Source organism: Meriones unguiculatus, chromosome 14, assembly GCF_030254825.1.
Source record: "Meriones unguiculatus strain TT.TT164.6M chromosome 14, Bangor_MerUng_6.1, whole genome shotgun sequence".
Lineage (NCBI taxonomy): Eukaryota > Metazoa > Chordata > Mammalia > Rodentia > Muridae > Meriones > Meriones unguiculatus.
In genome coordinates, this window is record NC_083361.1 from 71,475,544 (window position 1) to 71,547,311 (window position 71,768).

Here is a 71,768-nt window from a genome sequence, read left to right on the forward strand (position 1 = left end):
CATTTATAGTAACATGGACCCATGAATATTGACTTTACCCTTTTGGTTACCTGATGCTACTGTGTTTTGTGTCCTCCTTTGTTTTTTTTTTTTTTTTTTTTTTTGTTGTTGTTGTTGTTGCTTCCCATGACCCATGGCATACTCATTCCATGTGAGATTTTCAGTCCTTCTTTATTTCTGGTACGACAAGGTGCTCTAGGATCATGTTTTATTTTTAGACATTTTATTATGCATATTCATTATGCAAAGCAAAGGTTTCTTTATGAGTTTTCATACATGTGTCTAATGTATTTTGATCACATTTTCTCCTCTTGTCCTCTCTTGTCATCACCTCCTCTCATGCTTGTCCCTTCCTCTTCTCTAATTGTCATCCTTCTACTTTCCTGTTCATTTATTTCAATGTAAATTATGCATATGATAGAATGCATGTGTTATTTTGTCTAAGTCTTGCTTGTTTTGCCTAACATGATGATCTCCGGTTCTATTCATTTTCCTAAAAGGACATAATTTCATGTTTTTGACACGTGAAGAAAATTCCATTGTACTAGGCCACCTTTCTCCATTCATCTGTTGATTGACATCTAGGCTGGCTCTATATCTTGGTAACATGAATAATGCAGCAAAAAAAATGGATGTGTAAGCATCTCTGTGGTATGCTGATGTTGGAGAGGGGTGGTCTTGTGCAGTGTGTAATCAGATTTCTGTTCTCAGAGATCTGGTTGCAGTCAAGTGAGCATTGCCATTATTATTGAAAACTCTTCTTTCTCAATGTTGTGGAAAAATTGTTCTCCATTATCTCTGATTGGTTAATAAAGAGCTGAAGAGACAATAGCTGGGCATAAATGTTGAGGCAGGATTTGAAATCTCAGGAAAAGGTCCCAGGTGGAGAAGAGAGAGAAGAGAAAATCGCCATGAGGAGTAGACCATGAGAAAGCTAATGAGGAGCCATGAAGAGGTAGCATGAGGGAGTCACCATGAGGGAAAAGCTGAGAATCTGCCTAGTTATAGTGCTTAAAGCTTACTAATAAATGTAATAAGTCTCCATGTCTTTATTTAAGAGCTGCAGCAGGTGTAGAAAATTCATACTTCTATTTTTACATGCTTATTTTGAGTTACCTGGGTATGTGCCCTAGAGTTGACCAGTTGGGTCACATGGTAGTTCTGTTGTTAGTTTTTGTTTGTTTGTCTGTCTGTTTGTTTTATTTTTTTGCTTTTGAAAATGCATTTATTCAAATGATATTTTCTGTATCTGATGATAGTAGTTTTATTGGCTTTGTTATAAAGTTCATATTTAACAATAAGAAAATGATGTTTTAATTGATAGATAAACACACATGCATTTTTCCCAATTAATTTTCTAATCATTTGGGTTTTTGGTTGATACTCCACTGTACATAAAGTGTCACTGAGGCCAGAATGTTTGTTTGTTTTAAAAGAACCTTCATATTGATTTCCATAGTGTCTGCCTCAGCTTATACACAGATATCGGCACTGAGTAGTGTTTTTCTTTCCCCACACCCTAACTAGCATTCGTTGTCATTTTTTTTTTTTTTTTTTTGATGTCAGCCATTCTGACTGGGTGAGATAGAATCCCTGTGTGATTTTAATTTGCATTCCCTAGGTGGCTAAATATATTAAACTTATATTTTTTAAAAATATTTGTTGCCTCTGCTTTCCAAGTGCTAGGATTAAAGGTGTGTGCCACTACCACCTGGCTAAAAATTAATTTTATTTACCTGATTTGCCTGTATGTATGTGTGTGTGCTACATGTATGCCTGCTGTCTACAGAGGTCAGAAGAGTATGTTAGATCCTCCTGGAACTGGAGTTTATAAATGATTGTGAACCACCATGTGGGTGCTGGGAATCAAACCCAGGCCCTCTTCAGGAGCAATAATTTGCTCTCAGCTGCTGATACACCTTTCCATCCCAACCCTGAGGTCCTTTTAAAGTCCTCTTTTAATCTTTAAGACAGGGATTTCAATCCTGACTTTCCTGAAACTGGAACTACTTTTTCTGATGCATTATAAAAGTAGGTCAAAGGGTTTCTATCAGGTGCTTCCTCTGTTGGTGAGACACTGAAGAGGCCTTGTCCAGCTGTGAGCACCCCCTACCTCATACCGTCACTGTTCCTGGAAAGAAAAAAGTTGATACACAGAGACTAAATTCCTCTCTCTCTCTCTCTCCACCATGCCAGAGCAAGAGGGACAATAGAGCAAAAAACTGAAAACGAGAAGCAATTTGTTTCTCAGGATAACAACCAAGACAGAGGAGCCTCCGTTGGATTACCCAGCACCAAGTTCAAAGGGCAAACAAACCTCAGCAGATGGTGAGCTAGCTGTTGTGTGGACTCATTCCCTGCAGGAGGGTCTGGCCTCCAGCCAGGGAAGTCATGGCCACTTCTGAATAACATGGTCAGAGAGGGTGTGCTCATTCTCGTCTGTACTGAATAGAAGCCATTTCACATCTATTATTAGTGCCAGGAAATGACCCACAAAGAATATGTCACAAATAATTACAGGAACTCTCTAACAGGAGGGATCCTTCAAAAAAGAAAGAGAATTGGTCAATTCAGCATTGTGAAGAGTTTGTTATTTGCCACATGTGAAGCCTGACAATTAAGATGAGTTCTCATCTAGACAATATCTACAATGGACAGAAAAAAATTTCAGGGTAAACACAGTGATGATCTTTAGATAATCCTGTGGAAAAACTCTCCTTGGAACCAATATGTTTCTTGAGCAATAAAATAATAATAGTAATAAAACACAAAATATTCTGAACAATAATCTCATTACCCTGAAATTGCACTTTTGTTGGTTCTGTCTTTTTTTTTTTTTTCAATGCAGTTTATTCAGGAACCTTGAACAATCATCTGACCCTGGGGAAAGCCAGCCCACAGCTTAAATAGCCTCTGGGTAGCCAACCCCAGCATGCCACGTGGGCAATGCAGATAGGTCCACATACATGGAAGCAAGCCAGATCCTCAGCCTTAGCCAAATGTGGAGTTGTTCGTGACAGAGAGCACTCACCATCGGGAAGGTGGAAGGCAGAAACCAGCTCCATCTTTAAGGCATAGCATTCCGCAGCTCTCTACAGTTCCCCCTTTTTGTTTTAGACGCATCAGGCAAGGGTAGAGGTCTGATCTCTGATATTAGAAATAAATTGGGACTTTGTACTGATGTTCATTTAGGTGTCATCCACCCAAAGAGCATCAGACCCGTCCGATACCTTTTTCTCAGAGGCGGGACATGGGGCATCAACCCTCATGCAATCAGACATGCTCTTCTCTGGGTCCAAAGCGGCTGACCCTGAGTGCAGTGCTTAGCCTCGCATACTGAGCGTTACATTTTAGCTTTTTATGGTAGCCAACCATGCTTGGGGAGACTGTCCTGCTTCAATGGCTGTAAAGGCCTGAATGGTCATGGCTGCATTACGCTGTTGTGAGACTCTAATCTTGCATATATACCACAGGCAAACCAAGGAGACCAACACCAGAAGGCCTGCTAACGCTCCCATGCCCGCCCATTCCTTCAGATGATTAATGGCTGCAGCAATCCATGATGATAATCCTGTGGCTAGTCCTGCGTCCACTCTGGTAGAATTTACCATGACAATGGCCACTCTCAGCTGCTCCATCGTAGTATCGAATTCTCCAGTCCAATTACCTAAAATATAGCTAGACAATTGTTTAGACAGATTTGCAGCACAGGGAAAATTCTCAAGTTGTATGCTAGTGACTCAAAGTCCAGCATACTTTCATTGACAGCCAAGTTGAGCGATTTGCCATAGGGTATCAATTTGCTCCTGCATGAGGTCAATCCTCTGATAGAACACCATCAAGCCTCCTTTTAGGTTGAGCATTAATTCCTTTTTGTACATCTAAGGCATGAGCTACATTGGCTAAAAGGTTATTCAGGGTCTGAGCAGTCTGCACAGTATGACTCCTGGCTAATGCCGTGGTGGTAGCTCCAACAGCCGCCAATGAGATGGCAGTAATAATGGCAGGGTTCTGTCTTTTAAATAATCTTTTTAACTTTAATTTAAAAAGAAACTCCCAAGTAATACACACACATAATGTTGGGGTGTATATGCACCTGTTCATTCAGGAACATGTGTGCGTGGATACATGTGTATCTAGGGGGCCAGAGATTAATCTCTGATGTTTCCTCCACTGTCTCCCTTGTCTTGAAGACAGGGACTCTCACTGACCTGCCACTCATCAAGTAGACTAGGTTGACTAGCTGACCTGCCAACCCAAGAGTCTGCTCATCTCTGCCTCCAATCCTGGGGTTTCAAGAGCATGCCACAACCGTGCCTGGCTTGTTGCTTGAGATAGCTTTCACAAAGATAAATTCTCTTTCCACAGTGATGGTGGTGGTGGTAGGGGATCCTGGGCTTGTCTAAACTGGTTCAAATAGCCCTTCTCAAGTGGAGCACACAACACAGGAAAATGGGGGAGAGAGGATGGGACTGGGAGGGGAGGAGGGAAGGCCTTATGGGGGGATACAAAGTGAATAAACTATAATTAATAAAAAATAAATAAATTTAATTATAAAAAAAAGAGTGAGTGCAGATCTGAACATAGCCACAAGATGGAGACTTTGTCCTGCTTAGCACTGGGAACATTCCAGTCTAACAATTTCTGAGCCTACTAAACTGCCTTAGTTAAACTCTAGTCCATCTCCTGACCCAAACACCAGGGAGGAGAAACTAGGAGCCACAGCACAGGTTTTCAAAGGGGGTCTGACCTAACACAGTGTCTGCTCACCCTCGCTCATTCTTCCCCCTGCTGCCTTCTCTGGTCACAAGTGCTTACTGCTTCTGTACTCTGGAAATCACATTACTTCATATATATATGTTTATATATTTGTTGTCTTCTGCTTTCCATTTCCCTCCACTGTTATGCATAAAACAGAAGACAAAAGATTATCTCACAATGTGCTGTTATCTTCATGAGACAAAGACAAAACTTGGTCCAGACAAACTAATGTCCTCCTATAGCTTCTACGGAATCCTGAGCTGGGCTCTCAGGCTTCGGAATGAATCAGACATGGGCATGGGATTCTGAGGTAAGGGAAATATACACACAAGCTGATGAGAAGGTTGGCATTAATGGGGGGCACTCTTCCTTCTTTCACTAGAGAAAAGTATGGGTGATATTAATGACTGGAGTCTGAGGTGACCCTTGGGAAAAGATAACATGAAATAGACCATGTGTGACACTTAAAATTATACAAACCAGGAAGAGGGCAAATGGCCCCACGAGCAGACCAGATGGCTTAAGCAAATTATGCAGCTGGGGAAGGAAGCAGAAATTGAGAGAGCGGAAGGTATGTCAGGTCAGTTACACAGTGGTGGCAGATGACTCCCACTGATGAGAGGCTTACGGAACAGTCTTCTTTCTCACTTTTTGCCTATGCAAATGTCAGCAGAGCTTTGCTCAGGACAGTCACTCAAGGACTCAGGCTGAGCTCTGCACCAGCATCCTGCATCTCTGTCACTCTCCTGCATCTCCGTCACCCGGCTCACCATCTTAGTTGCCACCGTGGGGAAAATGAAATTAAAATATTATTCACTGGGTGTCCCACTGCTCCTGCCTGAAGGGGTAGCTGCCGACTCTATTCATACATTTTAGCCATAACAGGTTCTAACTAACTACAAGCATCTGGACTATTTGGAGCATATTACTTTCTCTGCCGCAGGAGAATTCCAAAATCAACCTATTTGAGTCAAAATATAGAAAGACATTCAAGCTTTAATAAAAGACAAATGACTTGCTTCCATTCTGAGAAAAAAAAATCAGAACTCCGTTTCAACTATATGTGTTTACCAATGAGCAAGGCTTTGCCAAAACTCAAACAAGAAAAGCCAGTTTTTTTTTTTTTTTTTCTGGTTCTGTGTGTGAGGTATGTAATTAATTTTATAACATGATTGCTGGCAAGGATGGCATCCAAGAACCTCACACGGCTCCAAGTATTACCATGTTAGGCAGATCTGGGTTCCCAAATGTCAGTGTAAACAAGGGAAAAACAATTCCTCAAATTCCAGGTTATATCCTCAGAGGGTGGGGTCACCGACCTTCAGGTGGCTTCAAATTGTGTGCCTACAGACTTTACCAAAATGTTATCTGTGGTGGTTAGAATAAGCATGCCTCCCAGAGGCTCGTATGATTGTATACTTGGTCTTGGTGGCTGTTTGGGGAGAATCAGAAGATGCAACCTTGCTGGAGAAAGTTGTCACTGGTGTTGAGCTTTGAGGCTTCAAAAGACCCCTTTGAGTTAGCACCCTCTCTGACTCATGTTCGTGGGTCAAGAATGTGAGCTCAGCTGTTCCTTTCTTCCACCACCATGGATTCATAACCCTCTGCAACTGTAAGCACAATTAGATACTTTCTTTTATAGTTGTCATGGTGTTTCATCACAGCACTAGAAAGCCTAACTAAGATGCCATCATTCCTTTTTTTTTTTTTTTTTTTTTTTTTTACATGCATCCCGGAAAACACTCAGGACCCCAGCGCTGCAAGAGTCACCTTAATGCAGAAAACAGTCCAGAGTTTGCAAAAAAGCCAATGGCCTGTGTGGTTCTATCTACAACACTATAGAAACTGATGACATGACTGCTCCAAGGTACAAATAAGGTTTTGCATTGCAGATACAAGGAAGAGTACGGCCAGAGGCATCTGGAGGAGTCCAGAGCAGAGAGAAAAGGTAGTAGACTAAACATGGCCAGCCACCTGGACTTGGCTAAGAGAGGAGAGTGAGAAGGGGAGGGATAGTGGGAGATGAAGACAAAAAGAGGACCAAGAGTGAGGATCAACAGAGGGCATGAGAGAGGACTAAGAGAGAAAGTCAAAAGAAAAATGAGAGCATAGCATAAATAGTAGGCTTCTAAGAAGGATAAAAAGTTGGGAAGAGGGAAGCTTCTGAGACAGAGAAATTTAGGGTAAGGGGTGGTGTGAGAAAAGCCAGGATGTCAGCATGGACTCTGAAGTTTAATAGGTACTTATGATAGAGATGCCCATATGAACTGATAGGCACCGCAGACAGCTTTTTGTCCCTCCTGCCAGTGATAAGGCAACTGGCTCCTTAGGTAGTTCCAAAGGAATACGGACTTTTGTCTAATCAGCTTCATTTGGACCTAACAGACATCTAAGCAGTAAATCTGGCCGACTCCATGGAACAACTGAGTCTGCTCGTTACAGTTGGAGAGTTTATGACTTGTCTCCAGTGGCTTTCCATATCTCAGAGAAGCAAATACAGCTATAAACTTCACATCAGGGAAACAAGAACAGGAACTACAGAGTGTATGGTGATAGTCTAATAAAGCAAGGCATGTTTGTTTATAAATTCTATTTTAAACAGTTCACGAAGACACTCTAGTTGAACTAGAAATTGTTCTGAAGTCTTTCTTGTGTCCCATTGCATTCTCAAAATCATGCTCCTAGAATCACAGCATTAAGAAAATATTAGTCTCTGCAGATTCAGACTACAAAGAATCCCCAAGTTGTCAGGGTTGCCACATGGGTATAGTTCAGATGTGTGTGTGTGTGTTCTGCCGTCCAGATCGTGATGTGATGATGGGGAGTACTCACATCTCTAGGAACCAACATGCTTGTCAGGCCAGAAGGTATCCGGGTTGCCTAGTTTCAACAGGGCTGGCTAAATTATAAAGCCAGAGGCAGAACCAGTCCACCCAGAAGGGTAGACCAAAGCTGGAGAAATTCAAGCTGAGTAGTTCCAAATGGGATGAGAACAACAAACCCTTTCTCTGGCAGAGGAGTTTATTTCCGTGGGGCTGTGTATACCTTCCTGTGTGATACATTCCTCACTGCTGTGACCAAGTGCCTGATGTGAAACAATTTGAGGGAAGGTTATATTTAGGCTCATGGCTTGAGGGTGGAGTCAGTTACATCAGGGAACAAATTGCAGAGCTCATAGCAGTTGCAGCATGCAGCTGGGTGTACTAGGCTCTGTGCAGAGCAGCAGAGGAAGGAGCACTGGCAGTCCTTCATTTGTTTGAGGGACCTAGCCCGAGGTGGTACCACCCACAGCCACAGTTATGCCTCCCTCTGCTCAGCTACTTCCCTGGAAAGAGCCACAAGTCTGCTTCCTGTGTGGTTCCAGATTCAGTCAAGCCCACATCCAATAACCATCACAGGTTGGGTGGATAAAGGCTGAATAGTAGAGCTAAAATGCAAGACAGGTGTTGTGGGGGGGTGGGGGGAGAGGAGGATGGATTCTTTATTCCTGGCCTGGAAGGTAATGTCTTCAGAGCGGGATTCTTTAGAGCACACATGATCTCCGGAAGTCCTGTCTACCCATCCTCTGCTCCTGAATTGGAAGAGGTCTGGTACTGGGGGGATTTGTCTCCACTAAGAATTATAAATGCGGAGAGTCCAAGTCTGGCCCCAGAATTCCGAGACAAATTTCTTCTGATGTTCAATAGTAGAGGGGAGAAGGCAGCCAGACTCACCACGGTCTCAGCATCCACTCTGTTTTGGTTTTTCTGCCATCAAGAAGAAACTATAAATGTAGAACAATCCCCAGGATCTGAATTTCCAAAGAGAGTGAGGTTTTTCAGAATGTGCTCAAGCCTCCCTTCAGCTTCCCCCGCGTGGATATTCCCGCTCTATAGTCCAGGACACGTTTCAGACCAAAACGTGACAGAGCCCTTGAGCTCCTGAAGAATAATAGACTCTTGGACAACAGTGCTTCTGCCAAGATGATGAAAGAAGAAGCAGAATTGGAGGAAACATCCCCCGACATGATCCACTATACACGCTCCGTTTGATTGAGAAGTTTGTAAGTGTGTCAAGGGAAGAAGGAACCACCCCGACCAGCGCTGGGCTGGGGAAGTTCTCTTCGGCTGTCTGGAGGCACTGTATGAACAAATGTTCATCTCCTTCAGACGCTTCTTTATCCAGGACCTGGAAACAGGCATAGAGAAAGCGAGAGGAGGCAGAAGGACAACAGTCTCCCTTGCACTCACTACTAGATGACAGCATATGTTTAATTACACAATAAACTCCCTCTCTGTTTTGCATTTCCACCAACACCCTATGAAAATGCAGCAATCCTCTCATCCTCACTAGCCTTTGCTTTTATTTTTTTTTCTTCCTAACATGTATGTGTCAACTCAATGATGTTTTAATGACTTTAACTAATGTCTTCTGTGAGTGGATGCCTTTTCGTGTACTTATGTACTATCTGTGGGCATTCTCTGGTGCAGAATGAATTCATAACTTTGACCTGTGTTTAAGTGTATTGCTTGTTTCCTTACTACTGAACCTTAAAACAGTACTACATATTCTAAACAGAAATGTCTTCTTAGATTTCTGTTGTGTACATATTTTCTCTTAAGTGACGGATTCTCTTCATTTTCTTAATGATGATTCTCAATAAATACTTCATTATTTGTGAGTTGATATAGTATTTCTTCAATTTTACAGAAGATGCTTTTGATGCTGTTCTTAAGAGAACATTACATAATCTAATATCATAGAGGTTTTATGGTTTTTTTTCTGGAATTTAAGAGGTTTATATTTCTGCATTTGGGAATGGCATTAGAAACCAAGATCTGGGTGCTGGATCCTGGGTACTGGGTATACTCACAGTTTCTAGGTCCTCCTAACTGGCACAGCCAGTGTGTCAGATAATGTAAGCACATTCAAACTTAATATTCATTATGCCTGTGTGTGTAAATGCCTGAATGTGTCTATAAGAAGCTGAACATGAGACCACACTAGTGCATTCAACTCTAATTCATCGCCATGGGTCGTTCCTGTCTCCTCCATGCTTGTCTGGAACCTTTACCTCCAATGGTGAGAACCCTGGCTCCCACTACCTGCCTCCCAATCATCTTATCGTTCAACTCGGTCTTCATGTGGAGTGGCTTCAGAACTGTGAACCCATGCCCCATGGGAAACAGTTTCATTGACCAGAGGGCTGGTTGGTTCTGCTTTGTTTTGCTTTTTAGGGGTTTGTCTTTGGTCCTAGAGAACCTATCCAGTTCCAAAGTCACTTGGCCAGCGTCTTCCCCATATCCACTACACAGGTTTCATGCATGCAGTTGCTGTGTGCTTGGACTTTCCCTCACATTCTGCTTTCTATCATATGATGCTAGCCTTTCAAGAGGTTTTTAAGTTTTGTCATTTATATCAAGGCTTATTACATGCTACAAGGTTTAATGGGTTTCAGCAAAGGCACATTACTATGCCTATCACATTAGTATATAGAACAGTTTCCCTGTCCTAAAAACTTACTGTGTGCTATCCTTTTCCCCACCCCAAGCAGCAAGTAACACCCATATAACCACTGACAGAGCACCGATAGGAGAAACAAAGAAATGATTTCTTCCAGGTATATTTTGGTGCATCGGTGAATTTAATCTGAATTACAGGAGAATACATGAAGAGCTGCTTACAGGAGCAAAGGCAACTACACAACTGAAGAAAAAAATAATAACTCTTTCCCACCAGTAATTAGCCACTAATAGGTAAATGCTGGGGCTGGAGGTCTCAAAATCTCTCTCCGTTAGCTCCTTTTAAAAAAAAAAATTACGTGCATGACTGTTTTGCCTGCATGTATGTCTGTCCACCTCATTAGTGGGTGCTGGAAAAGGCAAGAAAAAGGAGTCAGATCTCCTGAACTAGAGTTACTGATGCTTGGGAGCCACTATGTAGATGCTGGAAACTAAACCTGGGTCCTCTGGAAGAGCACCAAGGGCTTTCAACCACTGAGCCATCTCACTGTTCTTGCCATCCCCCTGGTTAGCTCCTTATGTATCTTGAAAGCCTCTCCCTTCCTTTGTAATGGAAAGCCTAATTTTGTGCAGATCTCCTTGGGGAAATCACAGCTGCTGAGTTCAAAAGTGCAATAGCTGTGTCATGCCTGGAGGACGCTGCTCTACTTCAGCTTGTGGGAGGATTGATGAGTAACTATTCTAATTCCCTCTGCAGTATACAGAAGGACCTACACATTCTCCTTGTTCAGGCCATGCCATCCCCTCCTAGAATCAACCAAGTTAATATCTCGTACTTTAACCTTGGGATGGAGCGGGCTTGTGAGACACAGAGCAAAGAGGTCATAGACAGAAGGAGAGGGATAGAAATTCTAGAACCAAGCATACAGAAGAACTCATCTACACAGCTTCATGGGTTTTAGCAAACAGAACCTTGTTGGTTTCCCCCTTCTCTTCTGACTGCCATCTGACTGCCATCTCTGTTTTATGGCCACTTGGGGACCATTTAATGTCCATCCCATCATTATTATTTTTTTTTCTAAATTTCCTTTATACGGAAAAGCGATAATGCGGTTAGGATGCTTTTAGAAGTCCCCATGGAAATTAGTTTATAGGGTTGTGTATCACATAGTGAAAGCAACAAAACAGGATAGACCTCACCCACAGTCCTGCTGTAACTCCTGCCTCGTGAGGTCAACACACAAGGGACGTGTGCAGGGTACTCATGAACAATGGGACCTGACTGCTAAGAACCATGGCCTCCAGTCCTGGCTCAGAACCTTAGTTCAAGTCCTCACTGTTCTCAGTTGCAGAGACTCAGCTCTGTGTTCATTCTAAACAGAGCTGGTGTGTGTGTGACTCAGCACTCTGCTTATTCTTACACAGCTGCTGTGTTCAGCACATGTCAGCACTTTTTTTTCTCAGAGTCCATCTCTGGTGCTTTCCGGAGGAGGGTCTAGAAAGTCAGTCCTCATGAACCTTCCTCTCCATCTTCCATCACCCAAGAGCTCCGCTGGCACCTAGAGGTTACTCCATCACTCTTAGCACCAGAAGAGAGCCGGGGCCACATTGGAGCAGATGGCACCTAAATAGATAGGCACACAGAATAGAAGGACGATAATTAAATGTGAACGCAAGGGCTACAGCTAACCATACAGCCTAATGCAAAATTTCCAAATGATCGCATCTCATTTTTACCCTCTGTTATGTATGCCAAGTCCAAGTAATCACAGTTTCCAAATTAGTAAAGCAGGAATGCCGCAAGATCCCTTTTTTTAACTTCATCAATGTCACAGTTGCCAGAGTTGTTGAGGTCAGAGCCTGGGCCGTGGCAGCTCTGACAAGCTAGGCTTGCCCATCTTTCCTCAATAGGTCTGTTACAGGAACATGTAATCAAGCAGATTGGTTTTGGTTGAAAAATAGATTTTTTTTTTTAGGAGAAACAGAATAAGTCATGGACTATTGTTTTTAATTCACCCAAATAGTCTTTCTTTAAAATAAAGACGGACTATGGAAATTGGTCTGTTCTTCCCCCCTCCCCCCGTCATTTAAAGGTGTCATGCCACAAAAAGCAAACTATCAAGGAATGTCTGTGTGTGTGTGTGTGTGTGTGTGTGTGTGTGTGTGTGTGTTTAACAACTGGAAGGAACAACGACTGTAAATAAAACCGTAATTTTCTATCAATGAAGGGTATGTTTGCTGTTATACCTACTGGGATTGTAAAAGAAACTGAATAAAGGAGCACCCTGAGTGAACTGTGTTGGGAAGACTGAAGAGGGCAGTGTGGTCAGAATGGAGAGGACAAGAGAGCCAAATTGTTTTAAATGAAGCTACAGATGAATAGTGTTCATTTCTCATAAGAGGAAAAACATTTTCAGGGGTCTAGTGTACTTGTAAGTAGCAAAAGGAACACAGCATGTTAAAATGTTAATAGTCATGATAATCGCAGCTATAATGACAGTGCAGAGCTTTCCGGCTGTGCTTTTGTGGTAGAGTTTAAATGACACTGCCATTGCAGAGAAAGAACAAATAAAGGCAACATATAATTAACCCACGCCTGATGGTACAGGCCTAAAATCCCAGCTAATAAGAAGACTGAGGCAGGGAGATCACAAGTTCCAACCCTGCCTGGGTCATGGAGTGAATGCAAAGCCAGCTTCTCAAAATAAAAAACACAGAAGTGTAAAATCATGGGTCTTTTTTTTCAATGCCCTCCCTAGCTCCTGAATAATGACATGGAGAGCTGTTATGTTAATAAAAACTTCAGAAACGATATGAGGGCAGGTACTCAGCTGTTCTCACCCAACGATGCTGGTCTGGCCTCCTTTCTAGCCACATGGGAAGTTACGTTCCTGGATGGCAGTTACCTGACATCTTACTTTCACCTTGGCTGCTCCTGCTCCTTCTCCATCCCCGTTCTCATAGTCACCTGTCTTTCCGGTCTCCACCTGTGACCCCTTCACTGGGATTGGAAGTCCTGTGTTATCCTCTCCTGCCCAGCTATTGGCTGATCAGTTTTTTTATTATTCAATCAGAAGGTGATGGGGAACAATGTTTACAACACACCAAGACAGGAGACGCTTCATAATGACAATGCCAAAGTCTGGACTGCAACCAGATCTCTGGGTACAGAAATCAGCATTTGAATACTCAGTGCACAAAACCATCCTCCAACACAGAAGTGCCTTGCATATGTTTCAGCAGCTGGTATACGTCTAGCATGCACGATTTAATCTATAGTACTGAAAAACAAACTATTTTTTTTTTCTCGAGATAGAGTAGCCTTGGCTGTCCTGGACTCACTTTGTAGACCAAGCTGTCCTCATACTCACAGAGATCTGCCTGCCTCTGCCTTCCTGAGTGCTGGGGATTACAGGCATTGACACAGTACCTGGCTACCACCAATTTTTTTTTTATGACAAAAGAAAACGTTGACCTTAAGTGAGAGGCAGGAGCATTGAGAGTTGAGGCAAACCCTGTATCCAAAAACATTTGTTAAAAGAAAATTAAAGCTATTGTTATTTTTCTGTGTTTGAGCAATAAATAATCATGGTTCCCTTGTAGACACTTTCAAATACCCATTTTGTCCATATGACATGATTCAAAATTAGAAACATTTATTATGAAACTACTTTCACCAAAGAGCAGACCAATTTACCTAAAGTGTGCTTCTATCAGATCTATCTTTCCAAATCTTCCTAAACAATTCTCCTAGTTAGTTTCATCTGTCAACATAAAAGAATCGTCAAAGGGCCAGCCCACCATAGGTGCTGCCATCCCTGAGCCAAAAGCACCTGACCTGTATGGAAACATAACTGAACATGAGCTGGGGAGCAGGCCAGTGAACAGTGCTCTTCTGTGATTTCTACCTCAAGCTGCTGCCTTGAGTTCCTGCCTTGACATCCCTGTGACCTGGAAATAAAAGCCAAACAAACACTTTCCTCCCCCTAAATATCACAACAGCAGTAAAGTAAAACAGAACACCAGCCTTTGATAATGTCTTTCTGATCAAATTTTACTTTGTCATCATTTTACTTGTAGTGCAATGAGTACTTGAGAAGGTGCAATTTATGGCAGTAGGATGGCCAAGCAGTCTGAGAGGGTGAAATTTTTACCTGAATTTGTTAATCATTTGTATTTAATTTCAGTGAACACTACTTAAAACCATCTACTTAAAAACTGAGTGTCTTTTTGTGTTATGTATTAAATATACCAACAAATTAAATCAGTAAATATATCACAGATATTAGCACAATGTTTCAAATGGATTTATCTCAAATGCGTATAACATTTATAAATACTGTCTAGGCCAAACACTCTTCTGTGTCTCTTTAGGGTTTTCACTAATTTCTATTCTTATAAAAAAGTATAGATTAGCACTGACTTCATTTTAAAGATAAAGTGACTCTTAGTTTTCTGTTCTTACTATAACAATTACTCTGAGCTGGTTGTTAAAAAAGAAATCAGTCAAGTGTGGGTGGCAAATACCCATCCATCATCCCAACACTTAAGAGCCCAAGGCAGGTAGACACCAAGTTTGCGATCACCAACCTGTGATACACAGCAAATTCCACACCAACCTCAGAAGCATAGAAAGATGGTGTCTTAGTCACTTTTCAAGTACTACAATAGAAGACTATGTATAGAAGAGCTTCCTGGATCTTACAGTTTCAGAGGGTGAGTTCATGACCATCACAGTGAAGAACATGGCAACAGGCAGGCAGGCATGGCGCTGGAGCAGTAGCTGAGAGCTCTCTTACATTCTCATCCACAAGTAGGAGTCAAAGAGAGAGGCACTGGGAAGGATGCAGGTCTTTGGAAACCTCAAAGCCATCCCCAGTGACATCCTTCCTCCAACATGACCACACCTCCTAACTCATCCTTCCCAAACTGATCCACCAATTGTGAGCCAAGTATTCAAACATATGAGGCTGTGGTGGCCTCATATAAATGGTTCCCATTCAAGCCACCACAACAATATCCCACAACAAAGGAAAGAAAGAAAGAAAAAAGGAAGGAAGGAAGGAAGGAAGGAAGGAAGGAAGGAAGGAAGGAAGGAAGGAAGAAAGCTAGCAGACAGAATTATTTTCTTCCAGTTCTGGAGATGGGAGTGTGAACTCCAAGACCTGATACCATCATTGTGCCCATGTGTAGCACTAGCTGGACTCTCTCTTTGGAATCTCCAGGAGAAAACATCCCTTGCCTCTTCCAGCTACTGGAGAGAGCTGGAGATCCTTGGCTTGTGTCTGCATCCCTCCAGTCTTGAAGACCAACATCTTCCAAACTGCCTCTTTCTGTCTTCCTGTCACATCCTCTGCTGTGTGGGGTGAGACTTCTTCCCTGCTTCCTCCTCATTATAAGCTACCTCAGTTTCATCGAAGCTTCACACAAATAACCCTGGATAATCTTTCCATCTCCATATCCTCCACTTACCCATGTCTATAAAGATGCTTTTTCCATCCCTTTTTATTAACTGAAAATACTGTGTTTCAGGATTAGAATGGAGGAGAAAGAGGGGACCCCAAAGGGTAAACTACAATGTAACATCTCTCTCATCACCTCTACCATCAAATAAGTTGGTGAGTTGCACACACACCTGAACCAGGACTGGGAGCTACTGAGGAGACCCAGTGGAGGGTCTGGGCTGTGGTCCATGCAAGGGGCAGGCCAACAGGTAAGCAACTGCATCTGCCACTGCTCCTAGTGGCCCTAGGCCATTCTCAGAGCAAACCAGCTACAAGCTCCTTCTTGCCATCCTACAAATCTCACACAGATCCTGGTAGTCAGAAAAAAGGAATCTTGGTTTCAGCTAAATGAGTGCAGTTCTTTCTGAGAAATGTGAGGTCCTAGGTCAGATATCTCTTCTAATTTAAGCCTGTGGAAACTTCCGGAAGGGAAGTAAAGTTGGAAGCTAAAAATGAGGTAAAAGAGAAATTACTTTTAATTGCTATTGCTGTTAAAGAGACAGCCCTAGATGTCTCTTCCTCAAGTCGAAAAATTTCTAGGCGAACCAATAACATACAAGTTCAAAGGGTAGAAGCTCCCAGCTCACGTGCGGAACAGTACCATGGCATCCATTGCAATAAGGGGAGAGGTGTTCATGTGTGCTACTTCTAAGCATCCCTGAACCCAGAACTCTCCTCATCCAAACTCAGCCAACAGAAAGGTGGAGACACTGTGGGATGTGAACCTAGAGAAGGAAGCTTCAATGCAAAGATGGAGACAGAAGACTCACGGAGAGATGATAAGCACCAGTGTGGAGGAAGTGACTGAACTTTCAGTCGTACTTTGGGGGAAACTATTTTATTTGGAACAGAAAATGCTTCGTACTTATAAAGGAAACAAATTTTAAAGATTTTTTTTTATGTGTGCGAGTGTACGTATTTTTGTGCACCATGGGCATGCCTCGTACCTGGTGAGGCCAGAAGAGAGTATTGGATCCCCTGGAACTGGAGTTACAGATGGGTGGGAACTTCCATGTGAGTTCAGGAACCCAAACCTGGGTGCCTTGGAAGAGCAGCAAGTGCTATAAACGGCGGAGCCATCTCTCCAGCCCCAGAAAACAGATTTTTAAAAGGACTTTATGAAGCAAGAAATGAAAGTGTTACATACAATACATACTAGTGAGTGTGACATGAACACGGTCTACATCCATAGAGCTAATTCATCACACATCTTGAGTCCAAACAATCTGAGTTGGAGGTTTTTAAGTATCTTAAAACAAAAATAAATAAATGAAAGAAGATGCTGGTAAATCTTGAAGGAAACAACAATTTTCCTGAAAAGATTTTCAAATTTCACCCCAAGACCCAAGCAGAAACTTGGAAACATCTGTGCTATAGTGACAGGTCAACACAGCAGAATATTTTGTCTGGCATCTGCTCTGTTCAGTTCCCTTGGGAACTCCAGCTGCTTTTGGCTTCCCTTCTTCTGCGGATGGGCACATGGCAGCTGTGCAAGAAAGCTAAGGAGACGCTGTCAGAGGTCATTCCCCCCAACAACAGCATCCGCTCCACCAAATCGGTCCACAAGGAGCAGGGATGAAACGAAACCATCTAAAAATCACTACAGGGAAATCACAGGCCACTCCCAGTTATTTGACAAGGAATTCAACTGCTGGTTTTTTTACTTTGCTTTTAAAGAGGTTCTTTCTGAAGACAGTGTGTGTATGCTTGATCAGACATGAGAAGAATCTTTTTCCATGACAAAGTTTGACAACAGCCAGAGCAGAGGGTTCCAAAGCATGCGTATGCATATATCTATAAATATATAAATATAATTTATATGTATGTATATATCAGCCGCATCTCATCTTTGGATCAGTTCCTCTTTATCCTTTTAAAAGTTATACCATGTTATTTATTTTTTAAGTCAAAACCTGAAAGCTTGTATGTGTTTATTAAGTGCTGTGTGATGTTTCTGTGCGTGTATACATACAGGGTATATCCCCTGATTCTTCATGGTTTCTCTTTTTCAAGGGACTGGGGAGAAATGGGGGGGGGGGGTCACACTGTAATCCAAGCTGGCTCAAACTTACAGTGATTTTATCTCCTCACCCTCCCAGATTCTGGTTCTGGGATTACTGGGAAATGGCCCACTACATTCAGCTAAAAGCATATCCTTTAAAAAAAAAGGGGGGGGGTTATGTTGTGCGTGCCTTTGCTTGTTTAGAGGAGCAACTATGGTAAAGGCCAGCCCCTCCCCCGCCCACCTATGTCCCTGTCACTGCTCTAAATGAGCAGAGTTTCGCACACACACACACACACACATGGAATCTCAGCATGAATGCTGGGTATCCAGGTGACTTGTAGCTGAAAACAGCTAGAAACTGTCCTGGCATCTCAACCAATTCAGCTATAGCTTAGACCTCTGAAAACCCTGTTTTGACCATCTTCTCTGAATAACAAACCTTAAACACTTCTCAACTTCAAACAAAAGCTTTCAGAGATGCTAAAACAATGTATCAGGCATTCAGCTAAATCCCAAGAGGAGAAAGGATTGCCTTCTTATAGAAACCCAGGGCTAAAAACTTGGTACCTGAGAATCAGGCAGTTAGCAAATGGAGGCAACAGACTGAGGTCTACAGGTCAAAATGCTCTGGGGATATTAATGCCTCAGAATAAAATTCACTTAGCAGGATAAAAATACCTTAATCGGCAATGTAGGAAATGAACATTTTTGTTCCTGTAAGCTAAGCCACTGGGTAAATTCTATTCAAATCTTCTGGGATTTATAACCAAATTTTAGTTTCTCTTGGAAGTGATACATGCGATAGAGTTAGCTCCTATCTTTGTTCTGGCTCTCCCTTCATTGCCTTTCTTCTCCTACAATATGGACACTGTGAGCACTTATGGTGCATATAATAACAGTTGTAGATATTGTTTGGATCCCTTTTAAGACAAATGTTTGACTTGTAAGAATTTGGGGGATTTCTGTTGCTATTATCACTATGCAAATGCTCAGCTGACTGAGAACTACCCAGTAACTCTCAGGTTCTAATCACTCTCTCAGAGTGGGTGGAAGGCTTGCATTACGGCGCGTCTAGAAAGATACATCTGCATTTGCACTTCCTGCCTTCATCTCTGGGGTCCAGAGGGGCGGAATCCTGAAGGAAAGAGAGCACCGGAGCTGAGTTCACCCACAGGATAGTAAGGCCTAGCAGAAGGCCAGGAGACTTCAGACTAAAGAAACCATGAGGAGTTTCCCTAAAAAATGTCATCATGTGAAAAAATATTTATTTACATTTACTGTTCATTTGAAACTAGCCAGAAAGGGGGATTTTGAATGCTCTCAAAACAATGAAATGCTAAACACTGGAGACCATGGGTTTTTATTACTGGAACACAGAAGTCTTTAGGGTTGAAATGTCATTATTTCTAGAGTTTACTTCCAAATGGTAGAAAGGCCAGGAAGACATGTGTAGAACTAAGGCAACCGTGGAAAATGTAAGCGGTAAATCTACACTGAAAGTAGCCAGGTGTTGGTGGTACTGTGGTGTCAACATTTCCGTAAGCCTGGCGTCTTTCAAAGTACAAAACTAAAAAGATTGTAGAGGGGGGGAAAACAGAGTGCTATTGTGCGTGCCTGGATGGTCAGTGTGCTTGGTGCCTTCAAGCCTCTCCTGCAAAGACAAGAATGGGAACGCCACCCCCTGCCTCCTATGCTCCCTAAGTGTCACCCATGGTAAGATGTAGAGGAGTTTGCCAGCTGTTAAGTCCTGTCTGGCCACTGGAGTTTGTAGATGGGCTTTGGAAAGAACCGACACAGCCCTAGACCGCTGGGCCATGCTTCCTAGTCTGCAGATCCCAGCCAATCAATGTGGCCACACCCACTACCCTGTTCCATATGTATGACCTGGGCTGGCCTCCTGGCTTCTGTTCTGGCCACAGCACCAGATGCAGGCAGGCATTTGCTCCTGCTTTTGAGAGAGGGGAGCAGGTCAACTCTGCAGGCCCCTTTCCTGAAGCTCATTTGGAACAGACCCCTGCTAGCAGGCTCCCAGTTTCTCAACTCCCTGGCTGTCCCCAGGGAACCACCAGCTGCAGAACAGCCCTCATGAAAACCTCAAAGGCATCCCAGCGCTACAGAAGCATCAGGAGAAATGCCAGCCAGTGCTACCTCTACCAGGACGCTCTGCTGCTTGGGTGAGTGCCCTGCTGGGTTCTCCAAAATGAATGCCGAAGTTCACTTCTCTGGGGTCATGTGGAACCGGGCTGGTGACCAGGACAATGCTCGGAGGGAGACAGCTGCAAGCTGCAGCTTCTTGACCAGAGCACCAGGCTCCATCCCGCATTCACCCTGTTGCCCACCAGTTCTACACATGGGCTTCATCTGCTATTCCTCAATCGCTAGTGTCGGAAGAGGGGAGATGTGACATCTCCCACCTCAGAAGAATCAGGTGCCTGCTGGGAAAAGCTGAGAACTTAGAAGTGGGCGAGGGGGGTGGGAACTGAACGCATTAGGTTTTTATCGGGGATATTTTTTGTTAAATGCTTAAAACCTGTGCTGAGTCTAGAGAAATTTTTCTTTGAGGAAATAAAAGACATCTCTATTAGAATTAGAGGAAATGTTTTCTCTTGCAAAAGCTAATAGATTATTTGTCTCCTCCTAACACAAAAAGTTACGTATTAAGCATTACTGGGGGGAAAGGCCCTATAATATGCTGAAAAAAAATTGTTTTTTTACACAGTAGCTATGCTCTGGAGGAGTGTCCCCCATGCATTTACTTAAGTCATTTTTTGTTTGCAAAAAACATTGCCTGCTTCTTCCTCTCTTGTCTTGTGTTTAAAATGAACACAAGTGAGCAAAAAGGCTAAGCAACACAGGTCTGTATTTATTTCTTTGCCTTGGTGAGCCTATAGATGACACTGTGTCCCTTATCAAAACTACTGCTCCTCAAGAGTGGAATAAAACACGGGATTCCTCTTCGCTCTCCTTTGGTCTCTCTCGCCTTGAGAAGTCACTCTTTTTTGATGACCACTGAATAGAATCCCACAAATGAGTTTTAATGGACTGCTGACACTACCAAATCCTCTCATCTATAGATCCTTACACACACACACGCACACGCACACTATATAGATGATTCTGAGGCAGCAAGATGCAGAAATTATGCAAGAAAGATGCTCTTTGCTGGAAGCAATTCTGTAATTACATTTCCTCCGTTATGCCCCTTTTCCATTCAGTAACTCCGATGACAGCTTTAATGCTGATGAAACGGGGGACAGCAGTGATCCAGAACAAATCTTCCAGAATATACAGTTTCAGAAAGATCTCATGGCAAATATTCGCTGCAGACCCTGGACCATGGGGCAGAAGCTGCGGGCACTGAGGTAAGGGCCTCCACAGCAATCACTGATAAGGGTGAACATACATTCTGATAAACAGCCACATCCTGCCCATGGTACTGACATGAAAGACAATGCAAGAACTGTGACCATCTTGAATCTGACTCAGAGAAGTCCCAAAGATGCTTGAGGAGACCCTCTAGTCACATGGCTGTTACAGTGCTTCTGGGGGGGGGCAATCATGGGATGTTTTATATGTGTGTATTGTGTGTGTTGTGCTGTGTTCATAGTCGGTTTGGGGTTTCCAATCTCTTTTTCAAATACTAAATTTTCACTGTCTCCAAACTCACAAGAGACCAGGTGAGAGCCAGAATCAAAGAGCCATCTACTTAACTTCCTTGCTTTTATCTCCCTGGGGAAGGACATCTCTACAGGAAGCCAGATTATTAGGATATTTGGAGTCTATTAGAGAGTCCATTTCAGTCATAGTTAAGTGATCAAACTTTGAAGACAGATCCCCTCCCTGAATTCAAATACTGCTTCTTCAGGTCTCTAGCTGTTCGGCACTGAACAAGTTCCCTAATTTCCCTAGATACCTCATCCTCTCCTTAAAGCTGAAGTGAGGGCAAACAATGATGCCAACCTCCTGCAGCAGTGTTGCCAAAAATGCCAACAGCTAAGCACTCAGAGCGCCTTCAAAACCACCGCCTGTGGCATCCCTCACAACCAGAACCAAATGCAATGGGAGATGAACCCCGTCGCCCATGCCCTCTCTCACCTGGCATCTCTGTGATATTGGGAATAGAACCCCAGGCTTGCACGAAAGTCCATACTCGACCACTGAGCTACATCCTGGGTCCCTTGCACTTTAAATATTCATTCAGCTTGATCTTTTTGTCCACTCAAATTTGAACTTCTGAAGTTTGAGCATATTAAGAATTAGATGCAGCAAACACTGTGAATATTAGCTTTGCATTCAGGATGTGATATTCACACCTAAGAATGGGTGCAACTGCCAACAGATCCCATAAGGGGAGCTGGTGTCATAGTCTTCACCACCATGAATAGGAGTGCAAGTTCCTGAGAAAGCAGCCCTCATACGTGATGCTCAGGCACATACTGTGCATGCCCAGAACTACTGCTACACCTTGCTCTTCAGGGCCCTTTTTCCAGATGCTAGAGTGTGTTCCTTTGCCTTCCATCTATAAGGCATGTGCACATTTCTGTCAAATAATCCCTTTCTGAGATTTAAGTTCCAGTATGACCAACATGACCTTTGAGCTAAAGCCATGTCCACTTTCATCTCAGAAATCTGCAACGAATTCTCCTCTGCCCACTTTCTACACCTGTTTCTGGATCTCATCGTTTCTATTCTTTGAGGGTAGGCAGCACTGTGTTTGTTTATCAGATGAGAAGACTGATGGAGAGCAGCCTGAGCAAATGTAGCCTGTGAGTGCCAAGCTCAGCTTTAAACTAGATACTCTGACCCCAAGTCCAGGGTCTCTTGTGTTGAACCCTAGAAATTTTATGTAATCTTTAGAGCAATTAATTTAAAACTAAGTAAAACTAAGTTCTACTAGAACTTTTCAAACATCATTCAGAAATGACAGTTTTTGTCTGAGTAATGGGAAGTTAAATTGTGTGTGTGTGTGAGAGAGAGAGAGAGGGAGAGAGAGAGAGAGAAAGAGAGAGAGAGAGAGAGCTGACCTGTGTGTACACTAGTCGAGGCCAGGGATCAGTATCAGGCATCTTCATCTCCTGTTCCTCTCCACCTTATTCTTTGAGACAGAGTCTCTCATTGAACCTGGAGTTCACTATTCCAGCTAGACTCACTTATTGGTGAGTTCTCAATGCCCTATCTCTTCCACCCACCTGGTGCTAGACTTACGATACACACTACTGAACCCAGCTTTTACCTGGGCAAGGTATTTGACCTCACTTTCTCATGCTAATGCAGAAAGCAGTTCACTCCTTTAAGCCACCTCCCCAGGCCCAGGTTCAATCTTTATAATATTGAGACCAGAACAGAGTAAATGTTTTCCATTCTTTCAGATAACTTCAGGAAGAAAACACAAATCCTGATGCCTGGTGAATTCAGTCATACTCCCTGACTCACTGGAGCTCCAAAATGTCAGACACGGGCCACACCTTGAGCTAGCATCGAGGCTTCTTTGTCATCCCCTTGTGACCCATATCTCTTGCCTTTTACCTTGAAAAGCTACCGGAGCACCACTCCTCTGATTGGACTCACCGAGGCTTATCCTGGTGTCTGTGGAGGGTGCAGAAGGCACTGAACCCTGACTGCTTAGAAATCAAGAGTGACACCAATCTCAGAAAAAGCTACCAGTCTGTGAGGGTGCTGTACACGATTGTTTCCTGCTACTGGGCCTGTGTTATGTGTTCTTCTACCTCATCCCTTTGCACCTGTCATCCTCCACCACGCAGCTGCTGTGTCCACTCTTCTTCATCACTGCATCTTGACAGCTAGGTCATCTTTACTGAGCAGGGAGCCCTTTCAGAATTGTTTGTTTGTTTGTTTTCCATGTCTGTCTTCCACACTGTCCTTGACCTAAAATAAGAGAGTGAAGAACATACATGCAGGGAACAAAGTTACAAATAAGACCATGAAGTTGCTTGCTATTTTGACTCTCGCAGTATTTTATTTTTCACAATTGCATATTGTATGCACGTGTAAAGGGTGCCGCTAATGTGATGGTCCTGGTATGGGCTAGGATGTTAACTCTCATCCTTTATACACTTGTTATTTTGATCAGAGTAGAGCCAAGATGTGTGGTGGGCTACATTAATGAAGTCATTAAAACTCTGAAGGTGGAGACAGGAGAATGAGGAAGTTCAAGGTCATTGTTGGCAGTGAGGCAAGTTCAAGGCCAGACTGGGCCACACAGGAGACCCAGTGTCAACAAAAACAAAGTATGATGAAGGTATTGTAGTCAGTGGGGCAGAAGCCTAAAATCCAGATTTTGGTGAAGTAGTGATTTGGGGAAGTCATCTTGTCAGTGGAAATGGGAATTGGCTTGCCCCTTGTGTCCCCTAAAGGATTTCCATCTAGTGGGCTTAGGGAAGGCATATACAGGAGCACCCTATTAAACAGACTTTTCAAGCGCGAGCTGACTGACTGACTGAGAGGAATGAGCTCCTTAACACTGAGTGTAACCCCAATGGAGACACTGATCACCAGGTGTGGGTGAACATCTCTGCCTCGAGGTTGTGTATCATTGGGTCACTGGAACGGTGTTCATCTCTAAGAGCCTCTGACATCAGCATGGCCCACGGTGCTAACATCTACATTTCAGTCTTGTTACTCATTGGTTATTATTTTAACCATAACCATCCCAGTGAAATCAGGCTATTGTGTATACGTACGTGCCATTACTTGCTCGTGTGTGTGTGTGTGTGTGTGTGTGTGTGTGTGTGCATGTACATTATCTGTGCACACACTGGAAGTTAGAGGACAGCCTCTGGTGCCATGTGTTAGGACTCTTTCAAGCTCATTTTATAAGACAGGGCGTCTCACTTGTCTGCCGCTCGCCTCACCAAGCAGGCTAGGTTGGCTTGCCTGTTTCCAGTACCAAAATTCCAAGTGGTCACCATCATACCTACATTTCTGAATGTATTTGGGTAATTGAACTCACGTGTCAATGCTTTCTAGGAAAGCATTTTATTGACTAAATAAATTATATCCATTTTTCAGGATCAAGCATTTTCCTGGTAGCACACACTTTGAATTCCAGCACTCTGAGAGGCAGGGGCAGGAGGATCTCCATTAGAGGCCAGCCTGGTCTATAGAGTGAGTTTCAGGACAGCCAGGGCTACACTGAGAAACAAAAAATTTTAAAAAGTATGAGACATTTAAGTGGTCCATGTATTGGTCATTTGTCAAAACTGGATCAGGTCAATGTCCATGTAAACAGAACTTTGTTACTGTCATTAACCTCACAGTGCCCCTGAAGCAGGCTCCTTGAAGGTAGGTGTAGTTTTCACTCTTGAAGAACTGACTAAAAGGGGCTGGAAAGACAATGATCTTCCAGAGAACCAGTACATACAAGGATGTAACTCCCTGACCACTACTGCATTCATGTGATACACGGGTATACATGCTGGCAAACACTCACACACACAAAATAAAAATAACATCTCAAGAAATGTAATAAAAAAGAAATGCCTGGAAGAGGCGAGCTGGCAAGGGGAGGAGCTGAGATATGGTGGCTGCTCTCAGAATACCCAAGGCCTGGGATCCCCACCAGCCACCAGCCTAGGAAGCAGGTGAAAATCAGGTATAAGTCACTGGTAGAACTCACTATTTGCAATTAGTTCATCTACATAAATGATAAGACAGTTTTCAGGGGTGTGTGTGTGTGTGTGTGTGTGTGTGTGAATTTATGTGCACCGTGTGTGTGTATAGATGTCTGTGGAGGTTATCAGAGTGTTTCCAGTCCCCTGGAACTGGAGTTATAGGTGGCTATAAGCCACCATGTGGGCTCTGGGAACAGAACTCAGGGCCTCTGAAAGAGCAGCAAACACCCTTAACTGCTAAAACATTTTTCCAGCTCCTTAAAATAGTTTTAAAGGCATTTTCTTGTTATCAAAAGTCAAGAAATGAAATATTTCAATTCTACTCCTGTATCATTCAGTGTTCTTTTCCTTCTGTGTCTTCTCTCAGACGAGCAAAGGAGATTGTACTGAAGTTTGAAGGGAGGTTGACTAGAACCCGAGGCTACCAAGCAGCAGGAGCAGAGGTAAAGAGCACGCACGAGGCAAGGCCAGCCTCATTTCCGGTTGTCTCTAGAACCCAGCGGCTGCCATTACCTCCATCGTCACTCATAGGTTAGGAGTATCCCCCATTAATAACTGTAGAATAGGGGTAGAGTCAGCAAGTTCAAAGTCTACCAAATCTGGATCTGACTCCTGGATACCAGCAGATTTCCGTGGGATAGTACAGATAAGCCTAGTTCATTGGGGAAAGAAGTTTTCTGTGAGACTTATCTGGCACCCTTTCTGACTCAACTCCATACATGTAAGTTTCACTTGCTTCATCCCTGTATCTGGCTACTTTATCATAGCCTTCACATTGGGAGTGAAGGTATATTCCAGCTCTCATCTAATAATTCAAGCTAGGGGGTTTGCTTATTCTTTTCCCTAAGCAGCAGGCTAAAACTGAACTTGAGTATACTTTGAAATTCCCCATTGTTAAAGAGATTTCATATTTTCGTAAAACAGAAAATCACGTCTATACTTCCTCAACCTGTTATCTTTCCAAAAAAGATATCTTAATCTTAAATCTCATTTCATCATAACCACAGCATACAATAGTTCTGGCTAGCTATTTTTTCCCAGCTAAAACCCTAATAGTTTCTATGTTTACCATTTTACAAAACTGTTTAATATTTACATCATGCAAATGTCTATTCAAATGAATAGACACCAAATGTCTATTCATTTTGTTATTCGGCTGCTAATAGGTAATTAAATTGCTTCTAGCTTCCCCTTATCACTAACTTTATAAAGACCATCTTTGCTCATAAGCAGATTCTCTTGTCCTTTCAAATTCATTTTTAGGTTAAATGTAAGAGCTGTAATCCACCTAGAAAAACACTGTGAGTTTTGGAGTTTTTGTTTGCTTGTTTGGTTGGTTGGTTTTTATTTGTTTGTTTGTTTGTTTGGGGGGGTTGGTTCTTGGTAAATATTGTAAATTATTTCCCAAAAGTCTTGATGCTTATATCACCATACAAATAATGAAATAATTAACCTGGCCTTATAACATCTATGCACATGTTGAATGTTGTATTTTAAGTTTATTAATTTAACAGGAAAACATAAAAATACACTCGTTAAATTTTCTGAAACAAAAATATTCTTAGTAAAGCTTGAATTAAATCTGGTTATTAACTTCATATATCTAAAAATTATTTTTAAAAATCTCCCAAGGTTGGGCTTTGGTGTTCTTCCTTCTTATTCTTCAGAGAATCGTCTTGTTTTATGACCAAGGTAACTTCTGACTCCTCCCACTGGCTGCACTGAAAGAGAGTTGATGAGATAAATATGCAGAACAAATTGTCTTTCTAGTTCTCATGTGCTTCTGACTTTGTGCTAGTTTTCTATAAACTACATGAGACACTACCAGGAAATGGTTTTAAGTAATACAAGGCCTTTCATTGCTCGACTTCAGTAGTCCATAATATAATATAATATAATATAATATAATATAATATAATATACGTGTGTATATATCTATATACACATATATATGTATGTATATGTATATCAATAAAAAGATGTTGAAACTTTTTAGCATCATCGAATTCTCTACGAATAAAAAGAATAATTTTATATAAGGTGAAATTACATTAACAGGCAGTTGTGGTGACACATGTCTGTAATCCCAGTACTTGAAGACTGAGAAGAAAGATTTCAAGTCTGAGGCCAGCCTGGCCTACAAAACAAAACTCTAACCAGTATTTTAAAATTGAAGACCACTTATATGAAAGGTATTCTGAATTATCAGAAGAAGGGTTTTGTAGTAAAAATAGGTAACTCAAACTTTCTGCCTTACCTGGAAATTATCTGCTTCTTATTGGGTATGTTAGTCACTATTCTGTGGCTGTGATAAAATTCCAGGAGCAAAAACAACTTGTAGAAAGGTTTATTTTGGCTTTCGGTTCTGAAGGGGGGTGTGTGATGGCAGGAGAGGGATGGTTGCAGTAGCCAGAGAGAGCAGAAAGCTGGGAGATCTCATGCCTCATGCTGAATCTCAAACACAAGGCAGGGAGGGCAAACCGGAAGTGGGGTGAGACTGTGAACAATCAAAACTCCCCCCCACCCCACCCCCGCTGACCGCACACACTTCTTCCAGCAAGGCTGCACAACTCCCCAAAGAGCAACACCAAACACAGACCACAGGGGACTGAGCCTGGAGGGGACTTTTCTCAGCCTATCCGCCACACAGAGGGCACGAGTCTCCGGCTCACCAGCGGTGCTCATGCCTCAGTCAAGGGCGTTTTCCTTCAGTTAAGCTTAGCTTGGGGCGTAGAGATGGAGACTGCTGCTCAGTGTGCTTCCTGCAGCCTCCCCGCCTGACACAGCTTTCACACCCAAAGCCGGGGAGTGCCTGACTTGGGCACAGACTCGCTTGTGGTTACCCTTCCTGTACAGGGCTACAAACTCTTCCCCAGTTAAACTCCTGCCTACTGTCAGTTCAGGAAGAAAAGAAGCCTAGGGGCTTGTTCGGAATGAGCACACTTCCCTGGAAATAGCATGCATGTTGTCATAACAGTTATCCCAGATGGATATGAGCCTCCCTTACCAAAGTCAATGACAAAATGTGCCAAGTAAAACAATTTACCAAAGGACCCAAACTTACCAATTACCAGAATTTTCTAACCAAAGCAGAGTTACCAAAGCCCTGTAACCCAAGCCCACAGTTACAACTTAGTTCATCTAAGCTCAGTGGAGTTTTTTTTTTCCATATGTTTTCAATTAGCTTTTGAGAGCCTTACCCAATCCAGATTCTTAGATCTTCCGCTGTGGGAGTTGGGGATAATCATCAGAGAAGCATGGCTTATCTTTTCCATGCCTTACCTAATGATCATCATAAACAAATTACCTTTTCCAATCACATTTGTTTCTAAGAAGACTTTTTTATTAGCATATACTAACTGTATGTACATGTATTCCACTGTTACATTTTCATGCGTGCATATGAAGCCTTTTTTTATCATATTCACCCACTGTTACTCTCTCTCATCCCCCTTTTACTCCTGCTGATCCCCTTCATGTCCCCAGGTAGCCTGTCTACTCTCATTTCTGTTTGTTTATTGTGCACTCATAAGTCAACAAGTTTAATTAAGTTACTTATATTCATATGGATGGGGTTATTTATTTATACAGGGGCACAGGCAGCTTCCCAGTGACAACACCACTGAAGATAGTGTCTCTCCCTCCCCCAGCCATCATTAACTGCCTCTAGGTCCTAAGGGAAGGAGAAGCCTCCTGACCCCAATCCCCCAGCAGTCCTTAGTTGTCTATAAACCCTAGAGGAGGGCCAGGAGCTGGCTAAGTCCTTCCTCCCTCCATAATACATCTTGACAGGCCCAATCCTACAGGTAGTCACAGCTGCTGAGAGTCAGAGGATGCAGTAGTTACAACGTGCCAGGAAGACAGCATTCCACTATTCTCCACACCTTTCTCCCGTTCTGTCATCACCAAATACCACTCAAGTATGGGGAGTCGGGCTTTTGCAGCCTCACAGTGGTGGAAAGAATGCATCTCTCACCTACAGAGCTACCCTGATTTAGTTTTTGTGCACTGAAATCCTCAGACAAAAATGGGGAAAAGATGGGGTACAACTCACTAAATTCTTCTGCCCCTTCTACAGATGAGCCAGTGGCTGCCCAAGAAATAGAAGAACTTCCTGGGGCACAGGGCAAGAAAGATGTGCGTTGAACGCTAGAGCTCAACTCTCTGGACTCCTGCCTTGTGCTTCTTTGACTTTAGCACTTTAAAACAGTGCAGAGACTAGATGTTCACAAAGAATGGGCCGTTGCTGAAGGATGTTTGGGCAGCCTTGCTTCTGGGGATCATAGGAATGGGAGGGGCCAGAAAGTTAATATTTTCTGGGCTCCGGATATGAGGCATCTGTGTGAAATGCAGATGATGCCAGGCAGACATAAGAAACTTGTAAGAGAGACCAGTGACCCTAACAAGGAGAATTCAAAGACAGACATATTTCTTCCTAGCTACTCATGTGCAGTCTGTGTAATTGCTCATGGGAGTAGTGCTGTCTTTGACTTGGCTCTCAAATCAGGAGCTAAAGACAGTTCCAACTTCTGATAAAACTCAGATTTCCATGTGCAAGCAGCCGTCTGGCTTTAGCAGACACATCCAGAATGATATTATCCCATGAGTCTGTGTCAGGACTGTGTGCTGGCTTACAGTTGGGAATGCAGTAATTACATTTGTGGCTGTTCCTTGTGCAATGATATCATTTGCTTCCAACACAAACCTGGACTGTTTGTGTATTAGAATGCACGATCCGTCAATTTAGCTGGAGAGCAGAGCCGGCGTGGGCCACCATTCTGTTCTCTTCTCTTTTGAGGAAAAGAGTAATGATTTCATACTCTTGGCAACTGTATGAGAAGTTCACGAGACAAAATTCCCAAGCTTATTCCTGGCAGCTTCAGCCAGGACAGAGGCTAAGAACTACCCCTGTAGGATGCAAGACACACCTTGTGGGTGGAGCTCATCTTCAGGGAAGATTTTAAACTTTTGGTCTTTAAACTGGGGTGTCGGTAGAATCATCTGGGGGAGACGGTGAATCAGACCGATTCAAGGCTCCACTCACAGAGCTACTAGGGGTCTATGGCTGGGTCAAATGGCTAGGTTGAGATATCGTTCCTCATGTGACTTCCACATTCCTAGTCCTCTACCCATGAATAAGGCAGACTGTTACCCAAAATAATACAGATCTCAGGGCTTGGGTGTAACTCAGTTGGTAAAGTGGTTGCCTGGCTTATTCAAAGTCCTGATCTCAACATCCCACTAACTGGGTGTGGTGGGGTCCCCACACTTGGGAGGTAGAGACAGCAGAAGCAGGAGTTCGAGGTTATCCTTAGGTACATAGTGAACTTGAAGCCAGACGGAATTCAGGAGAGTCTATCTCCAAAAAAGGAGTGCTGCCCCTATAGCTCAAAATGTAAACCATATGTATATTGCCCCATTAGGACACAGGGAAGAGATACGGGGCTACTTTATTCTTAGCGATGCTTAATGGCCTGAGAAGCCATAATTAAAGGTTCTGTGGGTGTGTCTGGGAGCCCCTCCTCCACCCAGAACCCCACAGCCCTAGCTATTCCCAAGGTTATGAATAAGAAGTTTTCTAATCATGGCCTCTCTTGTCTAGCTCTGGCGGAAATTTGCCCGTCTGGCCTGTAACTTTGTGGTCATTTTCATCCCCTGGGAAATGAGAATAAAGAAAATTGAGAGTAAGTATTCTCCAGAGGAGAGGGGAGGGGGTGATGCAACTGTGGCCAGCACACGGCCTCAGACATCTGCTAGGCCTTGGCCATCATGGAGTAAAATGAGCCCAGGACACCTGGACATCCAGAGGCCCTGCTCATGTGGGACTCAGAAGTGAAGATCTGGTGTCCTAGCCACCCCCCAGGATGGGAATAATCCCCATGCTGCCTTTCCACATTCTTCCATTGTTCCGTATTCATTCCTACTTCATTCAGTCAGTCAGACAGCAGACGCCAAAGGATCAGTGAAAACTGTCAGGATAAGTAAGGTAGTAATTTCAAGGTATAAACATTAAAGTATATGTTTTTATGGAAAAGACTGTAAGGATTTAGAAAATATGTGCTAAAAAGAAATAAATCAAAAAAAGAAAAAGAAAGAAATTATACCCCAAATCCCTTTCTCTCCCCCCATCTCCCACACATGGCAGAATAAACAAGCTTTTAAAAGTCCCAAAGTACAGAAAAGCAAGAAGTTGGAGCCAAGATGGTGATGTTCTTGTGAACAGAATATTGTGAAGGGGAACATTTATCTGAAGTTGTAGACTCTCTCAAAAGTCAGTTTCCAAGTTCAACGCAATTCCACAGTATCCTCACTGAATTGCATTGAGCCCTTGATCAAATGACCATAAAATGCAAGGAGAAAAATATCCAAGGATTAAATGTGGAGATGGGAGTAAGAAAATATTCCTGAGAAATTGCATGACCAAAAGTTTAAAATAAAACACATTATTAAAAGCTAAGCAACCAAACGGCACAGTCCAGCACGGTGCGGGAATTGACTAGCATTCAACGGAAAAGGCAAACACTTCAGAAACAGGAGTGCAGACCACTCCTGCTTCCAGCTGTTGCTGGAGTCAGTAGAAATCACTCTGCAAATATCGATGAGGCAAATCTAGTCTTTTCGTTTTAATATTCTACTAAACATACGACTGTGTGGCCAGCGATCATGAAAATCATTACAGAAAATAGAAAAGATGAGCGTGGAGACCTGTTCAGCATGAATGTGAATGAGGAAAATTATTTAGAAACCTCTTTATAATTTAATTATTGGAGGAAACACTTTTTGAAGATTTGTCTGTTTCCCAGTGCGTGGGTGTGTTGCCCTCATGTACGTGTCTGTACACTACATGCATGCAAGTGACCCACAGCCAAAAAAAACGTGTCTGGAAGTAGAGTTACAGATGATTGTGAGCGACTATGTGGATGCTGGGAGTCACACTCAAGTCCTCTGGAAGAGTAGCCAGTGCTCTTACCCGCTGGGCCATCTCTCCAGCCTCAGAAAATAGATTGTATATATCAAAAGCGAGATGGAAAGTCAGAAAAATCATTTCCAATATTTCATATCCAATATTTCAATGGAGTTAAAGGCTCTCTTTAAATTTAGAAGAAGTGTGTAAATACAGAACATTACAAAATTTCTACATACCCTTTATCTGGCTCCCCCAGTCAACACTATGAGAGTTTTAATGTTGGAATTAAGACAAAGGACCCAAGAGAAATCTTGGAATAGTCAAAGTAATGCAAAATAGGAGAGAAAAAAAAAACCACACACATTTGCTAACATTCCAAAATGTACATCAGTTAGTAAATTTGACTTGGCGTATTAGCTGAGCACAGCCCTGGAGAGATTGTCAGTGTTTTGGTAAATAAGAGCTGGCCTTTCTGTCTGTGGAGCCAGAGGCCAGGCACCACAGGATGCTGACCCAGCTTAGCTGCCAGTGTGTGTGTGTGTGTGTGTGTGTGTTGGGGTTGGGGCACCACTATAGCATCACTCTTCCTGTGTGTCGCTGGTGAAGGTGAATGACTCTGCTACTTACTGGGTGTAGGCTTTCTACGCCCTGAGGTTCAGCAGAGCCACTCCGCTGTCTTTCCATAGGCCACTTCGGATCTGGTGTGGCCTCCTACTTCATCTTCCTGAGGTGGTTATTCGGGATTAACATAGTCCTCACGATGATGACTGGTGCGTTTATTGTCATTCCCGAGGTAAGCATTGTCCCAGGGGCTGGGAGGTGCAAGGCATAAAGGGCAGGTGGGAATTACCACCTGCTGCCCTCAGGGTCTTGCTAGGAAGGCTGTGGCAAGCTCTCTACAAAAGCACACGGTGAATGTGTCAGCCTAAGTCACCGCCACTCACTTTGGCCATGAATCCCAAACAGTTTGAGCACGGCCAAGACCAGTGAGGATGGCTGAAATCTGAATTTCCTATCATGTTGTTTTTCTTTTATTCTCCCCAACCGCTTAATGATGTAAAACCCGATTGTATCCATATCACTCAGGTGATAGACTGTATTTGGTTTCCACACTAATTTGCCTACTCAGTATTCCTACTAAACTCCTTCCTTATAAACAAATAGAGCCATTCATTTCCTCAGGGCATAAGAGGTCCAGCCACAGAAGCCGTTTTCAGTTCCTGCAAATGGGCTTACATAGTAACAGGGCGGGCAGGTGACACAGAAAGCTCAGTTCCACATTGCTTTCCCATTGAAGAGAATCAAGCAAAAGTCCTAGGTGTAGGTCCCTGGGAAACCATCTTGGCATCTCGACAGACACGTGTGGAGCCACCATTCCTTTTACCTGGTCCTCTAGCCCAGAGAAACATGACAACCCTTCCTCTCCCGCCAGCTGATCGCAGGCCAGCCCTTTGGAAGTACCGCCAGCAAGACCATCCCCCTGGAGCAGATCACATCTGCACAAGATCTGGACACTGTCTGGTCCCTGGGGGTAAGACTGGTGCTGGCTACACTCAGGCCTTTGGGGAGGGGAGGGGGCAAGAGAGCTGCAGTTTTGGGGCCTAGGAACCAGAAACAACTCAGTACTCTCTTTGCAGGGCTACCTTCAGTACTCTGTCCTGTTCTACGGGTACTATGGAAGGGAGAGGAGGATCGGGAGAGCCGGCTACCGTCTGCCCTTGGCGTATTTCCTGGTGGGGATGGCAGTGTTTGCTTACAGCTTCATCATTCTGTTAAAAAAGTATGACTGCCGATTTCTCAAAACCTTGTCAGGAGTCATGAAAGCACGTGTGCCTCGTCCTGTCAATAGCCCTGTTAAAGTTAGGAGTCACTGAGGCAATTTTATAAAGGAAGAGACCAAGGCTCAAGAGTTATGTTAATCTTAGCCAGCGCTTACTCTAAGGTGATTACTTTGCTCAAAGCCTTGTGAGGGGTTTGATTTAGACCATGCACTAAGATATATGATCAGTGACCTCTCTAGGTGACTAGGGAGGAGGTCCCAGTAAAAAAGAAAGACTAGCAAACTGGCTAGAGTTAAGAGTCCTGTGAGCTACCAACTTCACCCACAGCCCCATGGCAACGCACTTTTCCTCTGTGCACACATTGGCTCAGAGAAGCATCAGGCTCCCTTCCAGGTTAACATTCTCTGCTTCTATGCTTCTGTGTAAAGTTAGGGGGCAAAATACATAGATGTCAGAAGAGCCTAGGGAGAGCCTGGATCCTATTACCTCATCTCTTGCCTTTGGTCCACTTTATGCTTTCACCATTGCCACGCCTCCTAGTGGCCAGGCAGCAAAGTGCCCATGGAGGGGCTTGGGTTTAGAAACTACATAGCAAATAAATAGACAAACCCACAAACCTTGAAGAGAAGTACAGTGGCTTGAAAGGTTGCTTCAGATGACCAAAGGCTCTGCAGCTTAGCTCCTGGTGGCCTCAAGATCCCTCCAGAACAACTTCAATCATTTATGTGAGAGCAAGAAATCTAACTAGGGCATTAATAAGCTTTCTAACCAAAGCTTATTACTGGAGATGTGGCCTAAAGGACAGAGAGGGGGATTCTGGTCTTCAGATATATAAAAGAATTTCCTGTGCAGGGGGGACTCAGCAGTCTTGGGATCCCATGGGGAGGAATTTACCATAAGCAGAAGCTTTGGGAACGAGGCTTCAGCCCAGGAAGAGGATGACGACTTCATCATCACAGCTGCAGACATGAGACCTCCCCGGACGAGCGTACCTCAATGGCTGCTGGCCACCACAGCGCTGGTGGTGCGCTGTCACATGAGGGACTCATGTGATAATTACCGCTGCCATTTTCACCCAGATGAAAGGATGGGCGGAGGGTCCAAGGGTGATTAAGGTCCGGCCAGTGCTCTGTGCCAAGCAGGGACTGAGCAGCTGTGTCAGGACAGCTTTACCCAGATCATGTGAGTGGCTCCGTGTCAGTTTGTGGCACCCCAGAGGGGGTGATCTCATCCCTGACACCCACTCCTGTAACCTGACTGCGGCCTCTCTTGCAGAATGGCTAAGAACTCCCGCACCAGCCTGGCCAGCGCTTCCAATGAAAACTACACCTTCTGCTGGAGGGTTTTTTGTGCCTGGGATTACCTCATTGGGAACCCAGAGGCTGCAGAGAGCAAAACAGCCGCCATCGTGAACAGCATTAGGGTGAGGCCCCGCTGCTCCCTTCCCTCCCAGGCTCAGGGCAACAGGTTCAAAGAGGTGAACATGACCGGGAACATGACCAGGAAAGGCACCTAAAATGTAGAGAAGCCTTATTTTGAGAGCTAAAATATTTCCATGATTCAAAGTATCACAGTCTTTTCTCTCCACCCTTTCTTCCCAAACTCAATTCTTTTGCTTAATTGACTATGTAATTCATTGCTATCAGTAGAAAATTACAGAAAAAAAAAAGTCATAGATGTTGAAGATAAGAATCAAGGTAATAGATCAGGGTTTTTGTTTGTTAGTTTGTGTTTTTAGACCCAGCCTGGCCTCACACTTATTATGTGGCCAAGAATGACCCTGAATTCTGGAGCCTCCTAAGGGCTGGTATTATAAGGAGTGCCATGATGCCCAGTTGGATAAATTGTTCCTAGTGGTTATGACTGGTTATGAGGCTAAGGTTCTAATGCTCTATGTGTTTTTTCCCTCAAGGAAGCCATACTGGAAGAGCAAGAAAAGAAGAAAAACAAAAACATGTAAGTATTAATATGCCCATTCGTTATATTTCACCTAGTTTAATACAAAAAGTTATCAAGTAATCCATATCTTATTTTCATAATTGTTATGCAGCCACTTTCCCCTCTTAATGTCCACCTCCTTAGAAATGTGGCCTGGGAGAACTCCATTCCTTTCTACAGAAGTCTTCGGGAGTGTGCTTCCTCCTTTGGAACCTGCTGAAATTGGACAGGAGGTGTTAAACTGACCTCTTTCCTGTTCTTTTACTTACATAATCAATGGCTATTTTTAGTAACAATTTCTAGTTTACTAAGTGAAAGAAACACACGAGCAGAGTTAGGACTGATTTTATTTAGAAGCAAACCTCTGAGTTCAAGGATACAAGATGCAAGTTCAAGATAGGAGGAACATCCCAGTCATAACAGTATCCTTCCTAGATGACCCCCTGGGGCCCCCGTTTGTTGTGAGATCTTTAAACATAGACCCAAAGCAAGGGCATTGCCACAAAGGGGTGATGGCCCTGTTCTCACGCCTCGTGTCATTGCTGATTTCGTGTCCTTTTGTTCAGTTAAATGTGTGGCTGCTGGGAATGATGAGAGCAGGGGTGGTGCCGGAAAGAGCTGTACACAGGCAGTTGGGAGATGTTGAGTTCTAGCCCTCCTGGGCATGAACCCCAGTAACCCAGAAAGCTGACCCACAACCTCGTGACTTACATTTCCTCTCCTGGGGAATGGCAGGACGGTCTCCACCAGGCCACTCAGAGGCCAGAGAACAGGCCCGCCACAGTCCTCCTCAGCCTCTGAAAGCACTAACCTCAGTTTGCATTAACGTCCCTGGCAATGAGGTGCAGAGTGTGCATCTTCCTCATCAAATGACTTGAAGGAAGCCTGGAATTTGAAGATGGTAGCCACCTTTAAGTTTATTCCAGATCCAAGAGGCCTTATTCAACAATCCATTGCCGGTGAACCAAGGAGGAAGCAGTTTTCTCATTCTTCTTTCACAAATCCTGGTCTTCATCCTCTTCTTCTGAGGTGTAGTAGGTACTCAGGACCTCGAGAGGAACAGAGAAAGAGGGAAATATTATTTGGATATGTCACTCCAGGCCCAGTGTGCCTTTACTGGTGTGATCATCAGAAAGAATGGCTGGTGGTTGGCCGTGGGGAGCCAGCCCTGTATCACCTGTTGCATTCCTCCTGACTGGCGTCTTGTGAATAGTATGATCCTGGCAGCAGTGACTGCATGCTCTAGAGGTGGGGTATGGCCCTGATGAACCTAACTCTCTCAGTGTTTTCTGCCCCAGTGCTCCATAGTTCTGGGTTCTTCGGTGTTTTCCTGTCAGCATGAGGAATAGCCATGTCGTTTAGCACACTATGTTTTCCTATTGTACCTGGGAGATGTCATTCACCATTTCATTTAGGAATCGGTTTCCTTTTATGCACAGAACAACAAAAGGTACATAAAGGGGACTATCTTGACCTGCCCAAGCCTCCCAGTAATGAGACTTCATGGGAGGAGATGGTCAGTTCTAGTAAGCCCCTTCAGATCATCTTAGCCCTCTCTCTTTCTCCAGGCAGAATTGTGCAAGCTTACTCCTACCTAGCTGTCCCAGTGCTGCTGAGAAGCACTCACAGGGTTCTGGTCCACACTCCTCCAGGTGCCACGAGCTGTGGCCAGCTGCACCACTCATCCTCGTGCTGACAGCTCATTTTACCTCCACTTCCCCGGCCATCACTCCTCCTTGCCGGAATTATTTCCCAAGCCAACTGCCTGCAGATAAACCTTTACCTAGAACTCAGATATCACGGAAGCCCTGCTAAGGCTGGCTCCAAAATGGGCAGGAGGAAAAGCTATGCGAACAGACCAACCAGCCAGCTGCCCGAGACTTACAAAAAGTGGATATGGTCTCTGTAAATTCTAGAATTACTAACGATTTATAAATCTTCTCATGTTAACAGAGGGTTTTTGGAAAGTGAGACCAAACAAGAAAGGGAATGTTCCCAAATCCCATCTAATAGTGACCAAGCTCCTCATTTATTTCCTGGCTCATCTGATACATATTTTCTAAGTACTTAACTGTGCTGAGGGTTGTTCTGATGGCTGTGGACACAGGCATGAAAAAGGCAGGAGATCCTGAGATCTCACACATTCCGGGGAAAATAACTAGTAAGCATGGAAATACCTGGAAGATCCCAGACTCACAGTGTGGAATGATGGGCAGGTCTACCAACTGTCATCTGAAAGACAGGGGCCCAATCCTCTCACCCCATTCCTCTTCTACTGGAGACTATGTGAACTCCTGTCTGCATCACAGGACTCTAATGTGTGTGTGAGGTGGGGGTGAGTATGTATATATTGGTTAAATTAGGTGTGAATACATATGTGTGTACATGGATGCCGGAAGTAGATATCCAATGTCTTTCCTCAGTTCTGTCTACCTGTATGGTTTAAGACCTAAAGCTCATCAATTTGACTAGGCTTGCTGGCCAATGAGTTTCAGGGATCTGGCTGTCTCTGTCTGCCTAAAACCAAAGCTACAAGTCCACTCCACCTTGCCTGGAATATTTTAAACGTAGGCTCTGGCAGTCTAAACTCAGGACCTCGTGCTTGCATAGCAGGCACTTTATAGCTAAGTCATCTCCCTGGGTCTAAAGGACTCCAGTTTTAAGTAACAAACCTCAAACTGAAACCCACACACTTGGATCCTAAAGCCAACGTGTGATGGTTTCTTTGTTCCAAGCTTCTGGTTGGCCAAATTTACAACTGTTGATCTCTCAGAAAATGGGAACTTGGAGGTGGGGGAAGCAGAGAGGCCCTCAAGCAGGGGAAAAGGCTCCTCTCCCTAAGTCCCCAAATCTGTCTCCTGGTACTGCTTCTCTCTGTAGGGCAGTGACTGTGTGTCTGAGAATCATTGCCAACATCCTAGTGCTTCTCTCACTGGCTGGGAGCATCTATCTCATCTACTTTGTGGTGGACCGGTCCCAGAAGCTGGAGCAGTCGAAGAAGGAGCTGACCCTTTGGGAGAAGAACGAGGTACCCAGTCACTAGCAGTTATGCTTTATAAAGCAGGTGCATTTAAGGGGGATGATGGCATTGCTTCCTCTCTGTTTCCTTGATGAATTAGGCTGAAAGATCTCTAGAAATGAGTAAAGCCTGCTAGTTCTAGAGTAGAAACCCAGGCCTTCAGCTCCAAGAACGTCAAAGTCGTGGTGTGTACCTCAAATCTCATTAGCTGCCTCCATCCAACACTTAGGTAGCTTCCAGAACCATCCACACAAGCTGTTTGTGTATTGAATAAACCCCCATTGTTTGACAATCTCCATAAATAATAAAAAAAATTACCAGGCAGGCAGGGGGTTGTGGAGAATTTCAGAATTTCTAGTATTTCTGGTGACTGCTGTCATGAACATTTGGCCCAGTTTACCTGCCAAGATTTGAAAGACAAAAATAACTCCAAACCAGCTTTCAGATTACTCTGATAAAAATAACTAGCATTCATTTTCAAAGCATGCCTGTCCTGTGTGTGCTCACCTGTGCTCAGGTGTTCTCTAGAACCTGAGACTATACCAGGCAGTCTCGCCCACATCTCCCTGCATTTTATACCAGCTATGTGGGTTAGGCAAATCTGTACCTTTCTGCACATTTATAAAGTGGCAGCTCTTCTAACATCTGTTTGGAAGTCATTTCTTAATTTAGCTCAAACATTTTGTGCATACCAGCTTAAACTCGCCTCTCTTTTGCCTTAAGTCCAGACAAGCAAGAGCCAGGCATGGTTATCCAGATAATTAATCCCCTGTGTACAGAGGGATATTCAATTATCTCTCTGCCTTCCCCTTTCTGATCGTAATAATCGCAATTATTTCCATCTCCCATCCAAGGTCAGGGAGGTATAAATACAGTGAGTTGGTGGTTAGGAAATAACAGAAATGCTACTGAAGCCCAGATGGCATGCGTAGGTATCGTCATGACCCGAAAGGAGTGTTCCGGGAAGGAACAAAGCATGAAGGCGTGGTGAACTGAGGGTGAGTTCTGAAAAGAGGGATAACTCTCAGAGACTTGGGTAGGTTTTGAAACAGGGGCTCAGCGTCCCTGGGAACTACCATTCACATTGGTACGTGAATACAAAACCAAATGGGGCTGAGCGATCTCTGCTGGGATGGAGGAACTTGAGTATATACTCTCTCCACAGGTGAGCGTTGTGGTCTCCCTTGTCACCATGCTAGCACCATCTGCCTTTGACCTCATCGCTGCCTTGGAGATGTACCACCCACGAACGACACTGCGCTTCCAGCTAGCAAGGTATAGCATCCTGGTGGGAAGAGCCTTAAGGCGGCTCATTAGCTTCATCAGGGACCCACAGAGAGACTGGATTCCTGCAGAGCTAAGGCATGCTTCTTCATCTTCTCCTCCACACTCAGCATAAAGCTTTCCCTAGGCACATAAAGAAAAGCTAGGGGCAATAGGAATGAAAGGGAATGAGAGAACAGAATGATGCAGGTTACACAGCTGGAATTATAGGTAACGAAGAAGAGGGAGCAGAGGAAGAGAAGGAGGGACAGAGAGGAAGAGGGGGGAAGCTGGTAGAAAAAGCAGCAAGATGATGGAATGCATGTCTGGTTTTCCTCATTATTGAATTCCCCCTATGGCTTGACTCTGAGTGGTGAAATAGACCCTCATTGTTTGCCAGACATGAGGAAGACAGCCCCTGCTCCGCTAGGAACTACCCAAGCACAAAATTGTAGGATGCTATGGGCTATACCAAGACAGCCAGTGGCTGCCACAGCAAATGGCATAAACGGATGTGGCCTGAGCCACCAAGGGAACATCCTAAGACTGCCTCCTGGAAAGTTAGAGGCGTATTCATGTCTAGCAAGTGCTCCGTGGTTATCTTTCTGAAAACCTGCTTTTCTTCCCTGAAGTTCTGTCTCCTCCACTTTAAGTGATGTCGTCTCCATTGATACTTTGTGATATTCCCTAAACCTCAGACCACTCTGAGAAGGATTGCTTCCACCTGGGAGTCAGTAGCTATCTCCTAGAATAGACGTGGAAGTCAATATTTCAGATTCTGCTCTCCACGCATACATATCTGTTCACACTCCAAGCTCCAAGGGCGGAGCATGAAAATAGCCACAGCTGATAGGGCAAAGAAAGGGATGGGGCTGTCTGCCAGCACCTTATTTACTAAAATAAGTGAGGGTATTGTTTGGCTTGAGGACTCCAGTTCCCTGACTCCTGAAATCCTACAGCCATAAAGAAAATAGTAATAATAATAAAACAAAACACTAGAATGATCAAAGAGATGACCAAAAGCCCACAGTGTGGGATAGACCTTGCCAACTCTTAGGGAAGGGAAGAACCCTCACCCTGCTGCTTTCTGTTCCACTGTACCTCTCCAGCCTAGATGAGAAGTACCTTCCTCAGTTCCTCCCTTGCCCACAGGCACTGGAGAAAATCAATTCCGTTATTGCATTTGGTGTAACGGCAATCCTATTACACAGATTGGCCTCGTTTTTCATATTCAAAACTAGAGAAACAAAGCCATAGAAAGATGTAACTCCAGACAAATGAAGCATAATTCTGGTAATAAGAGCAAGACATCTTATTTTAGTTCCATTAACTCGCCAGCAGACCATGATACCTTTCATCCAAGATGCAGGGAGAACCAGAGCAAAAGCCCAGGCTCTGCCAAGAACCGACTAATGGGGCCCTTCTTCCATCCGCACTCACCACGTACCATTGGAGGGGCCGGGGCCCACACAGGCTGAGGCGAACGCAGAGGTCATCATCCTGGGGTGATGTGTAAGGGAGCCCCTTCATAGCTTCAGAGGAAGAGCAAGTGGCAAGGGTGTCTCCTTGAGAAGCTTTCTGCCTACGCATGGAGTCACCTGCACCCCGTAAAGATGAAGGAGGGTGGTGCAGATGTCTGAGTCGCCATTTTCATGTGAAGTATTCTCCTTATGATAACGCTGCTTCCCAGCCCTAGACCTGAGTCCACACTTGCACATCGCTGGCCCAGTGCAGGGTCTGCAGAGACTGCTTTCCTTGTCCATCTTATCTCTTTAGACAGCTTTCCCATAAGACCCAAGGCTCCACTGTGGGCAATGCCAGGAGGTGTTTCTATAGAAGAACAGAGGTGGTGTGGATGGTGATTGTGTTCATGGTGATTGGCACAGGCTGCAGCAAACAGATCGTATTCTCTGGCAACTTCTCACATAGTGTAACTGTGACACTGCCCTCTATGCTCCTGTAGAGCCCAGGCTGTATTTCCAAGGGTGGGTGCTGAGATCTCCGAGTGACATGCTGGCCCTCTCAGCCTCGTAGATTGAGCAACTCTCAGCGCTCCACAGTTCTGCTCACTCGTTCTTGAATGGAGAGTGTGACATAATCTTGCTGAGAACTGAGAGGAATGATCCTGGGTAACAACAAAGTTACAGGCCAGAAAAAAGGGGCCAGACACTCTATCGCCCACTGAACCCACGTTCTTTCTGCCACACCCGTGTTTCTAACAGGCTGGCCCAGGGTGCCTACTGTGGGATCTGGGAGAGACGTAGACTCCAAACCTCATCCACACCTGCTGAAGCTAGATCATTCAAGCCTATGTTTTGTTTTCCTTTTTACATTATGGTGTGTGTGTGTGTGTGTGTGTGTGTGTGTGTGTGTGTGTGTGTGATATGCATGTGATCCAAGTGGAGGTCAGAGGACAACCTGTGAGAATCAGTTTTCTTTTTCCACCAAGTGTCTCCTGGAGATCAAAACCAAAGGTCAGGTATGACCAACAAGTGTCTTTAACCACTCAGCTGTCTCACGTGCCCTATATTTTCAGCATTATCCAGGTAACTCTAAGAAAGCCCCATGCAGCCACCACTGTCTTATGTCCATGATGGCTTAGAACTCTCTGGTAGCTCTGGACTGCATGGTGACCTTGTTTCTCATGACAGCTTGTGGTTTTCAGGGTCCTGGTACTGTATCTAGGAAATCTCTACAGCCTGATCATTGCTCTTCTGGACAAAGTGAACAGCATGAACATTGAGGTGAGTGTCCAGACGGGACAGCACTTTCCGTCACTACTGGATAGTACCTGGCATAGCTGCTTAGATGCTATAGTACTGGCCATCACTGTTCAGACTGGCTAGTCATCCTTCCACGACTGCCCAGATCGGAAAGCCAGCTGCTATCACTGCCTGGAACGGATGGTTACCCAATAGCAAGGCCTAGATTGACGAGCCCCAACCCATCGCTGTCCAGACAGTCCCTTGTCATTACTCACTACACAGTGGCCCCGTGTCAGTGTCTTCATCATCTCTGTCCCATTTATTGTCTATATAAGTATCTCATTTGGCATATCCCAAACCATGCCACTGTGGTCATTTTAGGGTGTGGAGAGAAATTTAAGCCCCATTTCCCAGATTAAATAATAATAATAATAATAACAGTGCTGTTTTGAGAGCCCGGGCTGTTGCCTCCACATCTCCCTGGGTCATGCTATCTTATTTTCATGTCCCCATCAGGAAAGACTGTCAACAGCTCTTTCAAATAACCCCAGAAAGACAAAACAGCCATAGGCTCATCCAGAATATGTCAGTGTGTGCTCCAACCCCACAGGGCCGCTTTAATGTTCCTTTCAACCTGCTCAGCCTCAAGGACACCCTGCACGGGAGGAGAGGAAAGACAGAAAGAGGAGCTTTCTGGGGGTTATTTACTCAAAGTATACCATAAAATTTCAGGGCATATAGGTCAAAGAAGCCACAGCGAGGCAGGGCTTTGAAGTCACATGGACCCTGGTCCTCACCTGCCTCTTACTGGAGGTCTGTATGGAGCATTCGTCCACCGCTCACTGAAGTCCAGTCTCCTTGTGAACTTGACCTAAAATTCCCTTGAGGTTGAAAAGAGATGAATGTGTCACCTAGAACCATAGAATCCTGTCTGATACTCATTAGGGGACAGTGAGCACTGTCTGCTTCAGCTGGTGTCTTGTGAGTGTGGTCACCTCTAGGCAAATGGTAAGAGGGAGAGAAGGGAACAAGAAGTGAGAAAGGGGGAGACTAGAGGTGGAGAAATATACAGAGTGTGAAGGGAAAGAGGGAGAAAGAAAAAGGGTAGGGAGGGAGAGAGAGAGAGAGAGAATATGATTACTCCGAAACAATGCAGTGGCCTTCTTCATTTTGTCCAAGCTGGATTCTTACTTATAACATGTAAACAACCTTTCTTTCTTCCTTCTCTCCTTCCTCTTTCTACAGGAAGCTGCTACTAAAAACATCACAACCCACTGGACAGATTCTTCCACTGTCTATGCCACCAGTACAGTGCCTGAAGAAGGACAATGGCCTACATGGCCTGGGTCAGGAGTGGAACTCAGGAGAAACACCAGCACGTGGGTCTTGGAAGAGACAAGCCTTCTGACTTCTACCATGCCGCACCCAAAGGCCAACAAGACGGTGTCCTACATGCAGGGACCACAAGGCCAGTGCTGGGAGACATATGTTGGCCAGGTATTTCCCTGTGCCCCTCAGGAAGTCCCTTCAACACTTCAACCTGGCAACTCTGTGGAGCCTCACTGTCCCTTTTTCATAGTAAAGAAATGTGGAATCCAGCGACGTTTTATTTTCCTATGTTCCAGGTCTCAAAATTAACCATAATGATCAGAGCAAAGTTACCGTGGGGTAGAACTAAGCAAGGTCCTTGTAAGATGCTGTCCCCAACGTCATAGGCACAGATGGGGAACTTCTCAAGTTTTGCGTAGCTTTGCCTTGGATATTGTTTCCCAAACTCAAATGAGCAGATATTCTCTCCAAATAGCCATATGATAGACACCCCTCCATCTGCCACTATACTATATAAATGTATGAAGGGAAAACATTAGAGGGCCCCAAGCTCTGTCTCCGGGGAATGGACAGAGAAAGGGGAGGACCAGGGAGGACTGTGGAGAAGACAAGGATGGGCGGGCATGGTGGCAGCAGGACCCACTGTATTGCAGGAGATGCTGAAGCTGTCTGTCATTGACATGCTCTTCACGGTGGCCAGCATCCTCCTCATAGACTTCTTCCGAGGACTTTTCGTTCGCTACCTGAGTGACTACTGGTGTTGGGACCTTGAAAGCAAGTTTGTGAGTAAACTACTGTGTGTTTGGGGAAGGTTCTAGAACTAAATCCACCTTTTCCTGTTGGCTTACCTAGAAATCAATCAGGCATGGGTGGTACCGCTTTTTCTGGGGAGTCTACTTGTGTTCATCTCAAATAGAGGGAAACAGACCCAAGAAGTGATTTCACTCAAGTCTAGCTTGGTGAACTACGAGCTTCTTGGAATTACTTACAAGAGGGTGGGAGAAGGGTTCCTTGTGGGTACCTGGTTGACTCAGGCAGCTACTTCACCAAAATGCCCACCCCAACACCGATGATGACAGCAAAGATGGCTGCACAATTTGCAGGAAGCTCCTTGTGAAATGAGAGCCGAGAGGAGGGCCTTCTGAGCCTTAGAAGTCTCCTGAGCCTCTACTCGAAACCTTCAATTTCCTGAGTCTCTTCACCCTCCTTCTGTCAGGGGGTAAAGTGCAAGGAAAGTGCTGCATAAGAGCATGGACCAGGGAGTGAGACAGAGATACCCCTAAGGGGACTTGTAAAGGGGGAGGAGAAAGCATGAACTACCCAGCTCTTGCCCCAGCCATTCATGTCACCATTTGCTGGGTGACCAGCAAGGCAAAAATCTCTGAGTATCCACAAGAACAAAGAACCTGGCCACAATGAAGCACCGTGTACTAAGGACTTCCTGACTTTGTTCTTGCTGCAAATGGCTTTTCTCTTAACAGCCTGAATACGGAGAATTCAAGATTGCGGAAAATGTGCTGCACCTCGTCTACAATCAAGGCATGATCTGGTAGGTGTCAAAGCTGCTTCCCAGCTTTGCTTATGTCACCAGGGCTAAGGTTTCCATGAGCCCAGACAGACCTATGAATACACGCAGCCATAAGCAGCATCAGGAGAGGAAATTGATGAGGAACTAATTCTCTGGTGAGGTGATTTTATGAGTGACTTTCTGAGGGTTTTTAAAGAAAAGAATGACAAAAGGGGTGGCTCCTTTTTAAACCACTTTTGGACACAGTCCCCAAAGGGTGTGCATAGGAAGTGATGGGATACCTCGCTGGGAGGTGGCTGAGCTGGTGAGAGGGGCTGCTTCTTGCCAGAAAAGTGTCGGGAACTCAGTGGTTACTGGAGCAGCCTCATCTTGGGCATTTCCCACCATGGCTTTCAGGCAGACACTGGGCCCAGAGAGAGGACTACTCTTCTAGACAGCCAGTACGTCCAGCAAGGTGACCAGGACCACAGCAATCCTCTTTGGCTGGGGCAGCTCCAGCCAAGCAGATCCTGATCTTAGGGGAACCAGGACACTGGCAGGGGTCATCCTGTCATCCTTTCCCCAATGGTGTGTCTGTGGATGAGGACCTCCGGCTTTACCTATGGGACCGCAAATGCTGCTGTAGGTCCAAATGTTGTCAGACAAAGAGAAAGAGGAAGCCCGGATAGCCTATACATTCAGAAAATACAACCTCCGCCATCAGTCACGGAATGCATAGGGAACCCAGTCACATAAATCTAGCGTTTGAAATCACGTGTACTATTTATTTGAAATGTTCTATATCCTTGGAATGCTGAGTTAGTGTTTACTGCAACCCTATCAAGAAACTGCAGTCACCACCGTATGCAGTAAAAGATGAGGGAACCGAGGCAGGCACAGGAGGCATGCCCGCCATAAGAAAACAAACATTTACTTTTAAATTTTTTTTAATTTATTAAATGCTTCATTTTCCTGCCACTAAATGTGAATTCCACAGGGATAGGTTCAATTGCATATCCAACACAAACTGATTTTAAACTAAAGTGGAGGTCCTGGGTTTTGCTGTGCATTTGACATCTGTACCGTGGCTAGATGGCCCAGCTCGCCTGGGGGTAGTTGAGTAGTCACTCTCAAAGTCACTTACTTTGCTCTTGAAAGTGTCCACATCTAGACATAGGGTCACTTTGCTGGTGATAGGTCTTTGAGCAAATTGATTAATTTTCCAGGACTTGCTTGTCCTCCTGATCTGTTAACTTTAGTTATCTATCCTCTTCCCAATTTTGTAAGATTAAATAAGCTAAAATGTATGAGGATGCTCAGAGTAACGGCGGACAAGCCTGGGTTTTGACCTGTGTTGATTCCTTCTGAAACTCAGTAACTTATTAACTGAGTTCTTGCCCCAGACCTCCAAAGTCTATAGTTTGGCCCAGGGCCTGGTTCTCCAGTGTCTGCTTCTCCCCAGGGGAGGCCTTTCACTTTGCTGTACTAGAAGAGCGACAAACACTTAAGAAAGCACCATCACCACAGCACAGCTACAGAGACTCCCCATGACTCCGGAATGTAGAGTTCGCCTCAGAGCCTTAGAGGCTTCTTCAGTGCTTGAAGGACAGGGTGTGAACGTAATGGCTCCGACCCTTGCTTCCCCACGAGGCCTCTAGTGCACAGCCCTGAATGAGGACACAAAGGACTGATTTGACCTTCTGCCATTGCAGGATGGGGGCCTTCTTCTCTCCGTGCCTGCCAGCCTTCAATGTCCTCAAGCTCATTGGGCTGATGTACCTGAGGAGCTGGGCGGTGCTGACCTGTAATGTACCTCACCAGCAAGTGTTTCGGGCGTCCAGGTTGGTGGCAGCTGTGACCGCCGAGGCTGAAACCCTAGGTCCTCTGAGCACGCCTCTTCCAACAAGGGGCCCCCTAGCACAGTATCCATCAAAACCCTGCGGTTTCTCCACGTGGTTTCCCCATGACCTCACTGCCTGTGTGTCCCTCCCCCCTTGGAATCAATTTTCCAAGCTCTTGGCTCATATTTTTTTTAAGTTTTTAACTGATGGTCTAATAATCATCTGGAAAAAAAATGCAGAGGTTAGAAATATCAGACTTGACTATCACAGACTGAACACAAAGGTACAACCAGTTCCCACACAGAGGCAGAACATGGTGATTCTCAGAACATCCCACTCCTCCCCCTCAGTCATGTCTGGTTTCTACAGAAAATTACTTGGGCTTGTGCGGTTTTGTCGTTTATGGAAAATGTGAAACACGTGGAATGTGCCCATTTGTGTCTTGTTCTTTTTAATTTCTCACTCAACATTGTGTTTCTCAGCTTCACATCACTAAGGAAATACACACAGCCAACCTTCCAATTTCTTTATCTGTGTCACAGCTGCTTCCAGCCACTAACGGTAAAGGCTAGCACCCCTGAACATCCTGCTAAGCGTCTTTGGTCAGGAGTATACCACAAAGTGTAATGCTGAGTTTTAAAGCAAACACACATTAGTTTTCACTGTTGCTTAAAAGTTTAAATTGTTCTCTAATCCTGACAGCATTATTATTATTATTATTATTATTATTATTATTATTATTACTCCTTCCTACATTTCATTTCATCCATATGGGTGAATTCATAGCACCTTTTGAATCTCATGATTAGAATCTCATGATTACAGTGCTTTGCTACAGTAATTATCTGTGTGTCTGCCTGGCTCTATCAGTGGTTTTCAAGCTTTTTTTACATGACCTGGATAGCAATCTATTTACATTTGATCTGATGACCATACACTCATGCTTATGTTTGGATATATGCTGTTTTATATATTTACATATAGTTACCTAATCTGTTATGTTCCTAATAAATATGTGTGGATATTCGTGAGTATTTAGTTTGGGGGGATGGAGGCAGCGAGGAACTTCACATGCTTTCTCTGGTAATTCCATTTAAGCTGCTGTAACAGAACACCTGAATCTGAGAATTTTACAATGTACATGTTTTGGCTCACTTTTCTGGAGGCTAAACGTCTGTATAAAATGTCTCTTAAATGCCATGTCCTGCAGAGGAAAGAATTAGCCTTCCCATGTGATAGAAACACAAAGACCAAAAGAGCAAATGGGATGAAATGAATTTATATAGCTGTACTAATTGCACTTATGAGAATAGCTTCATCATGGACCAAATCACCTTCTAAAGATCTCACAAAGGCAACCATACGTCAGTGTGAACTGTGGAGGGTTCTCACCTGCTTACCACATTCTGCACAGGACTTCTGGGTGAGACTTTTCAGCAGAGAAGGAGAAAGATGGGGAAACCTACAGACAGGGTAGTTGAGTGTCACTAAACACACAGACTATACACAGGGCCTCAAATGCCAAGTTGGTGTGAGCCACCATTGGAGAAGCCTGGGCATCTGAAGGTGCTGATACCAACCTGGGACTCAGGGACCAAGCACCAGAGCTTACTCAGATAGAACATTAACTCTGACAGTAAGGAGCAGAGAAATAAAATGAGAGCAAATGGGATACAAGCCAGATAGCTGAGGGTCACAACTAACAGAGCCTTCCCTCCTGGGACCTAAGAGGGAAGCTCAAGGCTGGCAACAAGAGAAGAAGGCATTAGGTAAGGACCCAGGTGGGTGGAAGGCAGTTCTAAGATTGACGTGAGTAGAGCTGACTGGGTAGAAGCCATGCACGCAGGGGTGGGGTCACTGCCTTCTTGGTTGACAACTTACAAGTATCCAACCAGTGTTTGTAACATGACCGGAAGCTTGTCTCTGAAAGTAGGCCAGGATTCTAAGCTGTGTGTGCCCCTCACACACAGCACAGGTAGTACTTTCCCTCCCTCCCTCCCTCCTTCCCTCTCTCTCTCTCTCTCTCTGTTTCTCTCTTGGTGTGTGTGTGGGGGGGGAGGTTGTTGTGTATGCAAGCATTGTAGGAGGAGATATTTTTTTCTCCTGTCCCCATGTTCCCAGAATAATGACATATGAGAATCAATTATTACTTACAAATACCTAGGCCATCTAGCTAGGCTCTTCTCTGATTAGTTCATAACTTAAAATAACCCATTTGTACTAGTTTACATTCTGCCACATGGCTGGTTACCTGGTCTCAGGTACCATGTGTCCTTTCTCCTCACATCTTGCCAGCTGAATCTTGTGTGCCTGGATCTCTCCCAGAAACCTTTCTGCCCACCAAATTTTCTGCCTCAGCGATAGGCCATAGTTTTCTATTATTCTTTAATTGACAGGTATTGCGTCCATACAATACACATTCAAATGCATGTGCACATGAGTATGTATGTGTGGAGGCTGGAGGTTGGTATGAGACATCTTTCTCAATTACTCACCACCTTATATTTTGCCAGCCTGGCCAGGGACTTTCCTGTCTCTGCCTCCCCGTTGCTGGGATTTCAAGTGTGCTGTCCACTGCAGCCTTTTTACATAGCTGCTGGGGATCAGACTCAGGACCTCAAGCTTGTGCAGCAAACACTTTACCAACCCAGGCATCTCGCTAGGCCCCTGATAGGAGAACAGTTCCCTCTGAAGAGGTGGCAGCTTCTCCCAGGTGGGTTATGTGGCTGCACTCGCTTGGACTCTGGGGTGACTGCTGCATGACCATTTGGTCTTTCTGCAGATCCAACAACTTCTACCTGGCAATGCTCCTCTTCATGCTGTTCCTCTGCATGCTGCCGACCATCTTTGCCATTGTCCACTACAAGCCGTCCCTGAACTGTGGCCCCTTCAGGTAACATACACAGAAGAAAAAGAAGAAAAAAGCAAATACATAAATATAATATAATATTTTAAATACCAGAAAACAAAAGGTGTGGGTCATCACACCTGTAATCCTAGTATTCCGGAGGCCAAGGCAGGAGGACTGTCAATACTTTAAGGCCAGCTTGAGCTACAGAGTAAGACTCTGTCTGAAAGCTTAAAACATACATACAGGTAACATACTGACTGAGAAGGTTGTGTACTTAGGTATTTATGAGTAGATGTATATGCAGGTGATAACAATTAATGCAAAAAGAGACCGTTCGTTTTTGAAAGAAAGCAAGGAGGGGCTTAAAGAAGGCTTTAAAGAAGAAGAAGGAAAAAAAAAGGAGGGAAAGAGGAACAGAGGCTGTGTAAAAATCTATGTGGCTGAGGCCAGGCTTTATTTGAAGATAGTCCGTGTCCGCCTTCAGTCTCCAGTACCTTGCTGTAACCATATAGAAATCTCAGCTGTTGCCTCCAACAGGAACCCTGGAGGTGTCTTCATTTACCCTTTAAAAGGCCATAGCCAGCTATAATGAAATCTGGTGCCCTCTTCTGGCCTCCTGGCTCACATACAGGCAGAACACCGTATAAATAATAAATATCTCTTAAAAGAAAAAAGTTGAGTGTGCTCTCACAGTGTGATTTCCAGCCTTAGCGGGTAACTAGATGACTACTTTACAGAACTTCCAGAATGTTAGGCGTCTTCGTCACTTGGAGATTTGCCTCATGGTTTTGTGGCTGGTTTGGGAGATCTGGTTCTAAACACCCAAACGTTTTTTGACTTGTCTTGAAACATTCCCTAGCCCAAAGCAGTCAACTCTGGAGTTACCGTTTTCTTTCTCACAGTGGACAAGAGAAAATTTATGACATTGTGTCAGAGACGATAGAGAACGACTTCCCCGCCTGGTTTCACGCTGTGGTTGGACACATCAGCAGCCCCGTGGTGATCCTTCCAGCTGTGCTGCTTCTGTTGTGAGTCCTACACCTCCCAGCCTCCAGGGGGCGCCATTCCTGCCGACCTCCAGGGTCGGCCATATTTCCCAGCCTTGAGGGGACACCGTTCCTCCCAGCCTCCAGGGGGTGCCACACCTCTCAACCTTCCAGGACAGCTGTGTGTGTGGCCACCTGGTCACACACACAATAATTAAATAAAATTAGTCTACTCAGAAATTACTTCCAGGGGTCGATGATCTAAGCACGGACCCCAAGCCACACTTCAGAATAGCACAAGCCACCATGCCACTGAGAAATAGCTGCATAGCTACTGGCTCAACAGCATCTGATAGCATCCCGCTATAAGGGGGCAGACACTCTAAGTACAGGTATAGGATTCTGCAAAAATGTACATGATTTTGAAATGTCGTAATTCAGCTGAGTAGCTTAGGCTTATTAGAGCTGACAGAGAGAAGTGAAACCAGTAGCCACCGCTTGATTGGATGCGAGGTGCCTGCTGATTTTGGTGCCCTGTTTTTATTGCCAGGGAGCAGAATTTGAAGGGGTCAGCTATGGGAATGAAAAGCAGGGAAAAAAAAAAAATGAGTTGCACTCTCCCAGTGGCCAGAGACTATGAGAAGGCAGATGTGTTCTTGTTCAGGGGTCAGTGAGTAGCCCACATCTACCCTGGCAACTCTCACTTCCATTGCCTGACAGCTAAAGGGTCAGTTGAAGCCCTCTCATGGTTCCATGTTCTTTCATCCCAGCATGCTCATCTACTACCTCCAGAGCATCGCGAGGTCGCTGAAGCTCAGCAGCCAGCAACTCAGGATGCAGATCCAAAATGCAAGTATCAATCGAACACGGCTCTCATCCATGCCAACGTCAACCCCAGCTGTACACCTGCCCCCTCTCCAGCACGAGAGTGCAAAAGAGCTCAAACCTTCAGGTTACAGTGACAGTTGGCCGTGTACTATGGTACAAAATGACCACCCCCCAAATCCCCTCAGGTTGTTTCTTGCATTTGCTGGGAACAAGCCTGCTCCCTTGAGCATTCTTCCTATGGCCAAGCCAGGCTCCCAGCATGCCAGGCACCTCTGCAGACTTTAATAGACTGGTGACAGGTACCCCCAACCTGAGTCCACTTTGACCTCTGAGTCCCTAGAGCTGTTTGCACCCCCCAGCACTCCTCTATCCTCTTTCTTATCCTTTAGCTTTTGGCTAACATGGAGCCCTTCCTACTTGGGGTATACATCCTCTCCTAAAGTAACAGAGATTGAGGCAGGCACTCCCAGCCCTTGCACAAATTCTTCTTTGTATCCCCCACCCTCGAGGTCAAAAGGAGGGCAGGGTTCCAAATTCAAGGAGTCTTTTCTGAGTTCTGTCTACCCTGCCTTTCATAACCCCGAGAGTCAGACTTCCTTAAGTGTGGCATCCTGCTCACCTGTTTTTGAAAGAGCGAAAACCTCCTTGTACCCTTTTCACTAAGGGAAGGAAAACAACTTCTCCCATAAATACAAATTTATGTAAAGAGGTAACAAACTAGCTCTGTGAAATGTCAAGCGAGAAATCCATTTCCAGCTGCAGGGCATTTTGGAATGCAACAGACATCTCCCTGATCTGTATTTTCTTTGTGACTAAAACCATTTTAGGCTGAGCTTCCCTAATCTAAAGATCTGAACTGCTTCAAGACCTGAAAGTCTTAAAGTGTCAACATGAGCTCATGAGTGGAAAATTCTACACCATGAAACTCTTTTGTACATAAAAACTGTCAATAGTAAGATTGTATAAAATCACCTCCAAGGCCAAATGTACTCGGTATAGGTGAAGAGAAATGAATCTCAGTTGAGACTTGGGTCTCATCCCCAAAGTAAGCAGACTATGAAACACTACAGGTCCCAAATCCTTCCGATACAAGGTGCTCTGCTTGCCTTTGCCAAGTGTCACACACCCATGAATTAATTGTCCCTAAAGGAAACCCATCAGGCAGAAAACCTTGGCTCTTCCATATTTGCATTTATTCACTCAAATAACAAGTCTGGCTTCTATAACCTGAAGGTTCTGTCTCAGTAGGACCACCACGGGCAAGCTGTGAATAATGGCACAGAAGTCTTTTTCTCTGTCCTCAGCATAAAACATTAACTGCTTCCAAACTGGTTGTCATTCACATTTCAGGCAAGATCCGAAGATAAGAAGAAGGTTGCCCAAATGGTAGAGGGTAAGTGCATCTTAAAATACAGATGTCTGCTCTCTAAGTTGGTGAGCGTTTAAAGAAGAAACAGTGGGTCCACAGCTGGTCACGGTTCCTCAAAACCAGTGCTGTAGTTTCACAGATCACTGGGCCAGTTAAAGCAAAACCAGTGCCACCCACTGCTCAAGGCCCTTGACTTAATCACTCCCAGACCTGTGACCAATCCCCACACCTCCATAATCAGCTGGGGGCTCCGAAACAGTGAAGAAAACTCAGTGTGGTAAGGTAGAAAATGCTCAAGAATCTGCTTATCTAACCGCTTTGTGTATGTCCTCTTGGGCACCCATCTTTTCCCACGTGAGCCCCCAGAAGGAAGGGAAGTGTGGGGAACAGATACCCCGCATGGCTAGAAGGTCAGATTTGGGGGGGTCAGGGGACAGGTGCAGCTCAAAAAAGAGTCAGTAACTCTACCCCTTGAGCCCACTAGCAGAGTGCACGGAGAGCCAAAATGCTCAGTTGGTAGCACTCGGCAGGCACAGCCCACACTACCTGCCCCAGCATGAAAGAGAATGGGACTCAAACATTCCTGTGAGCCAGCCCCTGTAACTATCTTAAGGTGAACTGTCTAAAAGAGAGTTCTTCTCCAGGAGACACAAGCCTAAGGGTCACATTCCATGTGGAGGAGTCACCAGGTGACAATTTCCCACACAGAGTGACTGTGGCTTGTGCTATAAAACCCACTGTATCTGTTAGAGATCAGTTCCCAATTAATGTAGTTTCATCGAGGTTGAGTCCTGCCAAGTCAGGATCCACACAGACTTTCTCAAACAGCCTGCTGTGCCTTGGGGGTATCAGAGTTGTACTCTTTAATCTCTGGGTACATCACTGGGTTCCTCCGTTCTTTGCTTAAGCTCTCTGAACACCATGGTTTGAAGGGCTGAATGTGTGTTGCTATGGTCCACTATTTGTAGGTGCAGCCGATGACTGCAGGCCCAAGTGTTAGGAGTCAGCTTTGTGTCAGTGAGTTTTCTGTTGCAATGGCAAACACATCACATTCTTATAAAAAGAGAAAAACATAGGATCTGAAAGCCATGTGACCCCCACCTTTGCTACCCTCGAGGTACTCATGTAGCCTGGTGGTCAGGTTTCAGGTTAAGACTTCACGTCTCCTTATAAGGACTTGTCCAGCTAGCACCTGGAATTTTTCATGCAAATGAAGCATTTCCAGCTCCTCAGACCCAGCCAATGAGGTACATCACCCCAAAACTTCTACCCATTCCCCCAAGGTTTGTACAGTCCTTATTCACCCCCAATAAAGAGAGCTGTTTCACTGAAAACTGCCTCGAAGAAGGCAGCTGTTTCTCCCCGTACTCAACACCGACAGAGATCCTGTGTAACCCCTCTACCCCAGCTAAGCTTCTTACCTTCCTGTCCAGCCCAGTGCACAATGGAGCCGACCCACCCCGAAGGGAAATGCAGAGCCAAGACGGCAGAAAGGTTTACTTTGACTCAGTTTCAGGTCCCAATCTGTGCTTCATTGGTCCCGTTGCTTAGTAGGAGGGAGAACACCATCCTGAGAGAGTGTGTCAAGCAAACCTGCCCACCTCTCAGTCAGAAGCAGAAAGGTTTTTCACAATAGCCTTAGAGCATATGACCCCCTATAACCAGAGAGGGCTCACCACCATGCCCTAGCCCTAAAGGCTCCACCTTCCCCCAAAAGTACCAGATAAGAGTCCAAGTCTTAGCCTGTGGGCCTTGTGAGGAATTTAAGGTTCAAAGCATAACAGAACTCTTCCCTCTGCCCACAGCTCGGATCCAGACTCATGAAGAAAGTGCCAAGAGGCTTCTAAAGGATGGTGACCTTCTCAGCCAGCTGTCCTCAGCTTACATGACAATACCCCAAAACAATGGCAATGTGGTCAACTTTGACTCTCTGAGTAGCAAGAGCCTCAGGATGGAGAGAGTCACAAGGTCCCTGCCCCAGAGTCCTGGGCAAGGGTCCAGGAGCCCCTGTTCTCCTCTTCTGGGTGGATCTAAGTCACGGCCAGAGCAGGACACCAATAGGTGAGCGTGAACTCTGACTCAAAAGGAAACCAGGGTTCTTGAATGTGATGCCAGTGGTGAACCAGAACTATCAGGAAGCCGAAGCCATTAAATTCCAGGTCTGCCAGGAGAAGTTAGGAGGCAGGGGTCGCTGAGACCCTGAGGATCTGGAAGTTGTGGGGGAGGGGAGGTCAAGATTTTTGAAACCTACATTATCATAGAATCTGTAAATAGGCTTTCTTCCCAGCCTAGTATGCATATTTCTGTAGCCTGGGAAAATAAGATGTCTTTTTAAGAGTTCATGCCCCAAGTCAGCATTTTAAGGTGCAGGAGCAGAAGGCACAGCTCCCCAGTGTCATCCGCAGTAGGCTGGGGAGATCCCCAAGACTTTTAAGAACCTGATTCAGGCCAAACTTGGATCCATGCCGTGGCTTCCACACAGGGAAGAATTTCAGGACAAGCCAGTTTATGAAGCAGAGTTGAGGTTAACAAAGACATTCTTCATTCAGGCTTAAGTAGGAAGGTTAAGTGAAAGAGGGGTACGCTCCAAAGGAGAAGGAAGCTGCACTGGGGAGCCCAGGTCACCAGCTCATTGTTTTTACTTGGTTGTTGCGGCTGTTTATTGTCCTCTGTTTGCAACAGTCTTACGTAGGGCTTTGGTGGGTTTGAAGTTGCTATATGTGAAGGGTTATGAAAAAACTTAAGTGAGATCCTGAGGAGCACCTGAGAGGCTTATAGTTTATTGGGTAAAACTGTAGATCTTGGTACACAGGAGGTCAGGGTACCACCGATGGAAACAAAGTGAGCCATCTTGTTTGAGATTCGCAGGCCTGTGTGAGAAAGAAAGAAGACTCTACCCAAGGTCAGATACATTCAGGCCTTAATCCTGCTTCCTTTCTACACATAAAATATCTATGTATGAGAGGAATATGGACCCCGTGTCTCAACTGGCATAGCCAGTGTTGAACATGCTGGAATGCCCGCTTCTCGGCTGGTGGGAGTTTCCTTTAGCTGTATGAATATACAGCACCCAGAAGAATGAGGGAACAGAGCTGTGTGGAACCAAAATCATGGTCAAACTATGTTCATTTGTCACACGGTAGATACCATGGAGATAAGTATAGTTTTTCTCTTTCCTTTCTGCAAGCTATCATAGAACCTGAGATTTTGTTTTAAGCAAGTCGTCTTCACAGCCTTGTAGTAGCTTGGCAAGTAAGGAGGGATCGAAATCCAGCTTGAAAGCTCACAGGTGGGAGTGGGGGGAGGAACGTCAAACGACAATCACTGGTCCTTTGAGCGGGTTTAGTTCCCCCAAGCAGACAATCAAGGGAGTGCCTGAGAAACTGGAGGGCAGGTTAGCCCAGGAGAGCAGTATTCCTAACGTGCACCCCACAAACACTGGTCCTGCGACACGTTCCTAACAGAACCAGGGCTCTGTGATAGGGTATGTTAGTGAAGCATGCTTTGCTGTGCAACCCCATGCAGGGTGGCATTCCTTGTCATATCAGGACTCTGCAATGTCCAGTGAGGTCCTACTTCCTGGGTGCTTCTCTGTATGCAGTTCACAGATCACCCCCAGATGCTGTGTAACTCCTGGAGATGCGGAGGGAGACAGAGGCCATAGCTACTTTTACTTGACCACTTCCGTCTTACAGGTATCGACCTGGGCCGTGTGCCAGCACAGACAACCTCCACAAAAACAGATCCTGCTCGTCTGTGACACAAACACAGCCCCTCAAAGATGTCCGCTCGGAGCCTCTTTCCCGAAAAGACTTTCAGCCGATCAGACCTCCTTTCTGTGGACCTGGGGTCTCTGCCTTGATGACACACAGCCGCAGACCCCGTGCTCCCAGATACTATGTTGTTAAGGAACGTGACTCTCACAAAAAGACCCACCCAGCTTTCTGGCCAGAAAGACATTTCAAGATAGATGCTTTAGGTGACATTGTAGAGCTGTATCCCAGGAATGGGCAGCAGTACATGTCCTGGGACCCCCACCAGCCTTGCTCTCCACAGATGAGTGAAGAAGAGGAGGAGATGCTGAGGAGAGATTTGGTCCACAGGCTGATGCCCCCTGGCTCCCTGACAGACCTTCCTCGGGCTTCTTGTTTTTATACTGGTGACAGATCAGGAAGTGACACCAGAGACCCCGAGTACCATCGAAGGGTGTACTACAGATCTGGGGATAAGGGTTTTGAAAGCCAGATAGACAGACCCACATTTGTTCACAAAAAGCCACGATCCAGGAATGCCCAATACCCACAGCATCCTCTGAAGGCCAGAGTCAAAACCAAGTTTGAGCCATCCTTCACAGAATCAGATTCTGTGTCAGCAGCATCCAGCAGTGACCAACAAAACAGCAACAATGACCAATACCTGCAGGTCATGTCCACCCAGGGCAGATTCCCAAGCCAGCTGGGCAGGAGGAAGGCCAAGTCCAGGCAGGTACTGCCCACGGATCTAAATGACCTGATTTGCTCAAATGTCTAGGCTTCTTCCCATGTCCCTTCCCAAAGACTAGACCTCACTGGAAGTATTGGGAACACGCAGTCCCACCCTTCCTAGAAGAAGGGAGCTCTCTGGAGCTGTTAAAGATCTGTGGAGCTTCTTTAGGCTTATGCGCCGCTGCTGTCTGAGGTTCTGAGACCCTCAGGCAGTAACTTCCTAGGCACAGCAATGGTGTGCCAGCGCAATTCCTGGTGTTTCTGTGTGTCTAGCACACATCAGCACGTCAGGCGTCATTTCAAGAAAATGCCAGGCCTTGGATTCCACTCAGGGTGGCCATGCTCACCAGCAAGCCAGCCAGCTCACTGGGACTGCAAAAACCAACCAACCTTGACACTCTTGTTTGTCTTTAATGATATGAGTGAGTGCTTTGCGCCATGGCTTTCTTTTGACATGCAGGCATCAACACTCCATGTGAGTGCCGGAAATGAGGTGGCCACCCTTGAAGTGCTCCCAGGACTTAGTTTATGAGGACAACCAGTTCAGTAGAGGCCGTTGGAGCACACTGCAAGCTTATTTAACCCCGTGTTAGTTAATCAGGATGTAGGTTAGAACTGATCCCAAACTTATCCCTGGGGTATCCCGGTTCACTATGAAGGATGGGGATTGAGACTCAGTACCGTGCTCCGCTGGAACCGAGACTTAAACATCGCCAAGAACACCCGTCTTCTCTCCTCTCGGCTCCGATTCTGTGTTTGCTGACTTTGTTTTCCCTCACTGCCCATACGTAGACTTCTTTCAGTTCAGGTAGGAGATGAAGAATTCACAGCCACGGAGATGCTAGGCTTGTCGTCTGCTCCCAACAAACCCACAGAAAAGAGCAACGCTGACACTACCCTCTCCCGCTGTGTGCGCTCTCGGGGAGTGGTTCTTTGGCTTCTCTGACCTGCCCTGGCCAGGGCGTGGCAGCTGTGAACGATCCATCCCATGGTAACCAGCTCGGTGCCCTGACTCTTTTCATATCACTTTTTAAAAAGCTCTGACCTTTAACATTTCTGTCTCCTCTACGATACTCCAAGTGTCTTTGGGAGGAAAATGGTTCTACGTTCCCAGGAACTGGCACACACTAGTTATCACATGTGGGTTTTCCATCTCTGCTGTCCATCAGAATAACAATGGGGACTCTGCACAGATCGGATTTGGAAACAGAGCATCCCACTGACAATGCCATAGCTGTGAGCCCCGAGCGCATGCAGAGTCCAGAGCAAGGAAGACATTTCATGAGCAAACAAAGCTTGCATGAGCTGCTTCCGTCAACTCTCCTTGTTAGTAAGAGGAAGAGCAAGGGTGGCACAGGCACCAGGGCAGACAGATGTTCTTGCAGAAATACAGCCTGTACAGAATTGTGGTGTCTTTAGTGTCAGGTCGTGGTTCTGGCCAAAACTTTCCAGCTACAAGGTGTGTATGTTCCAATCTCCCTGCTTCTCAGGCCCCAGGCCTCATTTACTGTCTCGTCGGAACTCAACACAAGCAGTTCCATTTGACTGTTGTGGTTTGCACACCACCACAGCAGAGGGGCTTACCAGGCAGCATACTTACCATCCTGCCATCACCATCACCAGGGCTTTGGAGTGCAGGCACGGCTGGCTGGGTCCTTGTGGGTTCGCAACCCAGATAAGGGATGGTATAGCATTGCCCATACTCTGGGACTTCTCTCGGGGAGCATGCAGGGCTAGTGCCACTTCCTACCCAAATCATGCCTGAGCCTACTCAGCTCCGTGGAGACAAGGACCACATCATGTTAGAGTCAGCTGAGCTTCTGTTTCCCCACCTGAGAACTGGCTTCTCAGAAATCATGCGACCAGACCAGCGGTCTGCCAATCTAACTGACAGGCTTGAAAAGCCCCTGCCTCTTCTTGCTTTCCAGTTTGAATTAGTGTGTCATTAATGTTTGCTCATCCTCAATTAGATCTGCATATGCAAATTAGGGGCATTTCCTCCCTACTCCTTATTCCTCCCCTCCCCCCTAACTCCTGCTATATGACCTAGCCCCACTACTTCAATAAACAAGCTGTGCTCCGTCCAAAACAGTCCCCCAGCTTGTCATAAATGTCATACCCACCTCTGCATCCTTGTTCCTACCTGTACTCAGCTTTGCATCCTGAGACCGACCCTATCCAACAGCCGATGGGGGGAGGTAAACCCACAGGTCCCCTTCTCGGGGTCTCACCAGGCAGCAGCTGAGGCGGCAGAGCTTTCTGCATGTCCCCGCTGCACACATGTACACAACATGCCTGGTGAATATGCACTGGCAGTGAAGTCTGTGTTTATTTGGCTGCCAGTCCCTTTGGGCAGAGAGGATGTGGGCCTTTATTTTACAAGTCGCTTGAGTAGCCCAGGGATAACCCTTCTTTCTGATTCCTAGAGGTTGGCTCATGGAGGCCCTTAATCATGGCATCAAAACCACTTCACCTTTACTTAACCCAGCCATGGGGTGAAATTTGATACTGTTCGGTGTGGAAGACTTGCTTCCGTTTGATCAGGGGAGACTGGGAAGGTGTGGGTAGAGTCAGTGAAAGATAACTCAGCAGACTTTTTTTCTGAGGGTGTAAAACTTAATTATTTGGGGCCATGCTCTCTGTGACCAGTGAGAGACTCTGAACTCTTTTAACTCTTCTGGGGCCTGCAAGACAAAAAAAGAGAAAGAGAAAAGAATCACATTCACATAAACTCTCAGTGCTAAATTAAGCAGAGCGTTTCCAACAAACAAGTTGTAACAGGCTTCAAAACTTCACACACACAGATACACACACACACACATACATACATACATACAAACATACATATAAGCCAGGTATGGTAGTGCATGCCTGTATTCCCAGTACTCAGGGAGGCAGAGGCAGGTGGATGGCCAGCTTAGTCTACAAAGCAAGTGCAGGACAGCCAAGGATACACACAGAAAGTCTGTCTCAAACAAACCAGAAAGAAAGAAAGTGGAAGGAAGGAAGGAAGGAAGGAAGGAAGGAAGGAAGGAAGGAAGGAAGGAAGGAAGGAAGAAAGGGAGGGAGGGAGGGAGGGAGAGAGAGAAAGAATCATACATATATACAGACAACTAGATGGACACATTTTTGAAAGAAGCAGGGGGCTTCGACACATGTTTATTTTTGTCCTGGGTTTTATGCCTTTTAAGACAAAGAAAGTTTCTCTATGTATGAAAAAAATCATCTTATTCAAAAATAGATGCAATCATTACAGGAAAAGGGAATTACAGTTGGACTATAGGTTGTAAGTTCTTTCATTAGAATTATATCTTACTAGATGTTTTTGCTCATTATAAATTTAAAGCAGTGCTCCTATCTATACACCCATGAGTTCACAGCAGAAGATTTATCTTTTCTTAGTCATATGTTTATTATGAGTTCAAAGAATAGTTTTATATCAAGGTTTTTCTAAGAAACGGGTGTCTGTCTTGTCTTGTACAGCTAACCATTTATTCTTTGTTTTAATATTCATACGGCCTTTCTTATCATGCTTTCTGACTCGCTGACTTTCTTTAAATGTCAGAAATTCTATAAAATCATCATCAGGAATTATGAAATCATCTATTTGTTTAAACAGAATTATTACATGAAAGTACATCCTCATATTGATTCTGCAGGAAATCTGCTCAACCAGAATACGTAGTAGCTACGAAACCATCACACCATGCCATAGGCAGTGAGGCTCTCTTTATGTCTAATGTTTTATGACATGTTTGGCAAGCATGGGAAAGCATAATAACAAGAAGCAATCCTGAGGCATATCCCCTGAGGCTTTGCCTTCAGAGATAAATCCCCCACAGCTGTGCAAAATGGCAGACTGTCTCCAGAAATCTTTACTTCCTCATTGTTACTCTCCCTAGATGGCTCCTGGCAATTCAAGACTTTCCACAAGCCATCCGTCCCATGGAGGCAGGAATCTGTCACAAATACCTAATACCTTGCTGGATGTGAATGGATGGATGAATTAATATACTAATGACTGAATCCCAATTCCCACCAGGAATGTTGGTATAAACCTTGCCACTTGCAAAGTCTACACAGATAATCTTCCTCAGTGAACTCACGAGGAGGAATGCACAAGTGTTCAAATTCTATGCCATGTTGACTCTAGGAGGCAATGGTCTAGACTCAGTGTCCTCAGTGTCCTTTAGTGACAGAGTTACACACAGCAGTGTCACAGCGAGGCGGTCTACCAGAGGTTCTGGGGTCAGGGCTGAGGCCTAGAGTCCCCTGGGTCATGGAAATAGGTTAGGGAAGCAAGATCTACCTCCAGACACCTGCAGGAGCAAAGAGAGGAGAGAGCATGAGCAGACCCTGGGGCATTCCAAGAAAAGAGAGGCATCCAGTAACATAGCCAGGCTGAAGTGTGACTTCAGACCACGCGTGTACGGCACCTGGTACTGGGTGATTCCAACAGCACCCAATAATACAACGTGGAGTGTGATGAACACCAGTATTTCCGCTGTGAGGGTCAACAAATGTTGGCATGTTGTTTCCTTGGAGACATTTTGTTCTTATTAATAAAGAAAACACTACAGAGTTGTACTTGGAAGACTAGTACAGGAGGACTGGACTACAAGTTCAAGGTCAGCCTGAGCTATATAGTGCCATGCTAGCTTGGGCTACATAGGAATGTGCAGAAGAGAGAGATGATCAGATTACTCTCTAGCCCACACACTAGAAGTCCTTCTCACACTGTCAAGAGCTCAGTGCATATCCATTGAGTAGACTGTCATATTTACAGACTCTGTATTGTGAATATGTGTATGTAAGCCTCCATAAGCAGCATCTATGTCTTAAATCAATCTGTCATCCTAGATCTATCACTATAATTATTTAAATTTTGAGATCCAGCATAGAAATATGCACAGATGGAGCTCCCCATGACAGCTACGCAGTATTTAATTATTTGGATAAACTACATATCTCTTCCTTTTCTTCATGATGAATATTGAAATTTTTTTTCTGTATCTTCCTTACTAAAACTGTGTGCTCAATGCGTGTGTGTGTTTTCTTTGAAGTCATTAGTCCTATAAAAGTGAAACCCTAGCTTGTTGGAAACAAAAGTATCAGGCTTCCCCTGTTTCCTGTTAATCTTTGCAAGCCCAGGTGTTGGATCCCCTGCTTTAGCAAATGTTGGGGATGTTTTCCTCAGGGTCTCACCAAAAACTTAATGTTGCCACGTTATGTAATTTTTGTCAATCTGATGAAAAAAAAAATCAAATGGGTTTAAATACTTTCTTTCTTTTTCCTGTCTCCTCAAGCTGACAGGTGATTTGCCTCTCAGCAACTTTACTCACTCTCCTCCTGTGTCCCATCACCATTGTGAAGGGGTTTCCAGGAAGCTCCTAACAAAAGCATAGCTTGACGATTACTCATCTCCCTCCAGCCCTCATCTATGCTGTAGGAGCAAAAAGCTACCAAGCTGCCTTCTCAAGCTTGCTTTACATAGCTGTGGTTTCCCGAGATGCCTGTACAACTTAGTAGTGGATCACTGTAAGGGAGATCGTCTGAGTTGTTGCCCTGTCATCAAACTATTATCAGTAGCATGATCCACTGCAGAAATAACTCAGTGGTTAAAAGCATGCACACTTACGTAGAGAGCTGAGGTGAGTTCCTTTCTCAGCATCCATGCTGAGAGGCTCACAGTTGCCTGTAACTTCAGCTCCATTCAATGCCCTTTTCCGGCCTCTGAAAACACTGTGTCCAAGTGTGTATGCACACTCGCACACACACAGAGACTTATCCTAAAAATCACTAGTTAGTAAATGTGTTTCCCCCTTTCCATTTTTGTTTGTTTGTTTGCTAGTAATTGGTTTCTTTTATCTTTTCCTGGTTCCAGGTAGCCACTGGTCTCTACCTCAAGACTAGATTCTAAGTGACTCAATCCAGGTAAAGTGGAAGTGTAGGCCAGCAGCTGGCAAGCAGTGAACTTGAGCAAACAGCAACTGTTGCTAAGGGCCGGTAAGCAGGCATCTCTCTGCTTATTTACTAGATTCACAGTGTCCTGAGCTAACGCAATAAATATTGTGTGAACACCTATCTCAGGGTCAGCTAGGGGTCCTGTGAGGTCTGCCAGGGCACCTGGTGAATGGAGAGGGGGGCCTTGTGGAGGGCACTGACCGATGAACCTGCAGGGCCCGATTCTTCCTCTTGGCCTTCAGCTCTCAACTACAGCTCCTTGCGGGCTTCACATGAGCTGCTCTGCATCCCTAGAGTGGTTTGTGGGTACTGGCCAGCTTCTCTCTGCTGCAGCCAGTTGCTTTTCCTCCCCTGGACCTGCCTCCAACATCAAAACAGAAGAAGCAGTTCTAGGCTACCTCTGGCCTCACCTGCCTTCTTTGTCACAGGCCTTGGATACAAAATTTGCTTTTCTAAATATTTTGTCCACTCGGGACCTCCCATTTTTGGAGACCGAGGATCATAGTTAGTTAAATATAATTTACTTTGTTTTTGTTTTTGTGGGGCCTGAAGAAATGACTTAGCAGTTAAGAATACAAACTCCTGTTGCAGAGAACCCAAGTTGAGTTTTTCTAGCACCTAGAAAAACTAGATATGTAGTTTATCCAAATAATTAATTATCTCCCAACCAGATGTAACTCCAGCTCTCATGCATCTTACGCCGTCTTCTAGCCTTTATACATACATGTACATATGTGCACATAGATACACACATGTAAATAAAGGTATAACTTTTGTAGATAAAAATCTGTTATTAAAATTTTCTAAAGCAGGGGCTTTCCTGGACTGGAGAGTAGCTCAGTGGTTGAGAATTTGCCTCAAATAACTGGGTTCATATCCAGCACAAAGAAAAATCAATCAAGACTCACTTTCCTTCATTTTTGTTCTCATACTGTGTAAGCCCAATCAAGATTCCAATAGGCTGCAGACTGAGGGTCAAGCTAGAGTCACATAACTGTAGAAATACAGTCTATTGAATTTTAATTAGACTTTTAAAATTAAAAAAAAATGTTGATGTTAGTAAATGAAATAATGAAGCAGCATATGATGATTTAAAACAAAAAATAAAAAGTGTCTGGCTTACTCTGCATTTTTCTAAGATAACCCTTACCAGACTGGAGCGCTCTGAGCCTGGAACATATCAGCATCCCTACATGCCACGAAGTGACTTTGTCGTTATGAAGACAAGGAGGGCGACATTATCTTACGGGACCACTGTTGTACATACTGCTTATGATTGATCCAGATAACATGCTCACGTGGTACACAGCTGTATTTAAACATTAGCAAACTCACCCACGTGTGCATTCACACACTCGCTTCTTTCTTACTCGAGACATGTATGCACTTAATTGAACATGGATACGGTTGGTGTGCAAATGTTTACTGCATATCAAGCACCATTCTAATTACCATTCACTATTAAGCCATTTGCCCTTCTTTTCAACTGCTAGTACCATTACTTATTTTACTTTTCAAATGAAAAATGAGAAAATTCAAGGTCTGTAATGGCTACTCATTTTCCATCAATATACTTACCAACACAAGGTGTGACTTGAGTGATCTGATGATCACTTTATCTTTTTTTAAAAAAACACATTTTTTTTTTCGGTGCTGAAGATGCATCCCAAGGCCATGAGCATGGTGCAAGTATTATAGCGTTGAACTGTACCGTCAACCCAAAAGCTTACAGCTTGCTTGCTTGCTTTTCTTTTCTTTCTTTCTTTCTTTCTTTCTTTCTTTCTTTCTTTCTTTCTTTCTTTCTTTCCTTCTTCTATTTCTCTCTATATATCTTTCTCATTTGACTTTCTCTCGCCCCCCCCCCCCATGAGGTCACACTGGGTACCCTGTCTAGCCTGAAACTCAATACGTGTACCAAGTGAGCATCAGACTTGCGGTAATCCTCCTTCCTCTGCCTCCTAAATGCTGGGATTACAAGCGGATGTTATCGGGCTTGGCTTTCAAGCACAGACATTTAGGTTCACAACACTGTTACCCTTCAACTTGTATTTTTCACTTGTTAATGTAGTGTAACAGATGACCTGTTTTCCTATTGGTTCTTGAACAGAGATCACATCTGGAGAAAGATAAGAACTTATATTTAGTTAAGCTTTAAACTCTACCCGTGTCCTCCAAACAGCAAATGGCCGTTAATGAGAAGAGCCATCACCTATCAGGTCATATTGTTAGACCCAGCCTGGGTCTCTGCTCTCTTGAGGAATACTCCCTGGAGCCAGCCTCAGCTCCCTCAGCTGTGTTACAGGAGTTTAATGATTACATAATAGCACACATAATGGGTATCTTGTAACTTTGCTTAATGCATTGACAAATAAGAGTTTCCATTACAAGGGCGGCCTTCCATGCCTCTGTGCAGGTGAGGCTGTTGTGTTGAAGAGGAAGAACAAGCAACTGTTAATACGTATCGCTTGTTTTGTTTGCAGAACATTACACACTTGCATGCTCCCATCCACAGTGGAAAAACCCTTTCTCCGTACTGGGCACTAACAAATCTTGTCCTGTCTGTCCACTAGATGGCTCTCCTTATTTAATTCGTAATCCCTAATGACCAGGGTTCTGCATCTTTTTGTGTCATGGTCACTTCTTTTTCCACAAAGCATCTTTCCACGCATGATGCTTTTTTTTCTCCTTAAGTTTTCTTGACATTTATTAACCATTTAAAGCCATTTTTACAGCCAAACAATTTACTTTTAGTTTAAACATATCTCAACTTCATCTCAAATTATTATCTTTTGTGATTGTCTATGCCTCAGTTTTAAAGTACAGCTAAGTGAGCAATCTCTTGTATGGCTCCTAGAATAATGCACCTTTTCTTCATGTGCTCTTCGAAGTAGCACAGGGAGATACAAGTTCGAGTAACATTTCACCCCTGAGCAAATTGTATCTCAAAGATGTTTAGAGACATCTAAATATTGGGTCAGTATTGGGTCTGGATCTCAAGGTACCCAGATTCCTCGCCCAGCCAGACAGTCCCTCATTTCTTCCACAGGGGACTTTCAAGTCACACTTCCTTCCCGGCCTTTGAAGAAACAGTAAAGAGGTTTCAAACAATTTAATTGGAGATAGACTTGAAGAGGGGGAAACCTGGGCTGCTGTTATCAAAGGGATGGAGTTCCATGCTCCCCAGCTGGCCTGGCTGTCTCTGTGTCCAGAAGTTACTGAAAATATCCTGGTCTGCTTATTATTTATTTGTCTCTTTGATTATGCTAGGTAAGCACGCCACTACGGAGCTATGTCACCAGACCTCTTTCTACTTTTTTCACTTTGAGATGAGGGACTCATTAAATTGCCCAGGCAGACCTTTAATGCGTGACCTTCCTGCTTCTATCTCTGGAATCTGGATGCAGTTTCTCAAGGGAAAGCCAGGGTCTCCCTCCGGTGCCAACGCATGGCTCTGTCTGCTCTGTATGTTTGTCTACTTAGAGCTCCCTGAGCATCTGGAAGTTAATAGATCTGACATCGGTTTCAACTTCTTCCCTTTAATCCCATCCCTTCAAAGTTTTCTCTTCCTCTACTCAGCAAAGGCACTAGCTAATCAACGAAAAGAGATGGGAATCGCTTCAGCCTCTATCAGAAGCAGACATCCCTGCACCAAAAGAAAAACGCCCGAACTCCATACCTAGCCAGTTCCTAGCCCGCACCCAGCCCTACCTAGAGCCTTCTGTTGCAGAGCAGGAGCTTCCCGAGACCCGCCCCAAGACGAAGGCGGGTACAGCAGGGCCAGCGTCCCTCTCCAGACCTGCCAATTTCAAGAAGGGGCGGGAATTGTCGGAGAGAGAAGACCTATTCTGAAAGGGAGGCGGAGCTCAGGGGCGGGCCTCCAGGCTCCGCCCAAGGCCCGGTTTTCCGCCGAGCCGAACCGGCGCTGCTCAGCTGGGATCCTGCCCACCAAGACTATGGACCTGTCCTGGGCCACGCAGGAGAGTGAGGTCGTGGCGGGGAAGGTGCTCCGGTACCGGCAGGACTCGTCCGGCTGGAAGAAGTGCCGGGAAGGCGTGAGTGAAGGACTGGGCGGGAATGGGGATCTGGAGACAGCTCCCGGGGGTTGGAGTCCTCCAAACTCCCTGGCTTCTCCTCTGCCCGAGATTTTCCGCACCACGGACACCGGAGGTGGAGTGAGAGAGCGATTCCACTGAGGGTGGCGGGACTCCTGGAGATTCCTGCCCCTTTCGTTTAGAAGCACACTCAAGGTCACCTGACTGTGAGGTTAGGATTGGACCTGCAACTCTGTACCAAAGAACGCAAATCCCTTCTCCCGGAGGGCGGCAGGGAAGTAGTTTTCTTCCTTGACGCTTCTGATTAACACACACACACACACACACACACACACACACACACACACATCACTAAATTGCTTAAGAAAACAAAAGTTCTTGATGGAATTGAAGGCGATTGACTCCACAGCTCCTGGAGTCAGCCAACCAGACCACTCTGCTCATCACCTGCCCATCACCTACCATGAAGGCAACTACATCCATGACAGATCCCAGCTGTGCCAGGAACGGGTTGGGTGACCTTGGAGAATCATGTCTTGAGATTTCATCTCCTAGATTTCCTCTAGCTCTAAAATTTTACAATCCTGTGCCTTTTGACAGAATGGAGTTTCAATTTCTTGGAGGCCATCTGAGGAGTTTGCAGGGAATCTGTAAGTGCACACTTTTAACAAAGCTTGTCAGAACCTTGACTCCCTTCCTGGTGTCTCTGGGGTTGCTTCATGAAAGATTTCAGTCCACCCTGGCTCTCTGTCATCACCAGTCATCTTCCAGAAAAGCACCAGCTTGTGTTTTGAACCCTGTCTAGAAAGCTGTGTTCTGCGAGGGCTTAGTACCTGTTGATGCAGGCTGTAGGGGAGGGGGGCTAGCACATTGTAGTCCCTTTTCAGTCAACTGGCCCTAGAACTAGGAGAGACATGTAATAGACCTGAGGTAAATCCTAAGAAAACAGATTTAATTAATGCCATGGGTCAAAATCCGCTTTATGTTCCAGGTACCGAGGAGAAGGGATTTTGTGTGGGACACCAGAAGAGGTGTGGGATTGTATAAAGCCAGTTGCTGGAGGCCTCCGGGAGAAGTGGGATGACAATGTGACCAGTTTTGAAATTGTCCAAAGCATCACTGACGTAAGTGTCTCTGGGTGTCTTATCTGTGGTGTCTTGGCCTGATGCAGTAACCTGACCCTACCTCCTCTAAAGAAGGATCTCTAACACCTATAGGCAAGAGGAGTGCCCTGCACAGCAGCCCAGCCTTGGCTCTGTCAGAAAACTGTGACTCTGAGAGGCCCAGAAACCCTCAGCAGAGACAGGGAGCTATGGATGGGAAAGCACAGGGCAAGCCTGGCCTCCCCAGACATGGACTCAGATCTAGTTTGAAACATTGTCCGTCGACAGAGCCATTTTGGTTCTTTGCCCACAGCAGGACCACTGCAAGTGGCCACTTCTAGATTCCAGTGTCTCCTTTACAAGGGTGTGTTCCCTGCAGACCAGCCCCGCCTAGTAGAAAGCCTTGGTATATGGCAGCATTGTTCTGCAACGGCCTTGTCTAGTGTGGGAGCCTCAAGCTCCATGGGGCCGCAGAGCGTGAAAAGGTGACTGGTTTGAGGAAATGAATTATTCATTTTAACAAATCTAAATGTGAATTTAAATAGCCGCATGAGCTAGGGGCGAGTTACAGGAGACAGCTCTGGTCTTGATGAAGCTGTCCTGGCATCATCTATAATGATAATAAGTTAATAACTATAATAAGTTAAGAACCTGCTTGCTTTTGACCATAGGAGCGCAGAAGAATAGAAAATCACAGTGAAACAAATCTTCGAGCAACACTAAAGGAGCACACTTGAGCGATTTGAATATCACCTTAGTGTTGATATCTAGGACCTGTCTGACACTGTTTGGTGCTTACAGAAGCAGGCAGCGTTGTGAAACCTCACAGTGTTTCCCAGCTGGCCAATCTGTGGAGCTAGGTATCTTTGTCCTGACAGAGAATCCTCATTTCCTTTCAGTCTGTTGTCTAAAGGATGGGGCAGAGATCCCTGGGAAGAAAGGTAATTTTATGTTCTTCACAGTCAGAGATGGAATGGAAACACACAGCAAGGATGATACTATGTTTCAGCTCTCCCTCCATCTCTCCCGTACCAGTAAGAAGAGAGTGAATCTCAGGCACTTATGTGCCTTAGGTACTATTTAACTTACTGCTTTCCCTTACTACAAGACCAATACATGGCCTGAACTAGAACCCTAGCAATTTTGGGTGGAATTTGCAGTTGCCTATAATTTATGACAAGTGGTTCTTTCTTTTTTCTTTTCTTTTCTTTTCTTTCTTTTTTCCATTTCTAATAGTTAAACAGCTTCCCTTATAAATACCAGCTGCTTTGAGTGGGGGCATTTAAAGAACCACATAAATAGATATGATTTTCTTGTTCTGAGTTAAGTGGCACCAGCACTAGAAAAGGAAAAAAAAAACTGCAAAGAGAGTATATAAATTATTATGCACCAATAGGTGAAGTTAAGCAACCTTTGGTTAGTGCCGTTTATATATTATACAAAGGCCATAACAGAAGGGCTCGCATATGTGTGTGTGAGAGAGAGTGTTTGTATATGTATATGTGTGTGTGTTACACATATGTGTGTGGATACGGTTTCTTTGTGTGTGGAACCCCAAGAAGTGTCTTCCACAGTCACTCTCCACTGTATAAGTTGAGGCAGAATCTCTTGCTGAATCTGGAGCTTGCTTGCAGTTCTAGTCAGCTTACTCCAGGGATTCCCTGCCTCCATATCCCTTCTGGGATTATAGCTGAATTAACACTCCTGTCCAACTTGTATATGGGTTCTAGGAAACCTAAGTTTCAGTCTTCACATTTGCACAGCAAATACTTTACCCACTAAACCACCCCGACAGCCCTGTGCGTCATCTATTGGGAGTAAAAGTGGCTCCATCTCTTTAGCACCCTTGTTCTTTTTGGTCTCAGTACAGTGGCTGGTGGGACAGAGAGAATGAAAAGCTAGGCAATCCGCAGGCTGATGTCTGAACAGCCATAACAATGCTTAACCTGTCAGCGACGTCAAGGCAGTTGTTGGATGTCCTATTCCTGGCCACAAGCTCCCTATCCTGAGCCCTGGGGAAAGGAAAACAGTCTGACTGAAATAAAGAGAAGTTTCTAAGTGCACACAGGTAACGGAGTCAGCAGGAGCTGGTCCCCTGCTGCCACATACCTGTAATCTCAGCAGTCTGGAGTATGAGGATTAGGGGGTTGGGGAGAGCCAGACTACTTATGAACTCCACACTAGGCAAGGCTACATTGCAATTCAATAAACAAAGCAAGTCACCAACAAGAAGAATGTTTTTCTTAAGCAGTATGTAATTAATTATTTTTCTTGAACTCTGTTTTACACAGCCCACTAAACTTTAAAAAAAAAAAAAAAACAAGCAACAACAACAAAACCAGGGTCTCTTTACATAGCCTTTGCTGGCCTGGAATCCAGTATGTAGACCAGGTTCATCTACCTGCTTCTGCCTCCCAAGTGCTTGGATTACAAGCTTACACCACTAGGCCCAGCCTGACTCCATTTTTTCCCCCCGCATAATGCATGTTGGTTTTCTTT

At 44.8% G+C, this 71,768-nt stretch overlaps 2 protein-coding genes across 2 annotated transcripts in view; both read left to right on the forward strand.

Moving 5' to 3' along the window:
* Positions 1-19,796: 19,796 nt before the first annotated feature.
* Tmc3 (transmembrane channel like 3) lies at positions 19,797-60,222 on the forward strand. The gene is made up of 22 exons (XM_021654755.2): positions 19,797-19,885; positions 20,927-21,073; positions 25,710-25,785; positions 30,945-31,026; positions 32,936-33,042; positions 33,682-33,780; positions 33,887-34,029; positions 35,306-35,453; positions 35,943-35,986; positions 38,849-38,996; positions 40,153-40,262; positions 42,916-42,994; positions 44,201-44,452; positions 44,938-45,066; positions 45,766-45,833; positions 47,504-47,632; positions 50,415-50,525; positions 51,386-51,511; positions 52,240-52,318; positions 53,648-53,690; positions 55,472-55,727; positions 57,362-60,222. The coding sequence occupies exons 1-22, from the start codon at positions 19,797-19,799 to the stop codon at positions 58,194-58,196; spliced, it is 3,300 nt and encodes a 1,099-aa protein (XP_021510430.1). The 3' UTR covers positions 58,197-60,222.
* Positions 60,223-67,997: 7,775 nt separating this feature from the next.
* The window catches only part of Stard5 (StAR related lipid transfer domain containing 5), a 10,508-nt gene continuing 6,737 nt past the window's right edge, over positions 67,998-71,768 (forward strand). Inside the window, exons 1-3 of the mRNA XM_021654756.2 lie at positions 67,998-68,166; positions 68,767-68,816; positions 69,158-69,290. Of these exons, the coding sequence (XP_021510431.1) occupies positions 68,068-68,166; positions 68,767-68,816; positions 69,158-69,290 (282 nt within the window). The 5' untranslated portion in view covers positions 67,998-68,067. The remainder of the gene's footprint in view (positions 68,167-68,766; positions 68,817-69,157; positions 69,291-71,768) is intronic.

What these genes read in the sequence shown, in the direction of transcription:
- Tmc3 (XM_021654755.2), top strand. Translation starts at nt 19,797, where the DNA reads ATGAAAACCTCAAAGGCATCCCAGCGCTACAGAAGCATCAGGAGAAAT. An exon ending in GAGAATAAAGAAAATTGAGA is followed by an intron (nt 31,027 to 32,935) that starts GTAAGTATTCTC and finishes GTCTTTCCATAG; the next exon opens with GCCACTTCGGATCTGGTGTG. An exon ending in TCAGGATGCAGATCCAAAAT is followed by an intron (nt 52,319 to 53,647) that starts GCAAGTATCAAT and finishes TTCACATTTCAG; the next exon opens with GCAAGATCCGAAGATAAGAA.